The following is a 72,089-nucleotide window of genomic DNA, read 5'->3' as shown; positions in this document are numbered from 1 at the left end:
GACGGTGCGTGTATGTTTATTTTTCTTCGTATATTTTGGGCATATATATGTATGTACATAGATGTGTATGTGTGTGTGTGAGTGTTTGTATTCAAATGCCGACAAGATATGAGAAGGAAAAGAAAGAAGAGAAGAGATGTAAGCCATGAGTAAAGAAGCGAGGTTAAATTACTTTTCTTTTCTTCTATTCTTTTGTTGTCAATTCGCACAATCTTATTGACGCAAATAATAAGTACGTATCTGCTTTTCTTCTCTATACAAAGAACCTGTTGTTCCGAATCGCATTTTACTGTTAATGATATTTCAAGGAGTGTAGAAAATATATTAAAGGCTTCTTTTATTTCTTTTCTTCACCACGTTCTGCTCCAGTGAAATTCTAAATGCTTAGTTGGCTTGAGATGCAATCACGTGTTCACAAGGCTTGTCATTCTACCTGCCGTCCGCTTGGTCCGTCACACTCCTGCTAGAAATAACATTTTCGTAACTGAAATCGAATCACAGCATATTTTGTAAGATAATGCAGATAAAACTATGACAAATCACTAATAATGATAACTTAAATATTACAGATTGACTGACAAAGGGTTTTCTCATCTAGGATGCACCTGAGTCGCTAACACTGCGTCTCCCTTTTGTACATTGCTTTTCTTCTTGTCCTTTTTCATCGAAGCAACCTGAAGGACAATGCAATGTCACCGGCTCGATGCGTTTGTAATGTATGCAATCTGACGCTTGAACTAATTATGCATTTGCCTTTGCAACCAAAAACCTATGTCGAATATGTAAATTGAAATCTGCAAATCGTAATAGTTAATATAAAAATACAAAAAACATAGAGCGTTCATACAAATTTACATAAAACCAAGCAAAACAAGTGTCAAGGTGAAGTAATCATTATTAATTAAAATTAAAATGTGAAATATAATATAATTCAGATGACTTTCAGTGGAGCAAATCGTTTTAATTTATATTTTACCGTTGATTTATTGTAGAAGTGATGCTTTCATTTATGAAACTTACTCAGCATTTACACAAGCATTCGATGATGAGAGTAAATGCTATTGTCAGTTTGGTTAATCGGAAAATCAAAGTCAATATAAATTGACTCAACTGATTAAGTTTAATTATTTTCACTTTTCATAAGTGAGCATAAATATAATATTTTTGCAAAAATACAGACAGCAAAATCTAAAAGAGTACATTTGGACAAATATATATATATATATATATATATATATATATATATATATATATATATATATATATATATATATATATATATATATATATATATATATAACCCCAAAACTCAAAACATATTCTAACTACTTCCACACTTATTAAACACACTACAAAATGGGTTACAAAATGCAACAAACAACGATGTGGTGTATGTGACCTAATAGTAAAAGGAAACATAGACACATTCAACAACCCAACACAGACGTTAAAGAGAAAAAAATAGCTAATCTGCACTTCCAGACCTTTGCTGTATGCACGAAAAGCACCATATGCTACAAATCGTACATGTGCGCCACAAACATTCTCAGCAATAGAGTTTTTTTACATAAGAGTAACATTAAAATTTCAGTAAAACAGGAGCCTCTATGTTTCAAAACACGTACATACATGCAGTAGAATGAACTTCAAAATCAAGCCAAACTTCCAAACTAACAGTATCTATTACTTACTTTCAAATGAAATAACAATTATAACGACATTCACTCCCGAATTGAACAGAGCTTTATATCAACAAACGAAATGCAAAACACATTAGCAAACACGTACGTATGCACCTCCACACTTTAAATAGGACTGATATATTAGAACTCATACACATGCACACAGTCGCCCCATCTCAAATATGACACATTGAGCATTACCAACCGTACTGTACTACGAGACCGATCACACAAAGAAATACCTAGAATAACAGTGTAATATTTGTTCTGATATTACACCCATCTCTTCTACTCTCGGATAGGAAATGCTTCGTGACTAAGGAAAATGATATTCTTATTCTTGTGCCTATCCACAGTGCCCATTTTTGGGAAACACGATTTTTAAAACCAATCCTCTGTCTAGCCTTTCCAACGTAGGGCGATAAATACATATGGACACTTAGAAATGCACGATATTTATTCGCGAATATCGCCCCTTTATATCAACAAACGTAATTATCAAAAAATATATTCTAGACAAAGCTTACTGAAACTATACAACAGAACACAACTTCCACAAATCAATGCAGGCAAACCCACAAATACACACACTTACACAACCTCATCACACAGGTAGACACACAAAGACACACTTCTAGGAACAAGCATCAATACACTACACACGCTTACGCAAATAAAGAAAGGGAAAAGAGGTTCAAAGTAAAAAGCAAAAAAAAAAACCACAACATTTAATGACCATGTACAGCCCCCAATAAACAAAGTAGTGGGAGAAATGCACCCATTAAAACATTTAAACACATTAACAAATTTTCCCACCTCCTTGAATAATCTTCTATCATCAAAATAGCAAACGAAATGCTATTCTACATTTTTACTATTTTATTAACTTCGTGAAGAAAACGCTATAAACGTCCGAAACACGTTAAAACTAATTAAAAAAATATTTAATGATCTTATCAATTAAAATGCTAAATTAGGAAGTATAAAATAATAAAATAAGTACATAAAATATAATAATATAATGTGGCCCCACGTATATATATGTATGTATATATATATATATATATATATATATATTTAATTTTGTATATTAAAACAATCTTCTTAATTCCAAAGTATTTTAATGATAAGTAAAATGCACATGGTAGTCACAACATTAGTATGCTTCCAATCATTTATATTTATTTAATGATTCCTTGTTATTGACAATGAATATCTAATTCCAGAATTAAGAGAAAACAGTATCCTTATTAATGGCTAACCAGCAGTGTGAACCAAACACCACCACTCCTAAAAAATACAACAAAACATCTTGGATATTAGATTCGTGACTTATATTCCTTACATTGTTTCGATTAAATATTCGCATTTTCGTAAAATTCTTCGACATGAGATCTGTAAATAATGAGGGCGTTCTAAAAGAAAGTCTTCCTATTTTTAATTTGGCGCGAATAAATGAGCTGGGGTTGTCTATCGCAATGCTATGATGACCTTAACATGTCATTTCCTTGTTGCTGATATTGAATCTATGAGACTCAAAGAAAGCAAGCTCTGTAATTGACGTGCATCATAAGCAGATATCCCTGATTGAATTTCTTGTGAAAATCATTGAAAATAGTGTTGAATATGTGGAAAATTTTAATTCTAGAGGACAAAAGTCGTTTCGTATTAATGCATTTCATCTTGTTTTCGTATACCTAAACTTTTTGATCATCATACGAAAAGGCACGCTTATGACGCCCACTAAACACAATCGTTCAACGTTGGCAAAAATGCATCGAGAATAATGGCGACAATGTAGAAATATAAATACTAACACAAAAATTTTATCGGTTTGTACCTTTTATATTTTTGGATTAAAACGAGACGTTACTTTTGTAAAGATTCCCCTATAAAATATAAGTAATCTATTTAAATTACCTGGAATATGTATCCAAGTATTTCATTTCCAGTTGAATATATTTGTTTTATTTTTTAAAATATAACTTATCTAATAGATAAAAGGCACTATGTTTGTGTGTCCATCTGTCTTCATACTTTAAAACTCTATCTTCGTCGAAACAGAAAGTCGCAGAGCGGTGTTAGGGGCATGAAAGAATTGGGTTTTTATAGATCATTCTTTTATGTGTCTTTAGCCGGTCAAAATAGATTTATGGGTTTGACAATGGGTGAAAATTGAAAAAGCATGTTTATACATTTTGTACGTTAACGTTCGTTTATTGTAATGATTGCATATGAGTGTTACATTTTTACAGTGGTAATGTACCCTAAATTTACATACTAATGTGTTGCTTTCGGTTTCGATTCTAGCTGATAGCTACCATATATATATATATATATATATATATATATATATATTTATATTTATATATAGTAAGTTATTAAATATATATGGCGTTAAGCTACACTGAATATTCCACGTTTCATCCACTCTAAGACTTTTCAGGCTTATGCGCATAAGCCTGAAGAGTCCAAGAGTGGATGAAACGCGGAATATTCATTGTAGCTTAATCGCCATATATATTTTATAATTTACGCACTAGCTCTACCTACGTATTGAGCACTTTTGAAGTAAAAAGTTTACGCATAACTTACCTATTGACCACTGTTGTAGTAAAAAGTTTACGCATAAAAATGTTTACTTCCGTATAATAATTTTATGTGAGGAAATAAAGCAGTTTGACATTTGGAGAAAAAAAATAACTATCTATTTCATAGTACGGAAATTACACGAAATACATGTTTGAAAAAAAAATTCAAATATCAACGATAAGTGCCTTTATTGCGAATAGACCAGAATTTTATTTTTCAGGACTTCTTTATCTAATTAAATAGGAAACGCTTTATTCTAACGCTAATAAGCTTCACTTTTGTGAAGTTAAATTCTTCTTGTTTCACGGTTGTATGCCATTTCACTAAAATGTACTTCCTTGTTTCGCATAATAAACTCATCAACTGTATTTCAATAGATTCAATAACAACAAATAAGCAATTTGCAACATTAAAGGTTAATGTAGATTTTGCTGTTTTAGAAGTTGTCAAATAAATATTAATTTCGGGCTGTGTAGTTTTGTGCGATTTGAAAACTGCCTACACAGAAATAGATGAAACCGGATATATATATATATATATATATATATATATATATATATATATATATATATATATATATATATGCACATCTAGACGCGGCATAAAGGCCGGTAGCCGCACCTGTGCTGCCGTCGTTAAGCGAATTGTGTTTGCACGACTGAGCACAACTCTCGTCCGAAATAGCCGTACATCTCATCCGGGAGATACTGAACGAGTCAACATTAAAATACAAAGGAGAAAACGAATATAATACAAAAGACGTACCCATTTGGAAACAATAGAGGAAAGAGAAAACGATGAAAAAGGTAAAAAGGAGAAGACGCGGAAGGAAAAGAGCAAAAGAGAAGAGAAGGTAAAACAGAACTTAAAGAAAGAAGAGAAGAGAAAACAGAAGAAAAAAAGTATTAGTAGACGATAAAAATTAAGACAAGGAAGAAAAAAAAACGATTTAATAAAACTAGGAAAAAGAATAGCTAAATAAATACGTAAAGAGGGTGTCATTCATGTTTTTGACAACAACAGCAGAATGACAAAGACAAACGACAATGGACAAATAAAATAAAATCTGACGTCGTTTTATGTGGGCTCAGAAGTAGACATTCAACTGAAAAATGATACCCCACATACATAGATGCAAAAAGACAAAATATAAGGACCCATTCCCACACATCGGTTTATGAAAAAGGGAAATGCACACAGGCGTAGAGACTATGCACATAGAATTATACATAATAACACCCACGTGCATATTCACACATATACTTACATAAATACTTATCTAAACACGAATAAACAGATAAGTTACATGTAAACGCACACACACACACACACACACACACATATATATATGTCTGCATGTATATATATATATATATATATGTATATATATTAAGAATCAGAGAGAGAATATGCAATGAAGATTATGCACTTGCAAACTGACAATATATATATATATATATATATATATATATACATATACATACATAATACATATATATATATATATCATTAGTTATGAAATATATATCGCAATTAAGCTACACAAAATATTTCGCGTTTCATATCAGGTGTATGTATATATATATATATATATATATATATATATATATATATATATATATATATATATATACATATATACTTTGAGTATTAAATTATTAACGAGATTATATTGTTTTAATATATAAGAGTCGAGTGAATAAAAATCACTGAAACTATGCCAAAGTGCTTACGATACTAATCAGCTACTCCAATGCGAGAATAAATGTATTATGCAAACTATTGCAAAAGATATGAATAGCTGTTGATTTCAGTGTGTCGTTATTAACGAGGTTGATAAAAAAACACAATATACCCATAACTCATTTATTGTGAATATTATTCAAACATTATATAATCTAGTAAAAATCCTTAGAACACAATAACTACATAGCTATTTTTACGTTGACATAATTAGTAGGGCATATGCGATCCTTTTTTATGAATGACTTTTAAAAGATGTTGGTCCACAGAATTAGTCAAAGTTGTAATTTCGTCAACAGGGCAATGTTATGGCCCTTTAGGCTGTAATCATAGCGTAGTATCTGTTAACTGTGGCAAGCGGGCTCATGGGTCAAAACATTATTATTATTATTGTTATTGTATTCTTGTTAATTGATTTGAGCGACGGATGGTCGCTGGATCAGTTATTATGATTAGAAGAATAAACAATTAAATTGCGGAAGAAATGATTGCCGTGTGAATCGCAAAAGGAATGTGAAAATAGAAAATATATGTAAACATTATTTTGGGGTTTGGAATAAATAAATAACTAGTTGTGGGTTAGGTTGGTCTGAGACACGTAATTAGGTGACCTAAGAGAACACGTGATGTAGTTAGTTTTGGAGAGATTCAGAAAGTTCAGGATTGACCACCAAGTCAGACAGACGTCTAGACAGGGGTGGACAGGCAGCTAGGGAGCGAGGTGTAGAAATAGAAATGTAGACCAACTGCAAAACCATTTCAGACATCAATAATAACTTTATATTATAAAAATATAAAGAGTTGTGTTATGGTTTTCACAAAGAAGAACAGATGTCTCAATTGACTTCATGGGTCGTCACGGAGCAGCGGGAAGATACAGAACTCTTCAAGAAAACAAAAGGTATGAGGCATATATTATTCTTCTTACATATGAACTGTAAAAATATCCCGTGTGATAAGTCTGATACAACATTGTTCAGTTTACACGTCAATACCATGTCCTCTTGGCTATACAACATACATACGATGTATATGTTTATTATCTGTATGTTAAAAGAACTATATCTTACATCCACTAGATAACAAATGGCACGTTTTAATATATCACCTCCTTCAAATATAAACCAATATACAACAGCAGGTATTCCTCGCGATACTTCTTAGAAAGCATCCCACAACCCATCTTTGCTCTTAAATTTGCTGATACTCCAGATGTTATCAATTGGCTTCACATCTGATGAATTTGCAGGCCACTCTATTTTTCCTCGCCCAGAGAACACCAAATTGCCAATACTCTTTGCTTTTGTTTGCTGTGTGCGACATAGCATTTTCCTGCATAAAAATAATGGTTCTTCTGAACGCCAACTTGTGCTTCTTCAGCTATGGTTCAAGTTCTTCTTCAGAAAAGCTGTGTAAGCATTTGACGTCATTTTACGCCTTCTGAGACTTTTCATGGACCAACCCTAGTACCTCCGATAATCCCAGCTCAAATCATTTTCCTACCACCACGTTGTTTGCGCCTTAAACGCTGATGACGATGTAATCCATCTAGGACCCATGCCTTAATTCAGCCATCTGGGACACCAAGAGTGATACTTCATCCGTGAACAAAACTTTGGAAAAAACCGTTTTTATGTTGCACTCTGCTAATTTCCATCAGTTTTGTATGTGATGTTGCTTTAATGGAGGCTTTGTAACGGCTTAACAGACTTGGCCATTTATTTCAGAAGGCGACACCGACTACGTTTTGAGACAGTCTTTTATCCGGCTTGGTCAAATACTTCTCGACTTGTCTGGCTAGGCTTCTTAACGACTTCACGTTTAATTTGGAGAGAACGGCATAAACAACTCTAGATTTTCCTTTATCAGCTCTCTTACGTATCTTAGGGTACTTGACATAGTTCTTCACAGTTTCATAGCACCTTCCTATCATTTTCGATATTTCGAGGATAGTTTTAACTTTTGCTAGCTGATAGGACTCTGTTTAGAACTACTCAATCCACTTTACGGCCAATTTTATTGACGAAAGAAGCCGTCTCGTTAATAATTTGACACACCTCAAATATCGTGAGTTCAGCAACTATAATGGCAAAGTGTTTACATTGCGCAGAACAGAAGGATACTTTCAGAGCACGCGCAGCTCCGCATTGCCAACGTTTGAGAAGATTTTGATACGAAAAGCCCGTAAGTTTCTGAAAATGGTAAAAAAAATCTCCTTAATAATGTCGAAAAATCTATATTCAAAAGTCCAAATTCCTAAATCGAAATTTTATTTTCATGTTGTTGATCATCTTACACTTTATTTCTTTAATTCCGTTGACACTTACAATTCATTACAATGACTGTTTCCTAGCACTAAATCGTTTATTAAATCATTAAATCTATAAATGAAACTATTTTGCCTTTAACTCATGAGAAAAAAGTAGCAACTATCAATCCACAAAAAGAGCATTTAAATGCATTAGGGCATAAATAGAAAATCAGAAAATTGGAAAAGATTTTGAAATTAACTTTTTCGTAGCTTACATTACACCATTGGGAATTTAGCAATGAAAACACTAAGTTTAAATATTCCTATAATGCAATATTAATAACTTTGATACATGCTACTTAAAGAATTTTTTTTAATATTTAATGAATATTTTGAATAGTTTGCACCTTATTTGCTCAATGTTATAAACAAAGAAACTTATGATTAAATGTTTTTTAAAGTTTTTAAATCATAGAATAAGGGAAATTAGATGTTGGGGCAGTATATTATTTGCTAATGTTTTCCTCTGAGAAGACGAATAAACATCAAAAACTCATCAGTAAATAAACTTATTAAAATGTATTCTCTGTTTTGTATATAATAAACATTCTAGATTTAAAATTTAATCGGTTCAAATCATAAAATTGATATGATTATATATAGGGCTCCTTCAAACTTTGACAGACTATGGACACCAACGGAGGGGTGCCTGCGCGTGAAAGTTTAGTAACAATCTCAAACCAAACTTCTCCTTAATCGGCATTGTTTAATACCAGTGGCCAGTGAAGTATGTACAGGACGACTGGAAAAAATGCCGAGATAAGCGGAGAGCTCTAGAATTCCCAAATGGTCACCCATTTGCTAAACTTCGGCTCGACGTTGCTAAACTTCGGTGATAGAGGCAAAAGATTTTCACGAAATCTATTTCATTCTTAAGCATGACCCTTCGGACGATAAATATAAAAAAAATGCCAAAAACATTAATTCCTTCACCCTCGATGGGGCTGTTTTCTAGAATGAGGGACGCGTTTTTCGTCGATATTTTCGAAAATCAACACCTCTTTTGATTGTCTAGCCTTAATGTTGACGTTCGTTACTTCATGTTTTGCGATGGGCGCGACAGCTAACACATCACGTTTTTTTTTCCAATTTCTTTTCCTCTTTCGCCTTACGGGTTCGAGCCTGCCTACTCTCACTTTTTTTGCGCTCGCAATTGCCCTTTTTTTGTTCTTTTTGCACAACTAAAACCCTTACACACATTTCCCCTTCCTTTTACGTCTTCGCGTCATGGTTTCGAGCCTGCTACCATACTACAAGCTTTATATGTGTGTATATATGTATGTATGTATGAATTTATGTAAGCATGCATGTAGTAGCCAATGATGACAAATTTAACACATTATTTTACAAATAAATAGACGTAGAAATCAGACGAAAAATCCAACAGGACAGCGTTTAAAACTGCTGGATTTTTTATATGTATGTATGCATATGTGTGAGTGTGTGCATGTATGTGCATATGTATATGCATGCGTGTTTATGTGCATGTATGTTTATATATGTATACGTGGATGTTTGTATATCTATGTGTAGATATGTGTATGTGAATGTGCGTATAAATGGTTATGTGTGTATGTATATATGTTTATATATGTCTGTGTGTATGCATTTATATGTATGTGTATATATGCATTTATATGTATGTGTATGTGTGTGTAGGTATTTGTATGTGCCTGTGTGTATGCATGCATGCGCACGTATATTTATGTCTATATGTGTGGATGTATGTGGATATGGGTGTGCATATGTGTATAAATGTGTATGTGTGTATGTATGTATGTATGTACATGTGTATGTATGCATGTTGTTGTACCAGCGGCGAAACGAATGTATGTCTTGTCTACGTGCTGTGTATATTGAATTGATTTTTTCTTCATGTTAAATTCATCTATTCGTACCAACGATCATCATCTATGGGTTGTGCTGCCCGCTGCATCTGTGTGAGTAGAGAATCCAAGCCAGTTTTTGTGGTGGACATTAAAGTCACCAAATACATGTATTTGTGCGCTAGTGTCGAGGGACAGTGCCGTGTATATGCTGTCAAATACTTTGTTTATTATGGAGCAGTCCTGAGTCGAGGGAGAGTGGTAGAGAAAATAATAGTAGCAAATATTGTGTTGCATGTTTAGTCTAAAGCACATAAAGGCTTGATCATCTGTTTCTAGGTTTGTTTCTCTAGTCAAGGGAAGGGTATTACGAATGTAAACTCCAAGTACGTGCATATGTCTGTCAGAGTCCTTACGGCAGAGTGGGAGATATCCAGGCATGTTAAAGTGGTTAGAGGGAATGGAGGAGTGTAGGTTAGTCTCACTTAGTGCTAAGATATCCGGGGTATTTGTTAAGAGAAATGCTTCAACATTAGCTAAGTTAGTTCTAAGCCCACGGATATTTGTGAATGAGAGCCTCAAGGGAGGAGGCAAGTTGAATTTGTTTGTCCTTAATGCTGGTTTTAGCGTATTTTTAAATTGTACTGTCGTCATATTTTCTATGGACATCTAATTATGCCAAATTTAAAATAGTTTCAGCAGAAGCTTAGAATAATGAAAAAAACAAAAATTCTGAAAAAATATATTCAGAGAAATGAAGTCAAGTATAATAGTGCATTTCTTTTTTAGATGTGCATATCGTCTGCGTATGTCTAGCATGGCCAGGTATTACGTTTTTTGCATATGTGTCTCCGTGTCCCTGGCCCCTTTTTTAAATATTTTACTGTGAGTTTCTGTGCACCTGATTTTGTTTTACGTGTGTGTTTAATATCCATAGCATCGAGAGGAATTCTCGAAATAAAGACGAAACGTTGATGAACACATAATACGGTTTGTTCCTTTTTATTTCTCTATGTTTCATATGTGTACGTTGTCGTTCGCTTGATTTTCTTTTAACTGCTGCATATATGCGCGTTGTGTTTGCTTATCCTTGTATATGTGTGCATGTGAACGTCAGCAACACGCATCTATTAAATGCCGGCCTCATCTCCCATTGAGCTCCCGCCATGTTCAAGTGTATAAAACTATGGGGGAAGAGAGAATTGTCCGATTGATTTATTGTTTAGTCATCACCTCACGACAATGGCGACATTTCTGTACGCTCCTCGAGAAATGAGACGGAAGAGGCGACGAAACAAAACCAAGTAGTGTCCATCTGATCGAAAACAAAGAACAGAATTATGAACGACAGACAACCGGACTAAATATGGAAGAAAAGAAAGACGTTTCGTATTTCTTTTCTGTTTTTTTTTTTACTAAAACAGAAACATAGAAATCAAACAGATGTGAGGTTCATTAGAATCTATTTTCATAAGAAAGCGCAGAAAATATCGATAAAAAAATATTTTTTCTCTTCCCAAGGTCATTTTTCAGGCTTTCAATCCTCATTCTTACTTGCCGACACACAATGGTGAAACACAGACGTTGATAATGGCATTTAAGTCTTGTTATATTGTTATTGAATAAAACATCTAATAACATGAATAATACCTTGAAAAATCCCACTAAACTATATTCTTTATGACTCATATCACTAGGCATTTATTATTTCCTTAATATCCCTACATATGTCAAATAAAACAAAATAAAACATCCATAACGCATTTTAATAAATGTAGTTAAGCCTTGTAAGAACACTTACATTTGATGACCGGTGAAGATTACACTCTCTGTAGTTCTGGTACAATTAACTATTAATAATTTAGACCAAACGTTAGTCGTAGTAATCGGATTCGTTGTTCTGCCAATAAGTTTCGAAATGACTTCGGAATTGTTGGAAGTTTTTCCCGGTTGATTCTTGATGTCTGCATATTCTTTGTTTCGATAACACTAGTTTAATAACATTTAGTTCTATTAGAGATCTGAAAAAATATCTTTACATTTAAATAAGCTCTTTAAATCGTATACAATTACTTCGAAAATAAGCAGAAAAACAATCATAATGTCAAATTCTCAAATTAATACTATAATTGTACATGGCACAAGGTTTCTAACTACTGCAAATAATGTTCATTTAAAGTATGCATTATATTTTAACACCATGGTGGCTCGCAAAGAAAAACTGAAAGAAATTCAACTCACGGTATTTCATGTGAAACAAAAATCATTTCTTAACGGGTCTTTTCAAATAACGCATGTTTCTGGTTTCTTAAATGTTTGTTTCGGCTGCCATGCGAATAATAAACGTTTATCGATACTCTCATGCCGCCACAAGTATTGCAAACTATCTCACACCGGCCCATGATTCTGGCTTGCCGTTGAGGCGACATGGTTCAAACATCTCTTTTTTTTTTCATTCCTTACTTTTCCTTCGCTGTGACATAATCTCAGACTACATAGTTTAGATTCGATGCTATTACATACGTCACCGTGATTTTTTTTACATAGCGAATCACTATGCTTGATATAATACGTCATTAAAATACTGTGGTAATAGTGTTCACATTAATAGATGTTCAGTTGAGAACCTACCATGAGCGTAATGATACAACATAGATAGAGTATAACAAGTTTTACTCAGTGAAAAAGTTTTAGAAAGGAGAAAAGATCATCTATCGTCAGATTACATTGTCTGTGACGTATTCTGTCAAGACAGAAAATATTGCGTCGAGTAGTGTATTCTAAGATACGAAGGCACGCTTCCATGTATGAACGAGTCATAAAATATTGCTTCCATCAGAAGTCGGGGGCTTTCTATAGTAATAGAATGACAGAAACGTTTGTTTTCTCTAAAACCGACAGCAACGAATTTCGTGTAAGCTCTCCGATAGGATGACCGTCAATCTTATAGGCATCTCGAAGGGAAGAAATGCATATAAAATCTGAGAATTTTCTGTGAAAATAAAAAAAAATGGTTTTATACGCGTGAAGTGTAAGGATTTAGCCCAGCGCCCCTTGGAAAGGTCAAATGTCACACACACACACACACACGCATGTATATATATATATATATATATATATATATATATATATATATATATATATATATATGTGTGTGTGTGTGTGTGTGTGTGTGTATATATAACACAGGAGGAATAAAGGAAAATTCTAGAAATGACACAGTTAACTAAAGCGGGTGATAATCAAATGCATTTTCTCAAACAGCTGTGTGGGCCACTATTGAAAATTTCAATTATAATCTAGAAGACGATGTCACTTTCGTCCAGTACTATAGACGATATGAGGATATTTATTTATCGGATAGTGGTACCTGGTCAGACAAGAAAATAGTTAGGCTTTTGGTAAGGAAATTGGGAATAGCCAAGCATACAAAGTTCGTGAATTTTATTCTCCCAAAAAAGACCAGTGAGTTGAGCTTCCTACAAACAGTTACGCTACTCCCACAACTGTTTTCTGCTAAAACGTTTCTTTTCCATAGGCGATATAAATGTGTGAATGTTACTAGAAGAGAGGAAGACGACTATAATACTTTTGCAAGTATAGTGAACAAGCATTGCGACGATTTTAAACTGGGGGAATTATCATCAGATACTTTTAAATGTTTAATATTTGTGCAAGGGCTGGTCTTAAATAAAGATGGTGAAATCAGGCGTCGTGTTTTAAATAAACCCGAAAACGAACCGAATTACAAACTACAAACTTAGCGGAAGACTGTGAGCGGTTTATTGCGTTGAAACATGACAGTCGTGACGTAGAGGAAAGCGGAGTGTTGCATATTAAAAAGATCAACCAAAAGAAAAATTCGACTTCAAAAAATAACCAGAAAAAGAAACACGGAAAATATCCACCTGAACCATGTTAGGGGTGTGGAAATAAACATTGGTACAATGAGTGTCCCTACAAATCTAAGCAATGTGACAACTGCCACCAGAAATGGCATAAAGCATCGCATTGTAGAAAAAAATCTGGTAGAAAGACATCCATTAAACTTATGAAAATTGAACTTGAGAAACTAAATATCTGGAGATCCAATATGATTAAATCACATAAAACGGCAAGAAGCGTCAGTGGCGAAAAAATTACCTTTGAAGGAGGATTATTGACGAATATATTTTTCAAGAACAGGGCCGAAAAAGAGTTTTTGTCATGTGAAAATCAAACAACCTCTTTGGCACTGATCTGTTCGAAAAGTTTAGACTATGGGATCTGCCTTTAAGCTCATTTTGCTAAAAGTTTGAGGATTCGAATGTAGAGTCAGAAAAATTGAAGAGGTAGTTGAAAGAGAATTTCCAAGACGTATTTTCAGGTGGTTTGGCAAGGTGTACAAAAGCGGTAGCAAAATTTGACGTAAAAGTAAAAGAAGAGTCAGTGTTCAGAAAGAAAAGAAATGCCCTATACGCCGCTATAGAAAATATAAACGGTGAATGAGAATGATTCGCAAACATGGGTGTCATCGGGAAAATTGATCACAGTGAGTAGGCTGCACCAACGGTTTCCATAAAAAAAGAAGAGTAAGGAGATTTGCAGCAAGCTTAATCAGGGCATTACAAGATCACCATTATGCTCATCCGAGCCCTGAAGATATATTTGGTAAACTAAGTGGAGGGAAATATCTTTTTCTAAAATCGATCTCAGTGACGCGTACTTACAAGTCCCAGTCGATGAGGAGTGTTCAAAACTGCTATGTACCCATGAGGTATTGTACAAGTTTAACAGACTTCCTTTAGGGGTCAAAGTCACCCCTGCGATTTTTCAGAAATTATGGACATTATGTTAATGGAATTGGATTTCGCAGTAGGGTACTTGGACGGTGTGTTAATGGAAAGCGCTGGCAAAGAACACTAAAAGTTTATGTAAACCAAGTATTCAAAAGGATCTCAGGATTATGGATTTAAAGTAAAACAGGTAAAATATAGATTTTTCATGGAGAAAATAAAATACTTGGGGAAAATCATCGATAAACATGGAAGAAGGTCGGATCCAGATAGATCGAATTCAATAAAGAATATGCCTGCTCCAGAAAATATTGCGTCTTTACAAAGTTTCTTAGGTTTTGCAAATTACTAAAATGTATTTGTGCCAAATATGCATAAACTATGGTCGCCTTTAAATGTTAAGGAAAGACCAAAATTGGTATAGACGCAAGAGTGTGAAGAAACATTCTGGAAATTAAAGAGACTTTAACGTCTGACTTATTTCTGGACAAGCGTGAAATTATATTTGCAAGCGATGCCAGCTCCTATGGCATAGGAGCATGCATTTTACACAAAATTGATGATGGAAAAGTGAAACCCATAGCACACTCATCCCGATGTCTGTTACCAGCCGAAAAGAACTATTCACAAATCCAAAAAGAGGTGCTAAGCATTATATTCGCGATAAGGAAATTTTATCGTTTCCTGCACGGTAGGAAAGATCTATTACAAACATACCACAAACCATTATTAACGATTTTCGGATCGAAAAAGGAACTACAACAACATATGGCGAATAGACTCCAAAGATGGGGTACCATTCTTTTGAATTACAATTTTTAAAACGAGTATGTACCATATAAAAAATTTGGTCATGCAGACGGGTTATCGATGTTATTACCTAAGCAGGTAGAGCAATTGGAGGATATGGTAATAACATCCATTCAAGCGAGAGTTGGAATAACAAATACGTTATGTGACACAATAAGAGAACTTCCAGTAACGCTTGATGAGATTCAAAGTAAGGCAGAGGTGGACGAATTTATTATACGCACGAAAGAAAAGATGAACAACGAACTGGATGAATAAATGTACTCAATTTGCGATAACATCCTTCGACATTACAGAAAATAATGCTCAAGGAATTCCATGTAGGCCATCCAGGTATATCGTGAATAAAAATTATTATTCGCTCTTTCGTTTATTGGCCAAACATGGATAAGGTATATAGACGGCAAAATCAGGGAGTGTAGAGGATGCCCATTAGCAATGAAAGCTCCTCCGATTCAATTCGAATAGGGGGAAAAACTTGACCGACCTCTGTCTGGGATTCATTTAGATTTTGCAGAGCGACTAGATTTGTTGTACTATTTCGTTGTTGTAGACAGCTCATCGAAATGTCCGGACGTATTAAAATGTAAGTATCCCACATCAGAGGTAACTATCAACTTCCTGTATGAACTATTCGTGAGGTTTGGAGTAGTAGACTGCATTGTTAAATACAGTGGAACGCAATTTACCAAATTTAAACAGTTGTACGATGAGCATCTAATTGAGCGTATAACCATTCCGCCATACCACCCAAGAAGTAAGGGACAAACAGATAAATTCGATGATACATTCAAAATAGCTCTGACAAAAGCTAGTGGGTCGCCGACGGATAAGTCAATCCAACAGTTTTTACAAGTCTACAGAGTCACTTCGAATGCAAACATCGAATTGTCGTAGACACCTGCTGAGATTATGTTCGGACGCAAGGTTAGATCGATTTTTCAAAAGTTTTTACCAAACCAGGATAGGCCAAACCTAAAATAAACGATGACAAAAAACACAAAAAAACAAAACAAAAAGAACGGTATAAAGATTCACAAAAAAAAAAAAAACTTTCTAGGAGTCTGTCATTGTTGAGAAACAAATACGCAACATGGTCTACATGATTAAGAGACCATACTTCGTGCACAAACGTCAAACTAACCAAATTCGGAAAAAGATACTCGAACAGTGAGGTGACCTGATCGCCCGAGGAGGGCATAGTGTTTGATGTTTTCAGGTGGCCATACCAGAGACAGCTCCGGAGGACAGAAAATCAAACAGAAAACGGAAATCAACAGAATTGACTAGGGTGAATTGACTAGGGTAAACGTTATGAATCCCAGACCGAATATTTTCAAAGGGGGTGTTATACCAGCATTCATTGAGCAGAGAAATTTACACCGATTAGCACTATAAAAAGCGCTAGTAATTCCAACACCGCTGAGAAAGATGCGACTGCACTTCCACTGCTAGTCGAGTGCCCAGCAGGTATACACGCTTTCCTATGTTTGTAAATTATTGTTAATACTTTTTTACATGTAGGTCACCACTTATCAAGGCCTGGAGGCCACTCAGGGATAAGGGTTATTACGTATACAGTAATCAATGAGACAGTATTGTAGTAATCATTAGTATTGGAAAAATGATAGAGTGTCTTACTTAAGAGGGCGGTTTATCAAGAATTTGTTTATGTTGGACTTGAAGATATCCAAGTTGTAGTCAGTTGGGAAACAGGTAAACGGAAGAGAGTTCCACAGTCGTGCATTTCTGAGAAAGAAGCTCTACTGATGGAATCTACGTTTTGGATTTAGGCACAGATAAAGAGTGGGAAAAATAATTGACAGTAGTTTCAGCTAGACGAGTGTTTCTCGTGAAAGATTAGCGAGGGAGAACGAGAGATTGGAGCTCAGACGAGCACTTGCCATAAATATGACGATAAAACAAAGACAGGCTCGCAACGTCTCTTCTGTTGGAGAGAGGTTGCAGGGAAGAGAAGAGAGCATCCTCCACTAAGCCACGAAATCTATTTTGTACTCTGTCAAGGCAGGATAGTCTGTTTTTAGCAGCTCCTGTCAAGATATGGCAACAGTATCCCATCCTTGTACGTACTTGGCTTTTATACAGATAGAGAATTGCATCAGTAATGAGATATCTTCTGGAGCGGTAGAAGGATCCCACCATTTTCCCAGCGTCCTTGGCAACAAACCTGAAGTACGTGTTCCATTTCAGATCAGGTGTAAAGGTCAAACCCAAAATCTTGTCAAAATATGGAGACCCCCCCCTACGACGAGATACCAATTAATGCCTGATGGGGATCAGAGCGTTGATAATGTAAAGATAAAAGCTTGGTTTTGGATGAATTAAAAGTAACCAGCCACCTCTTTCCCCACTGTACAACGCGCTCGAGATCAGAGAGAGAGAATTAGAGACAACTTTGTCATTTACGGCGTTTGATATGTTGCCGTAGATGACCGTGTCATCAGCAAATATGTCAACGAAAGATTTCAGTATGTGTTTTGGTAGCTCATTGATGTAGATCAGGAAGAGAGTTGGCCCCACGATGGGCCCATGAGGGACTCCAGCATTAATACCGTGGGTCTCGGATTTCTTCCTATCAACCACTCCTATTATGAACCTATCGGGGAGAAATGATTTAATGATTGAGAAAACATTACCAGTGTTACCGTAGCTGGAAATCTTATGAAGTAGGTCTTTATGCAATACCTTATCGAAGGACGTCGATATATCAAGAAAAGGAAGACTTTTTAAAGAGATTCAATAATCCTATGAGATATAACCGTTAGCACATCTGCTGTAGATCTTGCCGATCGGAAACCATATTGCATGTCACTAAGAAGGTTGTTTATTCTGATGTGGTTGACTACTTCTTTATCTAATATGGATTCCAACAACTTACTCATGACACACAGGGGACTTATGGGTCTGTACTGAGAAAGAGATGACTTTTAACCAAAATTCTTGAATACAATCATACTGATGAGGTTTTCCAGAGTGTTGGAAAGCACTTCTCCTTAAGACAACGTTAAAACAGATTTGTAAGTATGGGGGCAAGTTCTGGTTGGAGCTTTTTTCAGCACTATAACTGGAATGCCGTCAGGGCCAGTTGCTTAACTGGAATCAAGGTTCTTGATTAGCTTGGCGACCTCACGCACATATATTTTAGGTTGCATAGCGTGTTGTCTGTTATAGGAGGAAATACGGGGAGTTGATGGTCTTCGTCGCATAGAGTAGAATTAGCTGCAAAGTTCTTGGCAAATAGTTTGGCCTTGTCTGATGCTGACGAGATGACCTCAGGTCCATTGATGATAGTTGGGATCGAACGCACGCTTCTGTTCAAGATCCTATTTGCTATTTGCCAAAACTGGTGGGAACCAAGCATCTGCTATTCTACTTTAGATTTAACAGACTGAGCATATAGCTCTCTTGTATTACGCTTTTACAGCGGTTGCTGGCAGTCCTGAAAGCAGCGTTAATATCAGTACATCTATTACGTTCGTAGCTATTGAAAAAGTGATTTCTGTGCGCTATGACAGCAGCACATTCTGGGGAGAACCATGGCTGACTGTTAGGTTTTTGTTGGAATTTTTTGGATGGTATGAATCGGTCTATACCTACACTTAACCATTCGGTCACGTCTGATACTATAGCGGCTACAGATTTTTTAAACATGGACTGCAGAGGTAGGTCAGATATGAATGTACGGAAGCTATCCCACTCAGCCATAGAGTATCGATATACAGTACGGTGAAGTGGTACGTCTGAAGACTTATTACATTTTATTTTCATCTTAACTGCTACAACGGAGATGTCTGGGGATCCCAGATGAGATAGAACAGAACATGAACATATCTCAGGGGAAGTAGTTTCGGGCACACGGGTGGGTTCGTAAACAATATGAGTGAGGTAATAGGAAGTGGCAAAGTCATGAAAAAACCTTCCATCTTCATCGTGGGTCAGCCATTTCAGATTATGGACATTTAAGTCAGAGCATATGTTAATGTTAGCCGAAAGATGGGCAGACGTGATGTAGTCAATTTTCGCTGTTATGCTCTTACAGATAGTAACCTCACTGTTTTGGGGGCGATAGACGACAAATATACATGCAATGGTGTAAGCTAGTGAGACCCGAAAGCAGATATAAGGTAAATTATGGTCTTATTAAGAGATATCCCTACCACATGGAAAGCCGTCTTTAATGTAGGCAAATATTCCATGCACATGACGATCTTGGGGGTCAGATTTAGATATTAAGTAAGAGTATCCTTAAATTATGAATTCGTCTAGGGAAGTGGTTGGCCCCATGCCAGTTTAATTTATAAAGAATATGTCCGGTTACGTCTCCTGTAATTGTGTTTCAACCTCTAGAAGGTTGAAACATAGACCCCTGATGTTGAAGAAAGAGACATTGTAGTAGGGATCTACGTTGGAGGATGGGTTGGTAGGTTTATTCGTGTTTTTTTGTTTGTTCTGGAGATCTGTCATGTTGAGGTTTGGTATTTGCTGAACAGGTCTTATCTAAGAAGGATTTAAGTATGTTAAGTATTCTACCAGTGATACCGTATGATTTAATTTTCCTGAGGAGACCCTTGTGCCATAACCTGTCAAAAACCTTAGATATATCTAGAGATACCGCTCTGCCCTCACCCGCTTTGTCCAGTGAATGGTATATACGTTCAGAGATTACAGTGAGGAACGGGCTTGTCTAAATCCATATTGTTTGTCAGTCAGAAGTTTAGCATCTGTGAGGTGCCGGACTAAAGCATGGTTAATTATGGTCTCAAATATTTTGGCGAAACGTGGGAGGAGGCTAATAGGGCGATAATTTGATGGGTTAGTTCTTTCGCCAGAATTCTTGAATATTGGTACCAAAGAAGCGGTTTTCCAACAGCCCGGAAAGCAGGATTCATTAAGACATTTGTTGTAGAGTTTAGAGAGAACTGGAGCTACTTCGGCTGAGGACTTGTTTAATAGCACAGCTGGGATGAGATCAGGTCCGCATGCTTTTGAAGTGTCAAGATTTGTTATGATTGCATGTACCTGAGCAGGGGTGATTTTTAGATCGTCTAGCGTGGCGTCTGTCCGCAAAGAAAAATCAGGCGTGCGGTGGTTGGAAGGGTCCAGTGTGGAGTTCGAGGCAAACCGGCTGGCAAACATATTAGCTTTGTCAGTTGCTGAGCAAACAACCTCGTGATTGTTGGTTAGTGAGAGAATTCTTGATTGCCCATTATTTACTACAATGTTGTAGATTTTCCAGAAGTCACGATTTCCCAATTTTTGTGCTTCGATGCGTTTTTTAGTGGTTTCAGTAAATTCTCTCTTGGCTGTCGCTATTTTTTTCTTAACGTTATTTCTAGCTTCTATGTACTGCTGTTTGTTTGAACTGGACTTATGTCGGTTAAATCTGCGGTATGCATGCTGCCTTTGAGCAATGGCAGTTGCGCAAGTCGGAGTAAACCATTAGGGAGAGTGGGGTTGCTATAAAATTTCCGCATGGGAACATGTGCTTCCATTGCGGTTTTGAACCATTCAGTGGTCTCATTTGCGCACTGCTCAGCAGGAAGAGAAAAATATTTCCCCATGGGGCATCTCTGATAAGATCTCTGATGGCTTCCCAGTCAGCCTTTTTATAATATCTCGTTGCTTTGAGCACTAGCTCTTTAGTTTTTGGTCTATAATTTAGGGCGATTTCTACCATTATCACTGCATGCTCAGCCTTCCCGAGTGGGCTGTCAGCATTTGTTGTACAATCCTCGGGAACTGTAGTCAGAAACAGATCTAGAAGTGATGCTTGTTAGAAATGGTAATTTTAAATTTCATTTAATAAAACAAATTTAAAACACAATAATAAATTGGTAATTATTATTGTAATATACCAAATTTATCTCACGAGCCACTTGGCATTCATGAAATCGTTTGATTTTATTAGAAAGAGAAAAGTAGTATATCGATTACAGATTTACCGCCAGATAACATACCAATCAGCCGATTAGACTAATTACTGATTACCTTTCAATTAATCGATACATCTCAAATCCGAAGTTAAACTGTATTACGTACAGTAATGGTGTAAGTCAAAAATGTTTTGAATTTTCCTGATGGTGGACTATTATGTAACTGTTTAATGAATAAAGAATATTATCATGCTCACTACAATGATTGATTTAGCTTCTCTTAATACACAGACACAGCTGATAGCATCATACATAACTATTCCTTGACACAGGCAGTAACATTCTTAATGCGACACCTAGACCGTCCGTGTCAGCAAGCCTCAATTCTGGATCTATTTCTGATAACAGTTCCTTAGAATTGTGTAACAGATACTCATTACCCACTGGGGAATACGGATTAGACTTTGTTAATGATAGACATCACTCTAAACTCTTGACTCCAAGTTTAAGAGCTATTGCTCAACACGACGAGATACTACAATAAAGATGACAGGGATTTCATTAGAAATCACATCAAAGATGTCCCATTGGGGAATATCTTTTCTCTTCCTGCAGAACAGTGTACGAATGAAATTACTAAATCGTCCAAAACGGCAATTGAACACATGTTCCCAAACGGAAGTTCTATATCAAACCCCACTCTAACCAATGGTTTTATTCTACTTGCGTAGCTGCCATTGCCAAGAGACGGCAAGCATACCGCAGATTTATCTGTCATACCCAGTTCGAACAAACAAAGTTTATAGAAGATAGACGTAAATGTCAGAAGGAACTAACATCTAAGAGTAATACCGAACCACCAGAAAACGCATTGATGCACAAAAATTAGGAATTCGTTATTTCTGAAAAATCTATAATAGTGTAGTGAATCAACAATTCCTCCACTATCCAACAGTCATGATGTTATTTGCACGGCAACTGAGAAGGCTAATATGTTTGCCGTCAGTTAAACTCTACTTTAAACAAACAACTCCCTCTCTAGTTTTTGCTGACAGAAACCATATTAAATTATCTGAAAATCATCCCTTCTAAAGTATATAATATCATCAAAAAATTTGACACCTCAAAAGCATGTGCACCTGATCTCATCTTTGCTGTATTATTACAATAATGCTCCGTGGAGTTGCTCTTGTTCTCGTCTAACTCTTCAACAAATTCCCTTACGAATCATGCTTTCCCGACTGGTGGAAAACTGCTTCTATGGCCCCAGTTTACAAGAATTCTGGCGCACGAACTGCCCAATTAATTTATCGCTCCACTAACCTCCTCCATCTTTCTGCTAAAATTGTTGAGTCCATAATAAATCAAGCTCTAGTCCACCACCTTACATTTGCTAAACTTCTGTCCGACCATCAATATGGATGTCTAGCCCGGTCTACTGCAAGTATTCTTAGTGTAATGTCTGAATGTATATACTATGCACTAGATAAGGGAGGCGAGTGGAAAACAGTAGTCTTAAATATATTTAAGGCTTTTGATAGAGTATAGCACGATCGTCTTCTCACATGGTATTATTGGACGATTGCTAACAGAATTAAATCCTTCTTAAATAAGAGAACAATCCAGGTTAACCCGAATGTTCGTGCGATTAAACAATATGATATATATGCGGGTGTACCACAGGGGTGATCCTTGGATCTTTATTATTCTCGATATTCATAAATGACCTCCGTAATAAACAAGTCTCTGAGACGGGTATATTTGCTGACTACACCAGGCTCTAAAACAGGCAAGGGGGGAAATCGAATGAACACATATCCAAGGCAATAGTAGAACCACTGGAGGAAGACTTTCAGTCTGTAGTAGAATATAGTTTAAAATGGACGTAAGGTTCAATGCTGCCTAGGCTAAGCACGTTTCCTTTAATAAGAAACTTTTTCAACTATCAATAGCTACAAATCCGACAAACAGCAAAGTCCAACTTTCTTGGTCTAAGAAAGCTTTCTATTCTAATAGTTTTCTCCCTAGAATAGCTAGACGTCGGAATTCCATTCCAATCTTCTGCTTCCCCAACGGCACTGATTTGTAGAAGTTCAAGTGTAATATAAATAGAAATTTTGCTGCTCAATTTTCTACATAATATTCCTGCAACTCATATTCCTGAAAGAATCCACCTACATCAAAGTGGTGCTGTACCTTGTTCGGGGTAAAAATGTAATAATAATAATAATAATAATAATAATAATAATAATAATAATGAGCACATATATATATTTATAAAAGTGAAAGAGTATGTCTGTGTATGTACATTTCCCTACGCAATAACTCTGTCAATTTTCAGTCTACAGACCCGAAATTTGATATACAAGGTATTGAGATTTGGAAAAATCTTTGTAATCCGTTTTCAGCCAGGAATGTGGCTGTTAAAGGGTCAAAGTTCGAACGATTTCACATTTGAGAACTCTACCAAACTCCTCTGCCAATTTTTGGGATAAAAAAAGTGAAATTAAAATATAGGTTACTTGGACATGGCTCTAACTTGACTTGAGCCCAAAACAATAAATGTTAAGGGTTCATAATAGGGGTCAATGTTTAAAAAATGTTACCTCTGCTGTATCTACCAAATTACTCAGACAATTTCTTAAAAATTAAACATTTGCAATTTTACATAAAGGGTATTTAGAGATAGGGCAAGCATTTTAATCGGTTTGGGTCAAAAAGTTGAGCTACCAATATATTAATGTATGTGTGTATGTTTGCATGTCTGCATAAAACTTTCGATAGATGAAACAGATTTTCACAAAATCAGTATCGTTTTGAAGCTTCATCCTTCAGACGACAAATACCCAAAAATTTGCTAAAAACATTTATTTTTTCACCTTCAACTGAGCACTTTCTACAGGGACGGGTCGCTTTTTTCGCCGATATTTTCGAAAGTCATCCCCTCTTTTAGATCGTCTAGCCTTAATTTAAACTTACGTAAATTCCAGTTTGGCCGTGGTCGTAACAGCAAAGACTTAACGTTTTTTCACGTTCTTTTCCTCCTTCGCGATACGGGTTCGAGCCTGCCTTCTTACTACCAATTTTTTTTTTTTTGCTAAACACACACCTCCCAAACACCTAGTAAACACCGGGCACCCATCCTAGTATATATATATATATATATATATATATATATATATATATATATATATATATATATATATATATATATATATATAAAGAAGAATGGAAGGAGATCGGACGAGAGTGACAGAGCCGGAGAAAATATATATTTTACCAAATAAACGTGGGAGGTTGCGCGGAGTATTTTGAAAGGGTTCGTGAAGTGACAGATATCGAGTTAGAAATAGACAAGTCATTTGATGAGTTTATTGTATAATACTCCTGATTAGAACAATTAAAATCGAATTCTATGCAACGGTGGATGAATGCCAAAAATAAGGAATATTTTAGTACGTATTTTACTCGATTGGACAAATTGAGAAAACGTCTGAGACAAATAGAATTTGATAGATTAAAATAGAATTAAGCATTTTGTTGCGGCTATACAGCAAGCTTTTATTCAAATCTCTTATCCTTATCACCATGCTGTGTGTCTCTCAGCCTGTGCAATTTTAGAATAGAATGTAATCATCAAATACACAAATTAAAGCACCGTATTAACAAAGTTACCACCGGGTATAAAAATATTATCGTGTAAAGGGTTGATAATTTATATTATTACGCTTGTTCAGATAACTGTATAAATCTTTAGTGTCATTTGTATGAATTTCGCCAGACGTCACATCTCAGTTACCTGTCACGTAAGGGATGGATTAAAAGGTAAAATTCAATTATGTGTGGCACTCTTCTTTGTGATGAATGTTATCCTGAGTGCGAGTATTATTAATAATAGTCATTATCAATTATAAAATTAGGAATAATTAAGAAGTCTTCGTGCTACTGACTGACGAAACACGAGCATGTAAGCTATGTTGATTAACCACACGGTTTTGTTCGAAATTCCTTTCTAATCCATGAGATTGATGACAAAATAAATAATACAAATTATTCATTATCTTAACCTCTTTGTAAATCTGCCAGCCATATCTAAACCATTTAGCATTGCGCATAATTATATCAAAGCTTTGTTCTATATATCATAAAAGTTTTACTTGCTTTCGAGGCGGCACTATTAACTTTAAATATCATGATCATATTTTTATTTCCTGAAACGCCTTGAAGCATTTGAAAACATTGTCAATTTATTCTTGCTGTCTTCCGATATAAAGAGAGTGAAATAAATGATGATTATCCCGATCGTTGAAAGTACAATTGATACTTGAATAATTGATGAATTGCAAACATCTAAAAAAGGAAATGGACAAAGAAAGAATTTGGTCCAATATGTAAATTGGCTACCACGAGATTCATTTACATTTTTAATGTTTTCCCAATAATTGTGGCATTTTGGTTTTTGTTGAACATTTTCCGCCGTTTTATTATTAGTCTTCAGCATTAATTTGCATCTAACTTCCGACCGATTTTTTAAATATTTTCAAATAGAATTATTAGAATATATACTTTAATTTTTTATGAACACGACACATACGATAAAGTGTGATTCACTGTTCCAAAATGTACATCCCCAAATATAATAAAGATGAATATGTATTTATTTGTACATATGTGAATTAACCGCATATTTACCGAGAAAAGCGACCTACTGCTTGGAAAGATGGGTTCACTAAACAGTGTATTATGGTCAGAAGATCTTGATGAAAATATACTTCAGCATTTAATAATATATGAAAACTGATTAGTTTCATGAAAATGGGTTTATTTTAATTATCTTTGGATAAATATCAATATAATATTTATAAAATAATTAAAATATATGTATTTACAAATATAATTCATACCAAAATTAAATTTTAGAAATAAAATAAATAAGAATATAGAATTAATAGAAGAGAAAATGAGTAAATGCTTTTTTTTTGTTTTTTTTTACACAGTGATCACCACTTATCAAGGCCCGGAAGCCATCCAGGGATAAAGGTTATTGCCGGTACATTACGTTAGTGTGGAGATTTGATGAAGTTTTTACTTAAGGGGCGGTTCATTAGGAATTTGTTAACATTGGACTTGAAGACGTCCAAGTTGTAGTCCGGTGGAAAGCAGGCAGACGGAACAGAGTTCCACAGACGTGCAGTTCTAAGAAAGAAGCCTTGGTCCTGGAATCCGCGTTTTGATTTAGGTACAGATAAAGAGTGGGGAAAATTTTTCACAGTGAATTCAGCTAGACGGGTGTTTTTCGTGAAAGATTGGCGAGGGGGGACCAGAGATTGGAGTTCAGATGAACACCTGCAATGGAAATAACGATAAAACAAGGATAGGCTCGCAACGTCTCTTCTGTGGGAGAGAGGTTGCAGGGTAGAGAAAAGGGCATCCCCCCACTAAGCCATTTTGTACACTGTCAAGGCAGGATAGTCTGTTTTTAGCAGCTCCTGCCCAGATATGACAGCAGTATTCCATCCTTGGACGTACTTGACTTTTATATAGATAGAGAATTGCATCAGTAGTGAGATATCTTCTGGAGCGGTAGAAGGATCCCACCATCTTTCCAGCAACCATGGCAACAGACTTGATGTACGTGTTCCATTTCAGATCAGGAGTAAAGGTCAAACCCAGAAGCTTGTCAAAACACGGGGCCTCACCCAGACGAGAGCCATCCATCACAATTGATGCCAGATGGGGATCAGAGCGTTGATGATGTAAAGATAGAAGTTTGGTTTTGGAGGCATTAAAGGTAACCAGCCACATCTTCACCCATTGAACCACGCGCTCGAGATCAGAGGAGAGAGAATCAGAGATAACTTTATCATCTACAGCCTTTGATGTGTTCTAGTAGATGGTCGTGTCATCAGCATAGATGTCAACGAATAATTTGTTTAGGGAGGTCATTGATGTAGATCAAGAAGAGAGTTGGGCCCAGGATTTACCCCTGCGGGACTCCAGCATTTATATGGCAGGCCTCCGATTTTTGTCCATCTACCACTACTCTTCATATCTTTCTAAAAATATGCTTGTTCACATATAATACAAATGGCGTTCCAAATGTAACGCCCCCAGGTTTTCTTTCTGTTCGAATGAACACGAAAGAAATGACAAATAAATGTATTATGATGACTGAATCCATGCATAAACCAGCTGAGGATTTCATCAATTTGTTGCAGATATTTACATCGTGGGACTCTAAATTTCTTGGTAAAATTTCATTGAGAAAATAAATTCTGGCGCACAAAAGGTCGTTCGTTTTAATGATATCATTTTAACTATCGAAACGCTCCGAACTTTTCAATACAAAAATAATATTGTTTTATTTTTTTTTTGTTGAACTGCAATTGTTGAATAATAGAATGTAAAAAAAGCATAAAATAATAAAAATGCACGTTTATGCATGTGTTGAAATATTATTATACGTTGTATTAAATGACCGGTGACATTTCATGCAGATAAAACTATTGACAATCTGACTATTTCCAATCAACAATTTCAACGTCTTTTTTTTGGGAGGACATTACGTATTAATAAAAAATATACTAGAAAACACATGCTGTCGTCAGATGTAATCCACTGAAAGATTTCATCCATGATGTAAACTTAGAAGAACGTAATATTATACAATGGAACGTCATAGACAGACAGGCAGGTAATTGTAAACATTGCAGTAAATAGAATTCAGAATCTGAGCTAATTATTATAGATTAGGGGTTATTGTACAATAATATCTCTTGAGTCCTTTGTTTATAAAAAATGTACTAACAATATTAGATAGACGCGTGAGGTGGGCAAAGCAGTCGTTTACATGATGCCCTCTGATCGCAAGGTTAGAAAATAATTCAGGTAATGAGATTTGGGGAAAATTTAGGAGAGTTCTCGTTGATGGGAGGAGAATAAGAAAGTTATGGCTAAGATCATATTAAAATAAAGTCCACATCTTTTTTCTAAGGTAACGAGAAACGACAATCGTAGTAACATCATATTGGCTGGATAAAACTAAATCGTCCAAAAAGGGATAGGGACTTTCGTGTCTTACTATGTGTTGAGAAAGTTAGGGCTTTCGGATGTTATGGACGGCGAGGCATGAGAAACTCGAGGACACGATCAAAAGACACAAGCACAACACGCAAAATACGCGCCGAAAGTGTGAAAATTGATAATATACAACAGTAATATATTAGGTATTTTTTCGAACGTCGTATAGTGAGGTTTTTAGATTAACACTGTCTTAAGCCGGCAATTTCAGAAACAAGAAGCCGTTTTACTCGGTAAATATGCAGCTACCATCAAATACAATGGGACTTTGGTCAAGATCAAAGTGTAGTGTCTGTTCTTCAGATGCTGCACTTCTATTTCTTGTTCTCTTTCGGTGGAGGAGAAATCCTTCACGACTGAGACAATTTTTATTTTTGCACCTTTTCTCCACGTTAAAAAACGACCCTGGTGTCTAACTCTCTCCCGTGGGGAGGCATAGTAAATAGGTACCATCAAATACAATGCCTGCCAAACCACCGACTCATTATAAATTCATTTTCCAATTAAAAACGTTTTTTCTGATTATTTCATCTTTAAACTAAGCCGATTGATTAATTTTCTTTTACATTTACACGATTATGCTTTTATATTTGATCGATTATGTCTTATATTTGATCGATTATATGTTATATTAATACTCGCGAAACATTTTTTTATTATCGACTGACGATCTACAAATATAAATATCAAAACGTTGATTATACAGTGGTGTTAATAAAAACAAAGAGTTCAAAATCAATAATCAGTTCCAGTTAGCAAACGCTAGGTAGCCATGAATTAGAAATTAACGACAGAGGCTGGGAACTGGGGTGCTTCAAGTTTGAATGTAGTAGTTTTCAAATAATAACTTTCACTTAAGATGTTGGCAACCTACAAGTGCTTTCATCCTGTATAGATCCATAGATTTACTAGAAAGTATTCTGACTAGAAACAGATTGGATATATAAGTATTTATGTGATTCATCTCATTTGTTGAACAGTAACGAAATGCATATAAGTATAATAATATGTGCATGAAATATTCTAAACTAATGTGGCTACAAATTAGAGTTTCTTGTATGCTAAACTATTAATGGATATTACTAAGCGTATGAGTTACTCATTAGCTATTCTCACGCAACCCTTTAACAATAATCCTTTCCTGGCTAAAATATTTGCGGTTCCCTGGAATCAGTATAACAACAATTTTCCTCAAATCAATTTTTGCACAAGATATAAAATATTGCTTAAGTCAATTGCAATTATATTTCCATTCCTAACAGCCACTGATTAATCTGAAATCCGCCCAACAATAAAATCTCAATATTCCATTAGTTTCCACGTCGTTTTAATCGAAGTCTGGTTAGTTCTGTTTCTTTTCCGGTTTCATATACTCATATTTATTAATAACTGGATATATTTGGCACTGACCATTGTCAGAAGTACACTTATTTCATTTTTATTATTTATATATATTTATCGTTTATAAAAAAACATGAAGATAATTTCAAAAAATACGTAAATAGTGGCAAACTGTCGGATGAACATTGCCTTAAAAAATAACATGTATGCATATGTATATATATATATATATATATACATATATATATATATATATATATATATCACTTTGATCGCACTTAGTTTGTGCTATTTTTATTTAAATATATTTTTAAAGGGCTATAAACATATTTAACTTAAACTATCATTTTTGATATCATCTGTGGATGTGGTTCTTGCACGTATACATTTATAAAATATTTAGGCTCTTTTCGTCGTGTTTTGTCTGGTGTAGGCCTTTGCTTTTCCTACAATTTCCGTAAGCATGTTTTCTTTTTGTCTTTAATCTGTGCTCTTGAAATGATTATTATCACTAATATTCCCTCTGGCACGCGCTTATAACATTTGTCTTAATGTTCAATCTGCTATCCTTAAAAAAAACTTTTGGAAGATTCCGCATCTGAATTAGCCATATCAATATAATATTGGTGTTGTGTAAGTTTCCCGCCTTCACTTGTCATGGGATTGAGAATTCCATCTCTTTGTCTATAGCATATGCATTTATTATTTTATATGAGTTTAGGTAGTACCATATAATCCTAATGTTTTGTGTGGCGCTTAGTTATTCCGGTGTAGTGTACGTCCCCTTTTGCTGTGCTTCCTCTTTTGATCTATTTTATCTTTTATGTGACGGCTTCTATTTGCATTTTTCTTATTTACAACCCGTAACTCTGCTCCCGATGTTGTACGTTTTTCCTATTTCATTTTCGTCGCTAATCAACAGTGCCATATTTTGTGACTCCGTTTATTATATTTTCTTGATCTGAAAAAATTAAACCTCGTTAGCATTGTTAGTAATGCGTAAGATATGCCCCATAGTTTCTTTTTTCTTTCGATTCAAATACCTCATTCATTATTCTGTCTCGGTTATGAAGGCCCTAGATTTTCTCACTAAGTTTATTATCTAATTCCTCTCACAAAATATCTGTAATTTTTTATTCATTCTTTTGTGTAAGAATCTCTTTCGTCATTTCAATCACATCTTTTCCATCGTAAAACATTAGATTAATTTTAGTAACTATATCCTGATGAGTGAATAGTGGAGGTGTAGAAAACATTATTTACCATTAATCACTTGTGTATTTTAATCTGACACGAGTGTAAATCTAACGGTCTCGTTGAGTTTTCAAAGCTGGTATATACTGGACAATGAGTAAACTGCATCTGATGATATAACTTACAATTAGAAGTGTTAGGAAAATTGGAACCAACTTCTTATACTAATTAATATAAGGTAAACTCGCAAATGCAGTACATGACAGTTATTGCTTAATAGGTTTCGTATAATTTAACAATTATATACTATTAGTTTACTTAGAGATGTACGTTACAAAACAAAGTAAGATATTGAGCGCGCGTATATGCGTTGTATACATAGAACTGCATGTTCTGACATACTATAAAACGTGAAACCAAAATATTTATAATTCATTATTTTTCCTTAAATCATCGCAGTTTGTTTCGCTTATTTTCTCACGCGTTTTCTTTCTTTATTTTGCTCTTCCTCTTATACTGCTTTATCTTCGTCCTTCACGTCTCCTCCATATTCTTTATTTTTTGTTTTTATCTTTATAAGTAAATAAGTGTTTCGCATTCTTTCTTCTTTTTCTACCTCTATACTCGCCCTTACCTCGCGTAACCACATATAATGAAACCGATTACAAAATGGCAACACATTTGAAATTCAAGAACAAAATTTAGATTAAAGAAAAAAAAAACAGACACAAACAATTCCGAATAAAGCAAAACAAATTAAAACATACTAGAATATCTTTAAGAATCGCAATTTAAAATGCCACTGTGAAATTTGCATAAGGAATGTCGTGGATGGAAAGCTCGTGAAAAATAGAGACGGAATAAAATTATTGGCACTGATTTCGTCAAGTCATAAATTGTAAATCTATTCACCCGACGGGTAGCCACATTATCCTAACCTCGGTTTGAATGATAAAAGACAGAATAGAAATTAGGAGAAAGAAAAGAAGAAAAAGTGGTTTCAAATGTAATTTGAAGCGAAGATTATAGCGGGAATTAGCTAATTCCATTTCACATTGTTTTCGACACGTTTTCTTTTTCACTCTCTCAAATTTCAGAGAAGGCATTAAATGATTTGAGAGAATAAAACAGTGTCGATATTAAATAAAAGACCACCCACAAAAATAAAAATATCTACACATATACATAGATGTGTTAAGGTCAATGTATAGTTATGTGCAGACACGATAGTGTAAGTATGTATAAACGTATTTGTATATGCCTGTGAGTTTAATGGGATATCGGTTCGTAGGTGCTACTTTTTTTATTTTTTTTACATTTTAACCCCAAACAAGGCACGATGTTACTTTGGTGTAGGGGGCTACTATCAGGGACAAAAGCTACTGATTAGGATGTACGGAGTTGGGCAGGAAGATGTCGGTCAACGTTACACATGAACTTCTGCATGTCAGTACAGTTGGGGAAGCAGGGACCTGGAATGGAATTCCAAAGTCTAGCGGTTCAGAGGAAGGAACTACTGGAGTAGAAAGCTCTTTTATATCTAGTTATCTCTACTGTGTGGGGTATAATTAATCTGTCTGTAGGGTTTGTCGCTGGTGATTACGGCGTGGGGGCACCTGCTTGTAGTTCGTCAGAGCATTCGCCATTAAAATACTTGTAGAACAGGCAGAGGGATGCAACACTTCATCGATCGGACATAGGCTGAAGCTAAGATCACAGTTTAGGACTTATCAGATTGGTGACTCTCTTTTGAACCTTGTATAGAAGCGAGAGACGAGTGGCAGATGCACAAGCCCGAATATAATAACAGTACTCCATACATGGACGAATGGTGTTCTTATTGAGCTACATGACACTTTCAGGTGTTAGTAGTTTTCTAGCACGGTAGAGAGAACCGACCTTATTCGCCTCTGTCCTGGCAATGCATCCAATGTAATTGTTTCAAATAATATTTCCTGTGAACGTTAGGCCAACGAGTTTAAAAGATGTACTTTCAGATAAAGAGTCATTGGCTATTGTTATTGGTGGTAGAGAAGGTTCCTTGTAATTATTGAAGGAAACACGTTTAGTCTTGGAAGCATTGAATGTGAGCATCCATTTTTGTCCCCATTCCACTACAGATTTGAGGTCATCCTCTAGTGTTTCTGTCATCTCTTTACATATGTGTTCATTTGTTTTCCTGTCTGACTATTATAGAGTGTGGTGTCATCAGCATATCTACCCATCTCAGAGGCAATTTTGTCGGGGATGTCATTTATGAATCTTAGGAAAAATAGAAGTCCAATGATAGATCCTTGAAGCACTTCCGCATTTATCTCATATTGTTTAGATGTACGACCGCCGAAGACAACCTGGATTTTTCCCTTATCTGAGAAGAATTTAATTATGTTAAGTATTCTTCCAGTGATACCGTATGATCTGATTTTCCTGAGGAGATTCTCATACAATACCCTGTAAAAACCTTAAATATATCGAGAGCTTCCTCTCTTGCCTCTCCCGCTTTGTCCAGTGAATGGTATATACGTTCATGGAGTACAGTTAGTATGTCTGCTGTGGAACAGGCTTGCCTAAATCCACATATTTGGTCAGTCAGAAGTTTAGAATCCGTAAGATTATGAAGTCTAATATTTTGGCGAGAAGTGAAACGAGGCCTATGCGGCGATAATTTACTGGGTAATTTCTTTCGCCAGAATTCTTGACAACTGGTACCACAGAAGCAGTCCCCTCAGCAGTCCGGACATCAAGATTTATTAAGGAATTTGTTGTAGAGTTTGGAGAGGATTGGAGCTACTTTAGCGAAGCACATTTTCATAGCACAGCTGGGATGAGATCGGCTCCAAATGCCTTTGAAGTGTCAATGTTTTGTTATGATAGCATGCATCTGAGCACAGGAATGTCAGGGAGAGGGTTGTTAGAAGGGTTCTTTGTGGAGTTTGAGGCAAACCGACTAGCAAGTATGTTAGCCTTCTCGGTTGCTAAGCCAACAACCTCGTGATTGTTGGTTAGTGGGGAATTGTTGATTGTCCATTATTGTAGATTTTCTCTTGTAGATTTTCCAGAAGTCACGAGTTCCTAATTTCCGTGCTTCGATGTGGTTGTTGGTGGTTTTAGTAAATTATTTCTTAGCTGTTGCTATTTCTTTCTAAATGTTACTTCTAGCTTCTATACACTCCTGTATTTTTGAACGGGGCATATGTCCGTTAAATCTGTGGTACGTATGCCGCGTGTGATCAATGGCAATTGCGCAAGTAGAAGTAAACTATTTGGGAGAGTGCGGCTTGATATAAAATTTCGGCATGAGAACATGTGCTTCAATTGCCGTTTTTAACCAGTCAGTGGTCTTATTTGTGAACTGTTCAGCATGAAGAGAAAAAATATTTCCTCATGGGTCAGTCAGTCTTTTTATAATATCTCGTTGTTTTGAGAATGGCTCATCAGTTTTAGCTCTAGAGTATAGGGTGATTTCGACAATTATCACTGCATGATCAGCGTTTCCAAGTGGGCTGTTGACGTCTGTTTAGCAATCATCAGGAACTGTGATCAGAAACAGATCTAGAAGTGAGCCGTGTTGTTCTTGCTGGTCTGCGAAACGGGTTGGAAACGTAACCATCTGTAATAGGGGTGAGATATAGAGAAGCTATGTGGTGTGCTGCCTGCTGCGTCTGTGTAAGCCAGTTTCTGTGGTCGACATTAAAGTCATCAAGTGCATGTACTTGTGAGCTAGTGTCTAGGGACAGTGCTTTGTCTATGTTCTAAGAAACTTTGTTTATTTTGGTGCAGTCCTGGGTCGATGGAGAGCGGTAGAGAAAATAAAAGTAGCTAATTTTATGTTGCATGTTTAGTCTAAAGCACATAAAGACTTGATCGTCCGCTTCTAGGTTTGTTTCTCTAGTCACGGGAAGGGTATTACGAACGTAGACTCCATGTCTGTGCATATGTATGTCAGAGTCTTTACGGCAGAGTGGGAGATATCAGACATGTTAAGTAGTTAGACAGGATGGAGGAGTGTAGGTTAGTCTCTCTTAGTGTTAAATATCCGGGGTATTTGTTAGGAGAAATGCTTCCATATAAGCTAAATTAGTTCTAAGCCCACGGACGTTCGTAAATGCAAGCCTCAAGGGAGGAGACAAGTTGAATTTTTTTTAACCTAAGCCTGGTTTAAGCTTAATCTTGGATTGTACTGTTATCATTTTTAAAGCGTTTCAGTTCATGTAAGGGGTAGCTTAACAAGAGGTTATGCAGAATATCAGACATGAGGCTGCTAACCTTTAATCGACTAGGATTTCGGCCTCAGGAACACCCAGAGGGGATGAGTGAAGGGTCCCCTTCCATGCTCGACATGGTACTACAAACATCTCGATATTATACAATTGTTGATCGAGCAGCCGCTGTAAGCGCTACCAAAGAGTTAGGGCTCCTATACTATCAATCAGACACAACAGCCAGGAACTTTCAATCCGGTACCGTCAATCTACCAGACGAAGGTCAACCCAATATCATTGCACATGCATATGTGGCACTCAAGCACTCCCAACTACTCAGTTTGGAGTCGGAGTATGTGTCGGGAGTTGAGAAAACGGCGTTCATTGCCCTAGACGAGAAACAAGATCTACCACTGAGTGTTTCTGTCGCATACCTATGATAGTGTATCTGCGCCTGACTAACAGGTAACAAGGAGTATGGACGCCGGGTGACAGATAGAGCCTATCTACTCCTTACGCAGTTTAGCTTTGTAAACCGGAGAATTATTTGAGTCACCAGCTCCAGGAAGGATGTCATCCAAGGCTGCAGAGACCACCCTTTCGTTAGGTTTAGTTTCAGAGTTATCCTAGACGGATGATCTGGGAAGATCTACAGAGAGCGTTTTCTCAGCGCCTGAGTCCTAATCCAGTTATTTCTGCGACCCCGCGTGGTTATTTAATGTTACTGGGTTACTTTGTAGAGGTTATATATCTACTGAATAGTTAAACTACTGAAAGTGATTTAGGGGCATTGCTATTTTATTGTTACTGAAAGAGGGGGTGAGTAAAGCTCATGCAGTGGAAGCAATTATGTTTTCAAGCAGGCTTATAAGAAATATATATATGTGGGTTAAGATTTTTTTCCTTTAGATTTTTTATGTTAGCTTAGGAATAGGATAAGGTTACAGTATGAGTAGGTATTAAGAATTGAACTAAGAATTGTTTTGGCCAATTTCTGTATATTGTTGATGACAGGAGGGTTAAGATGAAAGTGCCATACAGTATGGGTATCACTGGAGCTAAATTTTAAATCATGGCGTATTCCGTATGTATAATTAAGTAAATAGATACATGGACAAGTTTTCAGTAGATGCGAATAAATAGAAGGTGTAGGTATTGTGTGTTTCTACTACTGAAGGAAGAAAATTTCAGATTTCATTTAAGAGTCATGGAATATTTTGCATAACAAGGAGTATCGCTTCAGTTTTATATTAATCGTTGCAAAACAATCTAGGAAGAGATATTGTTATGTAATGTAGATCTCTTTGTATCTGAGTACATACTTTAGCTGGTAAGTACCTAACTGGAAAAGAATAGACGCTAATGCATGTCTCAGGGGTAGAAATGTATAGATATTAAGTGATGACTATTAAGCAGTCATCATGTGAAGGTTAAGGCGTGTGTAATGTAGGAGTTTTAGTAGAAGTTTGGGGAGGTAGATCAGATTGTTGGCTTTCAAGAGACGGCGTTATAAAGTTACAGAATAAAGTAGTGTTTGATTAGGATTTAGAGTTGCAAGTAAAGTTTAGTTTAGAAAAAATATTTTTTTATAAAACATGCAAGTTAGCCAACGGCAGTCGCCTTGGGGGTAAAATGTATATTTGATATACGTAGCAGTCAGAAACAATTATTTTATCTCCTCTGTTGACGTACCAATTTTTGTCATCTAAATTAATATCAAAATTATGGTTTGACAATTGAATAAAACATAATTAGCATATTGAAGTTTTAAGAACTCGTTTTAAGTTCCAATTAAAGATTGTAAATGATTTAGTTATATTTTTATATATTCAAAATAATTTCGTCCACAGTGTTAAAGGAAACCAATGAAAGTAAACTAAATATTTTATTTACTTTTAAATAAATAATTAAATTGAATAAATCTTTAAAATATAAATCAAAGTCTATTCTGTTTTGCATGAATTGAATAATTTCACTTTTAATTGAACAGAAATTAGAAAACTTTGTCCTTTTCATAAAGATGTTAACTATGAAAAAATGTTTTAAAATTTAATACCTATTAGTAATGATTTTCAAAAGATATGTACTGAAAAATTAAGGATTTTTTTTTACACAGTGGTCTACACTTATAAAGGCCTGGAAGCCACTCAGGGATAAGGGTTATTGCAAGTACATTACGTTAGTGTGGATATTTGATAAAGTGTTTACTTAAGGGGGCGGTTCATTAGGAATTTATAACGTTGGACTTGAAGACGTCCAAGTTGTAGTCCGGTGGGAAGCAGGCAGACGGAACAGAGTTCAACAGGCATGCAGTTCTAAGAAAGAAGTTTTGTTCATGGAATCTACGTTTTGATTTAGGTACAGATATAGAGTGGGGAAATTTTTCACAGTGGATTCAGCTAGACGGGTGTTTTTCGTGAAAGATTGGCGAGGGGGGCAGAAATTGGAGTTCAGACGAGCACCTGCCATCGAAATAACGATAAAACAAGGATAGGCTCGCAACGTCTCTTCTGTGGGAGAGAGGTTGCAGGGTAAAGAAAATGGCATCACCCACTAAGCACCGTGGTCTATTTTGTACTCTGTCAAGGCAGGATAGGCTTTTTCTAGCAGCTCCTGCCCAGATATGGCAGCAGTATTCCATACTTGGACGTACTTGGCTTTTATATAGATAGAGAATTGCATCAGTAGTGAGGTATCTTCTGGAGCGGTAGGATCCCACCATCTTTCCAGCGACCTTGGCAACAGACTTGATGTACGTGTTCCATTTCAGATCAGGAGTAAAGGTCAAACCCAGAAGCTTGTCAAAACACGGACCCTCACCCAGACGAGAGCCATCCATCACAATTGATGCGAGATGGGGATCAGAGCGTTGATGATGTAAGGATAGGTGTTTGGTTTTAGATGCATTAAAGGTAACCAACCACGTCTTCCCCCACTGAACCACGCGCTCGAGATCAGAGGAGAGAGAATCAGAGAGAACCTTGTCATTTACATCCTTTTATGTGTTGCCGTAGATGGTCGTATCATCAGCATATATATCAACGAATGATTTAAGTATGTGTTTAGGGAGGTCATTGATGTAGATCAGGAAGAGACTTGGACCCAGCATTGATCCCTGAGGGACTCCAGCATTAATAATAAGGCGTCCGATTTTTGTCCATCGACCGCTACTCTTATGAGCTTATCGGAGAGAAATGATTTAATGATTGAGAAAAAAATTCCAGTTATACCGTAGCTGAAAATCTTGTGACGTAGACCCTGTGCCATACCTTGTCAAAGGCCTTTGTTATGTCAAGAGCAATTGCCCTAGAAAGGAAGCCTTTATCAAGAGATTCACTAATCCTGCGGTATATCACCGTCAGCACATCAGCGGTAGATCTTGCAGAGCTGAAACCATATTGTGTGTCACTAAGAAGGTTGTTTCTGCTGAGGTGGTTGACTATTTCTCTTTTAATATGGATTCCAGCAACTTACTCATAACACACAGGAGACTTTTCGATCTTTACTGAGAGGGAGATTACTTATCACCTGAATTCTTAAATACAGGGCAAACTGATGAGGTCTTCCAGAGAGTCGGAAAGCACTTCTCCTTAAGGCAGCGCTTAAATAGTTTCGTAAGTATGGGAGCAAGTTCTGGTTGAAGCTTTTTAAACACTATAATTGGAATGCCGTCAGGGCCAGTTGCTTTACTGGAATCAAGGTTCTTGATTAGCTTGGCGACCTCATGTATGGATATTTGTATGTTACCTAACGTGTTCTGTGTTATAGGAGGAAATATGGGGAGTTGATGGGCTTCGTCGCATAGGGTAGAATTAGCTGCAAAGTTCTTTGCAAATAGTTTGGCCTTGTCTGACGCTGACGAGATGACTTCTGGTCCATTGATAATGGTTGGTATAGAACGCACACTTCTGTTCAGGATCCTATTTGTTATTTGCCAAAACTGGTGGGAACCAAGCCGATGATCAGCTACCTTGGATTTAACAGACTGGGCATATAGCTCTCTTGCATTTTTTATTACGCTTTTACAGTAGATGCTGACAGTCCTGAAAGCAGCTTTAATCTCAGTGAATCTATTACGTTGGTAGCTATGGAAAAAGTGATTTCTGTGCGCGATAGCAACAGCACATTCGGGGGAGAACCATGGCTGGCTGTTAGGTTTTTGTTGGAATTTTGAGGATAAAAATCTATATATCAATACGTGTGTTATGTTGAGTGTTATGCTTACATCTATTTTCTTTTAAGTGGCTGTCGTTTAATTATTACCTTCCAATTCTGTTAACAAATATTTTAATAAGAGTTAGTCATAAATTCTGACTTCCGTTATAGAGGATGGCACTCAAATCATCTATTTTTTTAGAAATAATTTTACCAAGAATTGGTAGTTTTTGGTTTTTGGTTTTGATTTTTTAAATCACAAGTTTCAGTTTTGAAACGTGTTGAAGGAATTTGAATTTATATACTTATTTTTATTCATAAGTTGAATAGTTGAAGGAATTCAATTCATATACATATTTTTTATTCATAAGTTTGAGTTTCGATTCAGGCTGATGCACCCAAGTCATATGGATATACTTCTATTTTTGAAATCGCAACTTTATCTTATGTAAAATTCGATAGAAAATTGACTATAATGATAGATACGAACTCTGCATGAATTAAAATATACTTAAGCATATTTTATGACTGGGCTGGCCGCGCTTCTTGCTAACGTAGATAAATACTTTTGCAGTTTTAACAAAGGAGCTACAAAATATCAGGTCATCCGCATTTACGTTAAGCATTCACGGAATACAAACATTAATGTATTACATATGAAAGAGTCCACTGTGGAATTTCCACAGGTCGCACTCGTACTTAATGAGTATTCTTTATCAAAGCACCATAGGTGGAAGCTATACAACTAATTGAAAATAAAAGGCTGGATACTATTCATGGAAGTGCGCCTCCTGAGGAGGGGGGTCACCTCAAACACACAAAAGGGAATAAATCCGAGACAGTAAAATTTTCACTCCCGTTTCACCTACTCTCCTCCCAGATCTAGAATCTCCCCAGCACCTAAAAATGAAGCTCGTTTTGTAGTTTCCAGCTTCACGAGCACACGAGATTTTGCGAAAACGTACGTAATAAAATGATGGCCGCCATTAATTTTTCCTTAACTCACTCGGTGCACACCCACGGTAAGACTTCTGTTTTTCTCAGTTTCTAACCACACTCCTCCCTGATCTTAAGATCATATTTTGTAGTCTCTCATCCACTGTGGCGGTCGCCTCTCTCTACTTGGCCTCTGACGTGTCTCGTTCTCCTCCTGTTGATGCACATTCCCCGCCATTGCCTCGCCTTCCACTGGTCTGATGTCGAGAATATGCCTCGGTACTCCGTCCACCACAATGCTGTTTCTGGTGTTCCTCCCAGTCACGCGACCTCTACTCCATTGTGTGGTGGAGCGCGCCCCCGGTGGCTTCACCCATACCTGATCCCCGAGTTTAATGGTCCCTGTGGCCTCTGCCACTCTGCTTGCCGGCTCAGCCCTGGGATGTCTCTATGAATATGCGAACGTTGGCAGTTGCCGAACCGTCTCTGGCAATTGTCAAATTTCTTTGGCGACATATTATACCAGTAGAAAGCTTGCTCAGGTTAGGCGCCTCCTCTTTCCGCAACTGCCTTTATGGTGCGGTGGTTTCTCTCCACGATCCCGTTGCCTCTGTGTCTGTAGGCAGCTCTTAAAAATTGTTGGATATTCCATTTCTTCATTACTTCCATCACTGCTACTGACTTGAATGCGGTCCCGTTGTCGGTTAACAGCTCTTAAACGGGACCTCGCTCCAAAAACACCTCATCGAGGATTGCCACTATTTCATTGCCTGTTTCTTCACGTAGCTTCTTCCATAGGGGAAATCGCCCGGGTCCGCAGTCAATCATGGTCAGGTAAAGTCCAGCACTGTAATGGGTGACATCGCATGCCAGTCTCTCCCAGGTCCTGCTCAACCCCAATTGACCAGCTTCATGCGTGCTTGGAGCAGGAACAATCGACTGACATCTGTCGCATGTCCTGACCACTTGCCTCACTTGCTTCTTGGTGACACTCGGGTCGACTTTCTTCACCAAGTACCACGTCCGCTCTACCCCCCATATGGTGCAGATTGTGCAGCTCTCGCCCACCAACATCATCAAGTTCCCATTTCAAGGCCAGATTGACCCCTTTGATTATCGCATCTAATTCCGCTATATTGATGTGGCTGACATCATTCTTCTTCCTTAATCAGGTCGCATCTTCTACAACCACTCCTCCAACTTCCAAGACGATCCCTGTTGCAATGCTGCTTGCATCACACCACACGACTCCATCCAATGTTCGCGGTACGTTCAAGGTTCCCCAGACTGGGTCTTGCCGTTCTGCTTCTCTCAGGAGCTCTTCCATCATGGCGACCGTTCTTCCTCCCACTTTATCATCCCATCCTCTTCCTTCGGCATGCCTCTTTATGTAGCTGCATGCTGGTCTAAGCCAGCCAGCAACGGGGTAATATCCGATCAACTTCCCGCATATGGAAAATAGTTCCCGTCTGTTGAGCTCTTGCTTCAGTTGCGGCATCCCGTTCACCCTTCGAAACTCTAGGCTGCCCGACTCACCTCGTTTCAGCCTTAGCCCCAAAGCAGCCCCTCCGTCTAATTTTTCCGGCGCTTTGGCGACCAACACAAACCTCTTAAATGAGCCATCACCTCCTTGGCAGTTACCAGAGCCATCTAAAGATTTAATCACGTTGCTTAACCCAGCGTTGGTCATCGCCGAAATAGTTTATGCCTCCCGAGAAGGAGTCACCTTAAACACACAAAAGGGAATAAATCCTAGAAAGTAGAATTTCCACTGCCGTTGCACCTACTCTCCTGCCAGATCTGGGATCTCCCTAGAACCGAAAAATTAAGCTCGTTTTGTAATTTCCAGCTTCACGCGCACACGAGGTTTTGCGAAAATGCACGTAATAAAATGATGGCCGCCATCTTTTTTTCCTTTTCTCGGGCTAAACTCAGTGGGTGCGCACCCACGGTAACCCTTTTTGTCTTAGCTTCTGACCACAGGAACACAAAATATATTCCTTAAAATCCCTCTAAAGTTCAAACTGTAAGACTATTTACAATGAAATGAAAAATAAAATAGTTTTTCTTGTTTTTACAAATTAGAAATAAAGCTGAATGTGTTTAAGAAATAATATTTGACAAATATTCAGGTTGCATGCCACTCTTTGAAATGTGATACTTGATAGTAATCGAAAGACATTTTAAATATTTACAAATTCAACTATAGCCTTCCTTGATGTATTGGTAACAAACACGCCATCTAGTTACCATACATCTATATACCGTAAACCAACGTGTACAGGTTTGTACACTCGTTGGGATTCATTTTGCCCCAGAAAACGTAAGATAAATCTAATTTGGACCCTAACACATCGTGCCCTTATGATTTGTTCCAAATCAAAATTAGATGAGGAATTGGAAAGAATTACGGATACTTTATCCAAAAATGGGTACCCCCTTGATGTGATTAGGTCAACTATTCAAAAGAAATTGACTGGATTCTCTCGAATGAAAGAGAATATAGTGGCCAAATGTCAAATTTATCTTTGTTTGCCTTGGTTAGGTAGAGTAAGTGAGAAAGTTGCCAAACAAATAAGTTTAGCAGTTCATGGATGTTATTTTTCTGCCAATGTGCATGTTGTTTTCTCTACGAGGACTTAATTTCCATCTTCTCGAAAAGACGTTTTACCCCACCCCAACCATAAAAGTAATGTTATTTACAATTTTAAATGTGGTTGCGGTGTCAACTACTTGGGTCGAACGACATTAACGTTAGATGGAAGAATTCAACAACATGTACCCAGTAAAATTAGGAATGGAACCTACCGGGCAACTGATGTCGTTACTAACACATACGGGTCTTCAATTACTGATCATTTACTTAAAAACCCGTCTTGTGCAGCAAACTTTAGCACGGACTATTTTACCATTATTGTCGTGTTCATTCTTTATACCATCTCAAAATCTTGGAGACCATTCACGTTCGACTCAGGAAACCTTCTGTTTGCAAGCAAAGGGAATGCCTCCTGGGGTTGAACGTGATTAATCTCTAGGGTATTCGTCCATAACACCGTTTTATTTTAATTGTTTTCCCACTTTTTTTCTCCCCGTAAATTTAATAAAACGCTATTTTAATCGCTTTCATTCTTTATTTTAAAATAATTCCCTCGATACAGCTTTGAGAAGCGAGGGTCGAAACCGGTCAGCTGGCTCCCCATTCTTTTTACTTTCCTCTCCTGCTCCCCCTTCATTCCCACCTTTTTGGAGAGAAGATATATATATATATATATATTTATATATATACAAATTTACTTTTAATTTATTTTAATCATGAATCATAAAAGTCTTCCCTTCCTAATTGCAATATTTAAATTTTGTATCTCTAAAAACATCATGAAATATATATATATATATATATATATGTATATATATATATATATTTTTATATATATATATATATATATATTCTTCAGAATAAAGCTATCTCACAATCAGCTGGCATGGAAACCTGCGATTATAAGATTTACAAATTAGCACTGGCAGTACCATTCTATAAGTATTATCCCATCATAACAAATATTGCTCGATATACAAGATAGAGCAAATGAATCAAATTTCTGTGATTCAATGAATTTTAAAAAAAATTATGCCGTGAAATGTTTGAGTTTCATATCAAGGATTTTTATTATTCTATATAAGGCAAAGAATATATTAGAAATATTTTAACTTCTTATCCTATAGGATGTCTACCATCTCTTCAGAGGAGAAAATATTCCAAATGCACAAATAAACAGTACCAGCCCTTGAGTACATGAGACTAGGCATATACCGACATTTAATTTGCGAATTTAATTGTTTTGAAATAGAAAAACACGGATAATGTGAAATAAAGAGGATGTAATGTTATAGACACGTAGATTCAAGGAAAGAATTCGGTGTCGTTCATTTCATTTTATGAAAAATTGCTGTTAGTATCGCGGATTATTTAAGTTAATCAGTCAATCAAAATTAGTAACAGGTATTAAACTGAAATGTAATTTTAATCGCGGGTTTGTTATTGTTGAGAATGAAGTACTTTTCTGTCAAAAAAGAGATGCAATGAAATGAAAAACAGTTTTTTTAGTATAGTGAACTTCTAAAATATACAGGTGTTTTTTCTGTTTTTTTAAAGGTCAATTTTGAATATGAGTTCATATGGTGGTCTAGTGATTACGTAAAAAATGTGTGTTCCAGTGTTTAACAGAATTTCTATTGTTGTTGTAGTTGTTATTCAGGAAAACATTGAAGAAAAGGTATTTGAACTTTTGATGTCTAGAAAAACATATTTCGAATTGCTATAAATTGTCAATGCATGTGAAAAGTAAGTTTCGCGTATGTTTTGGAGAAAATTTTCGGCATGTTTGAACAATAAATGTTGAAAAAACATAACTTGAATGTATATATGTATTGTAACTTTTGTCATCAAAAAATCTAAGCATAATTAAGTAGATATGAGTAAGAACGAACAATAAAAATTAAAAAAATGAAACGATTACTTAGACGAATGGTTGGCCTAGAAATAATTTAGAATTTTAGAGAGGGGGAAAAAGAAAAATTAGCTAAACCGGTATTTGTGAGAGGTGTTCGTATGTGAGAAGAGAAAAGATAGAATTTTTTTTTGTTTATTTTTTTGTCCCTTACTTTTTTCGCAAGAAAGTTAGTTGCCAGGGAACATCACTGTGGGAATTCTGTAGAGAAAACAGAGGGGCATCTACGATATTGTTTGGCTTTAATTGAAGCAGGCTGCAAATAAAGGCTTCCAGCAACTTATATAGATCATAGGAGGCACTATGTTACACCCAAACGAATTATGCCAAGGAGATTGGATGGAGATTCTGGTCTAAAAATAAGTAAGGAATCAGTTGGAAAATCGCTAACTATTTTTTTTTTTTTATATAAAAGTGGCTGATTTTTGTAGCTAAGTTTTTGTAAGGGTATAAAGAAAAAAATGTACCGGAATTTTTAAATGCGTATATTTTTTTTGAAAAAAATGGCAAAGGAAAGGAGTATAAATGAGGAAGGGGGAATACTTCAATAATTAAACAGATTAGTTGGAAAATGATATTTGGAAAAGTTTAGAATCTAACCCAGTAAGAAAAAAAAAAAGAAGAATACATATTGAACTCCTAAGAATATAGAACGATTGTTATTGCTTTTGGAAACAACTTAATATTATTTATCTCAGCGTTAGATATGAACAATTCAGTTTAGAAATAATGATGATATAAATAGGTTATAAATCAAACAATTCATTTAGAAATTTCTTTGATTGCCAAGAGCGTGTTTAGACATATAATGTGAAATCAACGTGAATGAATTTCACATATGTATGCACACCTCTGACGCCCAAAAAGAATGAAATGCCCAATATATTGAGATAGGTTTAAGACAGTCATAGGCAGAGATAATGAGCCAGAGAAAGGACTCAGAGAAAGTCGGTTAGACTTGGAGCTTACGCCTTTGAATGCGAAGAGTAAAGAAGATGAGATAATGAAATTGTAAGAGCTTGAATTCCCGATTCATCACCTCGAGAACTGGTAGAAGAAAGTATCAGCATATATGTTTAAACTGTTTGTCTTCTTCGTGGTCCTTGCAACGTAAATGTAAATGTGTTTTGGCTACCATCTGAAAATGAACTTTGGATAATTCCATCCAAGTATGATGTGTATTCTCCAGTATCATCAATAATTATTCTCCTCTTTATATGTTAAAAAAATGTATCGCCCATGCCTCTCCTCACATTCATTGTTAATAATTAGATAGACTAAATAGAACCGCCACCGTCATCACCGATTCTGCCGTCGCTCTGGAACAGTGTCACGTAAATGACTCTTTCTTTGATATATTCCTCTTCGATATACTCTCTTAAATGTTGTTTCAGTATATACCCGATATACAGCATAATGTCGTGCACAACTAGTCATTTTATTAAGTAAGAAGTTTATTAATATTGAGATTTGAAACATAAAAACACGATCAAATCGGAATGTTATATGCAGTAACTTATAGCGACAGGCAATGTATAAAATGTAACAATATGTGTCACAGACAATGGATAAAGCATAACGTAATGTGCATTTTATCTCTGTATATATATATATATATATATATATATATATATATATATATATATATATATATATATATATTTAAATCGGGCACTAGCTAACAAGTTTAATTTTGTTGTTGTTCCGATTAGAGCCTACTTGTGGCAATCACATGAGGTTAATCACATTTGGAGACATCGTGATTCATGAAGTGAAGAACAAACTATACATACACAATATATATATATACATATATATATATATATATATATATATATATATATATATATATATATATAGAGAGAGAGAGAGAGAGAGAGAGAGAAAGAGAGAGACAGAGAGAGATAGATACCCGTTCAAATATACCTTTCACGATAAAGCTATAACCCAGAATTAGATAGAATTGAGCAATTTCATCGACAAGGTATGACAATACCAGCAGTAACTATCTTAGTTGTATAGGACGCGTTGCTTGTCACATCGTAGAATGTAGAACTGGATAAAAGTATAAGGATTTTAAAATCGAGGCGTAACCAATAGATTGCGCCGTGGCCCATATGGTTAGGTCGTCAGTATTGCACTCTTCATGAGTGCGACGACCAGGGTTCGAGCCTATGCCGGAGCACGTCATTGATGAGATGCAATGCATCGAACCCCACTTTGGGTCTGGTGTTGTCCGTTGTCGATGCAATTGCTATCTAATTCTGGGTTCTAGCTTTATCGTGAAGGGTGAATTTGAATAAGTAGTTATATATCGATCAATAATATCCTCTTAATATCTAATATATATATATATATACTTATATATATATATATATATATAAAAAACACTAACATGTTTAATTGATTTCAGACTAAAACGTTCCTGTATTTTCTTTGTATGATAAAATTGTTTAGATAATTTAATTGTAATGCAAACATTACATGATTAATAATATAATCCATCTTTTTCAATCAAATCTCATGAAATCGCACTGTTTGTGAGTTTCAAAGTGCCCGTCTTTTTATATCTTTATCCACATCATAGAACTTGTAAGGCATATTTAAAGCAGTAATTTTATATTTTACTAGCAAAAGTACCCGTCGTTGACTGGGTTCAAAAATAACGTACAGAAAATGGACTCTGAGTTATGAAAGTATGATAATTTATGAAAAGGAAGGCTTGTAATGAGATAGCTTCGAATTTGGGGGTATAAAAACCTAAAGCTAAATATGATGAAAGTAAAAATAAAATAGATAAGCCCCATAATTTATTACACCATACCTGTTTACACTGAAACACTTATCACAATATTCTGTGGATCTATATTAAAAAACCTTGTTAAACTTTGTGACATATGTCCATTCGATGGAGGTCAGGCGCGAACGGACACCCCATAATTTTATTATACCATATTTCTTAAAACTGAAACATAATTATCAAAGTATACTTATACAGATATGAAAAGTCTTTATTGAAGTGTGTGCCTATTTCCATTCTATGGAGGCCAGGCGCGAACGCAGACCCCACAATTTTATTATACCAGTCCTGCTTAAGTTAAAACATACTTATCAAAGTATTCTTATGTGCATCTATATAAAAACAACTATAATTTTTTTTTAATTTTTAAATTTTTAATTTTGTGGATCGGGCGAGAACCCAGACCCCCAAATTTTAATCAATCACTGTTCTATCAGATCAAACATACCCATTCCTGTGTCTCAATATATCTTCTATCATTATATATAGTCAGTGTTTTAAAATAGTCAACCATATAGGAGCCTAATCGTAACCAGGCACACATACACACGCATACACACAGACATTCAGCTTTATATTATAGATAAACGGTCTATACAAAGAACACCTCGGTTATTAAATTCAAATAAAGGGAATGATAACATTACGTCCATATAAAAATCAAATATTGTTCTGTATGTAAATACTTAATAGTTTAATATGTTTTTCTTAATAACATTTTAAAATTAAGTAAAGGTTTTTGATTTTAAGTTTTAAAACAATTTTCTAAAAAAATCTTTATAAAATGTAAAGCAAATTTTATAGAATAACCTGAATAGAAATAGAATAGGCTAGCATTTCAGAGTCTATATCTAAAATGTCAAGTGTCTAGACCCAAAATGTGGGAGGCGTTTGGTAAAGTTATCAAAAGTCAAATCCTTGAACTTTGACCCCTTAACAGCCGAATTTCTGGCCGAAAACCGATCGCAAAGATTTTCCCATATCTCAGTACCCTTTTATACAAATTTCGAGTCTGTAGACTTAAAATTGACAGAGTTATTGTGTAGGGAAATGTACACACACACGTTCACTTTTATTGATCTATAGACTACCATTGCAGCCCGGCGTTGCCCGGGTGTATGGAGGTGTATGTTGAGCAAAAAAAAAAAAAAAAAAGAAGAGCAGTCAATTTTTGTAAACTTTGACCCCTATTATTACCCACTAACATTTATTGTTTTGGGATCAAATCAAGTTATTTAGTTAGATCCATGTACAAGGAACCTATATCTAAAATTTCAAGTGTATAGATGTTAAATAATCGGAGGAGTTTGGTAGAGTTCTCAAAAGTCAAATCGTTGAACTATGACTCCTTAACAGCCAAATTTATGACCGAAAACTGATCAAAAAGATTTTTCGAAATCTCAGTACCCTATTCATCAAATTTCGAGTCCGTGGACTTAAAATTGACAGAGCTATTGCATATAGAAATGCACATACACACGCACACATACACACACGCAGACACGTTCAATTTAAAAGATATATAGATTACACGATGCAAAATATGACAATTTGTGCACGGAGAAAGAAACAAGTAAGGAAAAGAAACAGAAACGTTATGAAAGTTAATATAAATAATACAGCCTATTTTTCTACAATCCCATTTTACAGGGAATAGCTTTACTTTAAACCAACCTAAGACGAAATTACGGGAAAAATTGTATCCAGTAATTAACGAAGTATAATCTATTCAGGGTTTTGAATATAAATAAATGAATAAATATAATTATTTGTATATATATATATATATATATATATATATATATATATATATATATATATATATATATATATTTAAAGGAGATTAGAACAATAGTCTTAAGAGCAGAGTGTATTTTAATGTAATAGTGAAATTACTAGTTTAATTAAAATACAGGAAAGAAAAAGTGCTCGTTGTAATTTAGATATATAATAAGCTTTATAGGTAAATATCCTAGAGCCAATTTAATATTTAGTAATGTGATTGATAATTTAAAAATCAAATTATAATTAAATTAAACATCCGTTCTATCAGAAGGAGCAACGACAAAATCAATTATCTGTACGATCGTTTCGGAAAACAGTGTGTTTATTGTGGTAGACATCAAGTTACGGACAATAAATATTACATATAGTTTTTTTAATAAACAAGGTTTCCTCGTCAGCAAATGTTGTGAAGGGTTTTTATTAAATGTAAAAGACACCATAAATAAACCTAGCATTAAAAGTAAGGCAGATGTATGTTTTAATTTTTCGCCTTTTGAAATCAGGAACTATGGTTAAAGTACTCATATAGATGTTTGCTGTAGCTTTTCAATTTCATAAGTAAATATTTTTAATACCAAATATTAAAATGTTAAACCTTAAAAATAGAAAAAAAACACCAAAAAAAACTAGCGTAAGTCAAACGAACGATGTTAAATGTAAAAATCGGCAAAACAAAAAAAGAAAACGCGAATGTGATGGGAAAAGAAAACAGAAAAACAAATGCTAAAACTACTTATAAAAATCTGAGCAATAAAAACAAAAAAAGTAAAAAATAAAAACTCGTGAAAAATGGCTTCCGGGCGGTTAGAGGTGTGTGTGCTAGGGCGTGGAGAGGGTTAATCAAAACATAAGAATAAGCGAAGTAAAAAAAAATCGAAAAAAAAACACAAAGAAAACTAACGTAAGGCAAACGAACAATGTTAAATGTAAAATAGGAAAAACAAAAACAACAAAAACGCGAATGTGATGGAAAAAAACCCAGTAAAAGGAACGTTAAAACGTGTTTATAAAAGCTGAAAAATAAATACAAAAAATAGAACGTGAAAAATTGCTTAAATAACCCTGGTTCAATATTAAAATATAAAAACAGAAAAAAAAGACATCTCACACCACGATCGAACCCCAAAAACTAGGTAATGACCCACCGCTCTAACCAACTTAACTAGGACGACGTACACGAAGTTAGCTCATTTTTTATCTTTAAACTAAGTAAGGTTACGACGTCGTATGACGCATGCGTAGAAGCGACATCGTCATGAGAGGACGGTTTTTGCTGACGCCCCCTGTAGAAAAGTACTTATTTTAGGGTGAACAAATTAACGTTTTTAGCCAATTTTTCGATATTTGTTAGGCGAAAAATTGTGCTTCCATATGAGATCAGATTTGTGAATTTTTGTTCCGTCCGTCGAGAGATTTTAGCAGACATACAAACACACATACATACATACAAACAAACGTACATATATACATACAGACATTTAAGCTTATTTATACATACTTAGATATGATAGTTTTTATGTTTATGTTTATTTATTTTATTTATTTATTTGTTTTTTTCTATTGTTTTTGTTAGTTTGAAAGCTATTTTGTATCTCTATCCTAGAGTAAATTTTATCCTATGAACAGAGTTGTTCGCTATTTCTCTCCTACAGTTTAATAGATGTTTGGGTTCTTTAAAGTACAGGATATCAAATTTTTCATGAAGGCATAATCTACATGGGTCATCTAGATCTCTACAGGTGTTTGCTTGTCTTACCATTTTCCATTCGACTACCGGCAAACGGCCACTTTCCTTGAGTTCCCAGTAATTATTTGCAAGTATTGTTTTCATACGGTGTTTTTTTATCGTTGGATGTACTTTTTTGGTCATAATATCGAGTTTTGAAATCAAAGGAAGTCATACCTATGTAATATTTCTTGTTATTCGGTGTTTCTTTCACAAATATTGTGGCCTGGTAAAGTATGCTTTTGGTTAGACATTTATTTTGAAGTGGGCAAGATGTGCGGTATCTACAGTTGCATTTATCTTGTTCATTATTAGTATTTTTTATTTTTATTTCTAGTATAGTTTTTTGTTGCCCGAAGTTGGTTTATTATTATTATTATTATTATTATTATTATTATTATTATTATTATTATTATTATTATTATTATTATTTCTGTTAGTTATATATGTGTCTTTTGTGTTTTATTTTTGTTATGGTGTCTACTTTTTTATTGTTTTTTTTATTGTTGTTTACATTGTTTTTTTTTTAATATTTTCTTATTATGGGATTTAATAATCATTTCCAAATTTTCGCTGCAGCTCTCGGAATAACTTTAGGGTATTTTTATTGACAATGTTGTGTAAGGCTTTGGTTGTGGCAAAGTGCTTTTCGATAGGAACTAGAAATTTCTTGCCAAGTTTTGTTTTTTAATATTTGAATGTATGGGGCCGTATACCAGATTATATTTCTTTTTCCTCTTATTTTTAATGTTATTATAGTTATTGGTGTTTTGTTGTTTATATTTGATATCAATATTTTTGTATCCACTATTTCTTAGGGCTGTTTCATAGATATTAGTTGACCTGTTAATGCATTTTCATCGCTTGAGTTATTGCTGAGTCTACTTACGATTGAGTTAGGAATCTGTTTTATAATTTATGGTGCGTGATTGGACTTAGGATTTACGTATATTAGAGTAGCGTTATATTTTAAGTAAGGTGCATATGTGTGTTTTCTAAATTCAACGTGACATCCAGGAAGTTTGTTATTTTTATGTTAACTAATACGTCTACTTTTAGGCCTAATTTTTTCATTTCCTTGTGTATGATTTTCTTAAGGTTATCGTAAGGGATATATGTGCTTTTTGAATAATGACGTAACGAAACTGAGGTTAGGAGGTCAGAAATTTAGTCAGAAGTGTGTTAGAGTTTAGTCACGCAAGTGAATAGACGTATGTCAAGCCAGGAAGCGGGGATATGAAAAATAAACAGGTAGACGAAATGCAGACTCTGTGAAACCATTTGAGACAACTCAAACACATTTATATTTTAATAATGTAAAGGGTCCTTCTGTGGTTTCACAAGGGAAAGAAGAACAGAGGTCCCAATTGATTACGGTTGATCGTTTAATGTTTCATCACGGATCTCAGTAGTGAAGATAGAGGAACTCGTAAAGAAAGAAAGGTATAAAGTATATATTATTCTTATAAAAATATGGTACCTTATGGAAATATTAACTGTAATGCATAGACATGTGATAATTCTCTGATAAACATGGTTTAGTTTATACGTTGATATCATATCCTCTGGCTAAACATACATACAATTTATAACGATTACAGTCTGGTTCCATTCGGAGAACAAAAAAATATATAACCCTTCTAATATCTCCCACCACGGTCAATGTAACATATAACTGTTTTAATATCTCACCCAATATACAACATATGCCACGTTTTATCCCAGCCAATAATACACACATACACACCCACACACACACACACACATATATATATATATATACTCTATTTCCTATATATATATATATATATATATGTACATAGATCGCTATATAAAAACAAACATATATAAATATAAAATAAATATTCACACACATACATACACACATATTTATATAAATTATTTTATATTCATATTTGTCTATTTTTATGCATCGAGCAAGAAAACGATAAGAATATATATATATATGTGTGTGTGTGTGTGTGTGTGTGTGTATGTGTGTGTGTGTGTGTGTGTGTGTTTGCGTGTGGGTGCGTGTGGGTGCGGGCGCAGTGAAGTGAATTCCTGTATGTTTAATGAGAAATAGAACTTTTCTGCCTAAGAATGAAGATTTAAAAATACTGAAATCATCGTATTCTTTTTTTTATTCCTGTATAATCGTTTGAGAAATTACTGTCCGATTTACATAAGCCGAAGGTCTTTTCTTAAAAAACGAGCAATTGCAATTATAGGTGGGTAATATTTCTTTCATCATTTTAAAAGTTAATTTCATTTTCTTCAAATATTTGACTTTTACAGACGAAGATCTTTTCGTATATTGACACTTTCCTTCATTGGAATCTTTGTATTTGTGTTCATTCTGCGGTCCGCATTAGTAATAGAAAAATGTATTTCCTGCATAAATCGGGAAATTTATTGTCAGATCTGCTTATTTTCGATTATTTTGAGTTCAGTTTTTGTTGTGCAATTCATCTGACACCGACCACGATTTGCTCATTAGAAAAAAAACATGATACATGTACTAAGAGAAACATGTTATTTTTATTTATTACATCTTTCGCCTAAACAATGCAACGGGCCACTTTGGTGTAGGAGATATATATGCGACAAAATGTACAAGGATCTTATTAGGGAGTTGCGCAGCAAGATGTCTGTTTACATTACACATGAACTTCTGCATGTCAGTACAGTGGAAGAAGCAAAAACACGGAATGGAATTTAAAAGGTTAGCAGTCATATGAAAAAAAACTATAAGAGTAGAATCTTTCGGGCACCTGAGGATCTCTACTGTTAACATGTGAGCTGTTTCTGCTTGTCGGGATGTTCTGGATTGTTTACTACCAGGCCTTGTAGTTCGTCGGATCATTTAACATTAAAATACTTGTAAAACATGGAGTGGGATGGAAAATTTCGTCGATGGTACGGAGGTTTAATTGTAGCCGACAGTGCAGGACCTATTAATTTTTATTACTCACGTTTGAAGACAATGCTGTTTAAGAGGGAGAGATTAGTAGCAGATGCACCAATCCAAATGTGGCAACGATACGCCATACATAGACGAATGATGATCTCGTTGAAGTAGAGGATAGTCTCAGGCGTAAGAAACTTTCTAACACGGTAAAGAGAGAGAGAGAGAGAGAGAGAGAGAGAGAGAGAGGGAGAAAGAAAGAGCTCACATTTATTGCAGCTGCCCTGGAAATACTCCCGATGCATCTATCTCAGCATTTAATTTTGAATGTTAACATATTAACCGAAACGAAGTACTTAAGCTTAAAAGCTTAAACGAAGTATTTGTGATAAATGAATACTATATCGAAATAAATGTTCAACAATCTGTACTATTTAATTTAATTATATTATTTTTGAGGGATAATTAAAGTCCTATGCGCACTCTTATAAAACAAAATAGATCATTAAAAAAAGACAATATTCGACGTGTTATTGCTGAAATACAAGTCAATTCAATGCACAGATGCTGCGAATATTGGACTTTTAGATTACGTCATAAAGCGCGGATTACGCGGTTATACGTCAGATAATGTATTCAAATGCAACAAATAATGAAATAAAATACGCATCAAATGCGCTTGAAAGCCAAATCACAACGTAATATAATTACGCAAATGTTTTACTTGTTTGAAATTTATCACAAATATATTTCAGAGGTATCCTCCAACTTCAAGGTGTTCTTTCTTTTTTCTTTTATTCTTCTTTGTCATGTTGTAAATTCTGTAGAAGGAAGTCTGTTTGTAAAGTGCCGCGCGTTGTTTCTAACGGTTGTATTTGGAAATATTTTAACTTTGCATAGCCAACGTGAGAATAACGTCAAAGAATGAGAGTTCATATAGAAACATTGTTTTAATTAGAAGAAAATAAAATGTGCATCAAGTGCGCTTGAAAGCCAAATCACAACGTAATATTAGGAAAATAAACAAATATTTTACTTGTTTGAAATTTATCACAAATATATTTCAGATGTATCCTCCATCTTCACTCTGTTGTTTCTTTTTTTCTTTTCTTCTTCCTTGCTTTGAGAAAGAAGTATGTTTGTAAATAGCCGCGCGTTGTTTCTAGCGGTTGCATTTTGAAATAGTTGAACTGTGCGTATTTCCTCTTGATTATCGATGAAATATTATTAAATATAATTTCGAAGTAAAAGTGTGACAAACCAACATGCCGACCGAAAAACTTTGTGCAAGACCCTGAACGAGATTCACGGGCGTATCTTGAAAATTTAAATTCATAAACCCAAACATGATTTTGGCTTTATTGGGGACAATAAATAGGTTTTATTTGCGTTGTTTGATTATTTTACATTTGAAAAAGTCCGCCCGTTATTCAACCGCCAAGGAAAACGTTTTTATCGTCATTAATATTCAACACTTTCGATTTTATCTTCGTATTCATTCGTGTTTTTCGCAATAGAAAATTTCGATTCTTTAACAGAAAATCCGTTGCAAATTTATCTACAATGCAATTTGTTCATAAAAAAAAAAAAAAAACTTTAACAAAATAGTTCATACTTAAGTATTCAAAATTATTCATAGTATAAAAGTTGAATTTAGAGGTAATCTCACTCAGTGTTTTTTTTGTTGTTGTTTTTGTTCGAAATGCTTGTAATCCACTTATGCTTTGAAATCATAACAGAAATATTTGATTGTCAAAATTATTATTGAAATTGTTATCATGAGTGGAAAATTGAATTATTTGTAAGTGATATATATTCGCTATTTAAATTCTCTTTTTTATATTTTTGTTTTAACGCAATTAAATATAGTTTGAATGTATTAAAGTAGAAGTCACGATTATTGGGATATGCTGCAGTCGATAAAATATCATATGCTGATATTAATTATTACGCAAGCTCAGTTCAGTTATCTCGTCAATGCCTGTATACAAAAAAGTGTTTATTTCTAGAAAGGAATAAATTGGAATCAACAATAAATATTTAACTGTAGATTTGAAAGATATCGGTATTTTTAGTTCATTTTCATTTAGCAAAAACATCTTACTGCTCAACTAACTAATAGTATCCTTGTGAACTGACAAGCAGGCAGCGTTTGCAAATTGCTCAAATTACTTTTATTTACATTTATAAAAATATTTTTTATTAATGAAGAATTTTACGAAATGGACCTATCATCTGGCTACCTTGTTTCTGCGATTAAACACCATTAGATTATGTTATTTTTAAATATAAAATTCCATGTGTACGTTGATGGACCAGACAGAATGGACTTCTAAGAAAACAATGTTGGACGCGGTCTTTGCAAAATTATTTAATGCGGTATTTTGTGAAAATAAAACCTCAAGACTACGCCATGTATGCGGGAGCACCGTGGAGCATATGGTCGAAATTTTATTTTATAAAGAACATCGAGGAATAATGTTAAAAATTAACCACATTTTTGTATGATTGGATCAATTTGTCTTATTTATTTCAATTGAACATTCGTCGCCTGTAAGAACACCTCTTCATTAAAACTATGTTATGCCATATTGAAAATAACACGTTGTATTGCGCGAGATTAAACTGAATGCATACACTATAATGCAATAACGATTTTTTACATGTTTATTTTTATATTTACTCATATCCAGTTGCAAGATAAGATCGAATGACATATTCGACATTTATTTTGAAAGAAAGTCGATAATTTTTAATAATAATTTTTCGTAGATCAACACTCGACTTTATCTGTGAATACTTCATGACTCGCGGTTCAAGCCGACCTAAAGTACGGAGATATTATTTGGAACATATCTCTTTTATTATTTTACATTCTGTGGACTATTTCTTATACGGCGCCATAATTAAATACAGTTGGATGTTTCGAACAGCGCTTATGGTGTATGTTAAAATAAAAATGGATACATCGATGCAAATTCCGATTTTTTACAGATGCTTCTTCGAATTAATGAATCCTTAAGTAAAACTATGAGAACTTTCGAAAGGAACATTTTTTGATTTTACAAATGCGGCTTACTCCCGCATCATCAGCAATGATTGGGGAGAAATCTTAAATTTATAAATGTAGTCTTAATATCGCCATACTTAGGAGTGAATCTGACACTTCGACGATACGGTCATATTAAATAGATTATACTTAGTGCTTTTTTACAAGTAAGTCACAACTTACCAACGCCCGAAGTACACTGGAGGTAAAGGGCTGATAAATCTATAGCAATCGTTAGTGGTGGAAACTAAGTATAGTTTGAACATTTAAGAAATTGTTTGCATTTTTATACGTTGCCCACTTGAAAATGTTTTTCATCGGAAGATTAATATTTTTTTGCAGAGGCTCAGTTTATCACTTGTAGTATAAGAGATATTGCAGCAAGCAATATGTAGCTAGTATTAATTTTACTCGGGTGGGGAGAATATAGAGGTTTATTATGTGGCAGTTTTTTTAATCCTCTTCTCCTTTAATGCGTAATTCGTCCTTACCTCCAACTCCTCGTTGTGTTATAGTGATTTCGATATTTATGTGTGGTGTTTTCCCCCATAGTTATTAGTCATTGACCTTCTTGTAGATTCCTTGCGATAGTTTTCCACTAGAATAACGAATAACAAGACTAACAATAAAAATAAGGACTGTAAAAATAAAAATAAATTTTTACTTTTGTTATTTACTAGCTCACTCATTTCTCTGTGTACATTGGGCTTCCTATCAATTAATTTACCGAACGGAAACAACTTATACCACGTCAGGAAATATCAAACTGAAGTAAAATTTTTACCTGACCAGTTGACAAAAGTCGTTGAGGTATTCATTACAAATTTAAACATTACTAGTGTTAAGACGATTGATCGAAATCGGGAATCGGAAAAATGTCTATTTTCTGAATAAAAAAATATTTTACTTGTTTTTATCTTTGATTTTGTTAAAGCAAAATCTTCCTCTGTTGGTAGTAATAGCAATATAATCAATATGTGTTGATTTTCAATAATCAGTAAAGCTAAAATCTGAAGATTTACCTCACAAGTGTATGTTTATATTTGAGAATATATCGACACATTTAAAATGCGTTTTTTATGGTAATCGTAGAAAAATAGCAATTTTGTCGTTAACTATTTAGTTTTTTTATATAATTAGAATCAAATATTGAAGGAGAATCGAAGGAAATATTAGAATCCTCCCTTTATTAACCTTTAAAGACACAAATTTGTAAATGTATCAACATGTTCCCCTCTACCTGACCAGTTTATGAGTCGTAAAAAAGCAGATTCCACCTGATCCCAATGAATCTTTCATATCAACATTTCTTAAATGAATTAATGACTGCAGATTAACCTCTATCTATCCCTTTTAGTTGTAAACTTTTAATTTTTCTGTAATTTAGAAATTATTTTTATGTCAAAAAATATTTTTAAAATATTTTATTTTTATATTTCTGAGATAAAATAATATTTTTTCTAACGATCATTTTTTTAATAAATGCAAATTTATTATATTGATTCCAGTTTTGAATTATTTTGGTATGGTTCCCCGACAAACGGAGAGGTAACCTGTAAATTCATCCTTGTCCGTCCGTCTGTCCGCACTTTTCTCCATAACAATACCTTACATTTTTAAAAAAAATTGCACAACCATTAAACATGATATGAATTAAAAAAAAGTAAAAGAACGAATTTTCCGGGAAAACTTCGGTGCCACCCTACGTGTGCCTTTTGTGTTAAAATTGATAAAATTGACACTTTTCTGTTTATTAAAAAAAAATTATCTCTTGGACTTTTATAAAATTTTCTAGAAAGTTTTAACTAAATGATTTCTATATAATTTTGTTTTTCTATACTTCGCGATAATTCTTGGGTGTTCCTCGGGGGTTCTTTTAGGCTCCATTTTGGTATTATTTCCATATTTACCCAAAATTGTCTGTTTATATCTATTTAGGAGTTTCTCATGGTGCAGAACTCAAATGTACATATGTTACGGCCTAAAAGTGCACGCTGTTTTTTCATTTTCACCATGGTTTTAACGTCCCCTGGGGACTTTTATGGATCAATAGGGGGGTCAAATGCTGAACTTAGTAATTTTCTTATGCCTTGTTTACTCTGCAGTCACGGGAGACAATGCATGCTTCACGTGTTTGACTGTGTTTTATTGCATGTATGATACTATTGCTGAAATGTATTATTGAATTTTGTAGTTGTTTATTTACGGTTTATGATTCGCTTGCTATTTACATCAAAATAAACACATTATTCAATTCTGAACGGATGTCTGCCCAAGCCTTCTTTTGCCAAAACAAAGAAAACTCTCGACGTTAATATTTAGTAGACATTCCAAGTGAAGCGTCACCTAGCGTCGAATATGTTAGCAAAAAGGAGTTGACAAATTCCATCTAAATCAAGCCGGGCAGCACTCGAAGAAAACAGCCGAGTTGCTGCAAGAATTACATGCGTAACGTTTGCTAAGTCCTGTTAATGAGAGGAAACTATCCGTATACGTTACTCTAAACATGCCAGTTGAACTTATATTAAGTAGAATAATTATGATTGTTATTATTGTTTTCATGGATAGTACCCAATACATTGTAGATGCGTTATCGGCAGCTCTCGTAAATTCGGTAAACCTTATCTGTCCCTCAGTCAGATACAATCACTGATTTTTCTGACAAATTAAGAAGAACAATCTGTATTCTAGGTCGACATTATTTTTTGAGTGAGCAATCATCTGACATGTCGGAAAAGTTTTTGTTTCGATGTCTACCTTTGTAGCAAGATAACTAATAAGGGTTCTGAAGGGTACTATCCATGAAAACATTAATAACAACCATAATTATTCTACTTAATATAAGTTCAACTGGCATGTTTAGAGTAACGTATACGGATAGTTTCCTCTCATTAACAGGACTTAGCAAACGTTTTAACTGGACTGACGTTATTGTCTAGATAGTCAGGGACACGAAACTTGGATTTACCACTAAAGAGTCCGTCCTATCAGTAGGAGGAAAATACCGGGGCTGCTGTACTGCCATTTAATGAATGGACTCTGAATCATACAGTAGTTTTATGTGAAACTTCCTAGCCTTATTAGTGGGTAATTGCAACGATGTTATCAGGTTTCACTAAATATCTGAACATTTCAACTGCACATATCTTGTTTTTACTCTTTTTTCTGTTGTTTTTCGCCAAATTATATCTGTACTACTAACACCCCTCTGAAAAATGCTCTTTCCCAGCAGTATGCAATATTTCCTAACCAGTCTTAACTTAGTACCTAAGCCAAATTGTATTACTCTTCACCAGTTTTGAAATGGGTTTTTCCAAATTAAATTAATACAAAAAAAAAAAAAAAACCCGACCTCACAAATTGAAAGTTCCATTACGGTATCTTATAAGGTAAAGCTTGAATGCTCGAATCATTTTCTATCGAGGTTAGATAAAGCCAAAAAATATCCACGTATAATTATGGGAGGGGAGACTATTTTCAAATAGTCTTCTAAAATGGGAACGGAGTAATGGACTTATATTAAGCTAGAATGCTCGAACATTTTCTATCGAACAACAAAAACAAAACAAAAGCATTGTTGTTGAATTAAAAAAAAGATACATAACCCAAGATGACACCCCCTACTCTACCACTTTCCTATAAGTACCCAGCATAAACCAGTTAGGCCGACTAGTTCTTCCCTCTTCGTTGATATGAACTCGAGACCGCACGGTCAAACTCTTCCAAAAGCTAAGATAAGCCATTTTCTATCTATAATTTTTAAATCCACCCGTCTTAATATCGCAAATATTTGAGTATTACAGATATTATTTTCTATTCATTTATTGTTTTTTTCCAGTTTGACTACATCTCTGAATATTTCAACTGCACATATCTTGTTTTTATTCTTTCTTTCTGTTGTTTTTCTCCAGATTATATTTGCACTACTAATTAAACTCTGAAAAATGCTCTTTTTCAGCAGTATGCATTATTTATTAACCAGTCTAAACTTAGTACCTAAGCCAAATTGTATTACTCTTAACCAGTTTTTAAATGGGTTCTTCCAAACAAAATTAATACAAAAAAAAAAAAAAAAAACACCCTCACAAATTGAAAGTTCCATTACGGTATCTTATAAGGTAAAGCTTGAATGCTCGAATCATTCTCTATCGAGGTTAGATAAAGCCAAAAAATATCCACGTATAATTATGGGAGGGGAAACTATTTTCAAATAACCCCCTAAAATGTGAACGGAGTAATGGATATATTAAGTAGATATTAATAAGTCCTTATATTTTTAATGGGGAGTAGATTATACACTGTGGTTGAGTTATCGGCAGCTCCAGTACCTCTCACTTCTCCTTTTTAGTCCTTCGGTCCTCATTTGCAATGAGTGATTTTACTGAAAACGGTGAAGGAAAAGCTGCTCGCCAGCTCGGCAGTACTTCGTAAACAGTAGCCTGAAATGTCGGAAATATTTCTGTTTCTATGTCTACCCTTGTGGCCACGTCACTAACCACTACGGAGGCTGTCCTATCAGCGGGTGTAAAGTACTGGGGCTGCTGTATTGCCATTTGGTGAATGGATTCTGAATCACGCAGTAGGTTCTGGTGGGGCCTGTCGGTGCCCTACTAGCTGGTAATTTTTACGGCTTTACCTTACCATGTGCTACAAAAACGATCCTGTCTTTCCCTCTATTTCCCCCTATGTCCTACTCTAATCAAGTCTGTCTATCTGTTAAACAACCCCCAAAAACTCAAATTGAAATATCTCCCAAAATAAAAACAGGAATAAACTTAGAACGGAGACCCATACTAATATGTCTCCTTCTCCAATATCAGGGGTCTACGTTCCAACATTCCAGAGGTTGAAACCCAATAACAGGAGACGAAGCCGGACTTACTCTTTCTAAGCGAAACTGGCATAGGGTCGAGCATTTGCCTAGCTGAGTTCATAATAAAAGGATACTCTAACTTAATATCAAAATCTGACCCATAAGATCGCTGTGGACATGGAGTATGCGCCTACATTAAAGATGGCTTTCTGTCTGGTAGAGATATCTCCAGAGAAGAGCCTAATTTACCTTATATGTGTTTCCGGGTTGCACTTCCTTACACCACCGCATTTATATGTGCCCTCTATCGCCAACAACACAGCGGGGGTTCTGTTTTTAAGAGTATATCTGAGAAAATTTACCTAATCCTGTCTGCTGATCCTTCGACTAACATTCAGATCTGCAGTGACTTCAATGTCAATAATGTGGAATGGCTGACCCACTCGTATAAGACAGATGATGAGCGGAGGTTCTGTCATAGATTTGCCATTGCCAATGACCTCAGTCAGATTGATCACAAACGCACACGTGTGCCCGATTCTACTGGTCAGTATGCAATCCTTCTAGATCTTTTTCTCACAATGTCCCCTGAGCTATGTTCCTCTTCCGTTCTATTTCTCCTGGGATACTCCTACACCACAGTTGCATCAGTTAAGATAAAAATGAAAGACAATAAGTCTTCAAATGTATCTCCCCACCGTCCTGTATATCGATAGTTTATTGCTGACAGGGAGAGCTTCCGTACATTCATATCTGATCCACCTCTGCATTCCATGTTTAAAAACGATGTGGCCTCTATAGTATCAAACCTAACCAAATGGTTAATTGTAGGCATGGACCGATTCATACCATCCAAAAATTCCAACAAAAACCTAACAGCCAGCCATGGTTCTCCCCAGAATGTGCTGCTGCCATTTTGCACAGAAATCATTTTTTTCCATTGCTACCAACGAAACAGATGTACTGGGACTAAATCTGCTTTCAGAACTGCCAGCAACCACTGTAAAAGAGTAATAAAAATGCAAGAGTGGTATATGCTCAGTCCGTAAAGTCCAAAGTAGCTGAGCAGCGGCTTTGTTCCCACCAGTTTTGGCAAATAACAAATAGGATCCTGAACAGAAGTGTGCGTTCTATTTCAACCATCATCAATGGACCTGAGGTCATCTCATCAGCACCAGACAAAGCCAAACTATTTGTCAAGAACTTCGCAGCTAATTCTACCCTCTGCGACGAAGGTTATCAACTCCCCGTATTTCCTCCTACAACCGACAACACACTATCCACCATACAGATATCTGTGCGTGAGGTCGCCCAACTAATCAAGAACCTTGATTCCAGTAAATCAACTGGCCCAGACGGCATTACAATTATAGTGTTGAAAAAGCTTCGACCAGAACTTGCCCCTATACTAACAAAACCGTTTAAGTGTTGCCTTAAGGAGAAGTGCTTTCCAACACCCTGCAAAACCTCATCAGTATGCCCTGTATTTAAGAATTAAGGTGATAAGTCATCTCTCGCTCTCAGTACATGCCAATAAGTCTCTTGTGTCTCATGAGTAAGTTACTGGATCCATATTAAATAAAGAAGTAGTCTACCACCTCAGCAGAAATAACCTCCTTAGTGATATGCAATATGGATTCCGTTCTTTCTAGGGCAGTTGCTCTTGACATATCAAAGGCCTTCGATAAGGTGTGGCATAAAAGCCTACTTCACAAGATTTAAAACTACGGTATAACTGGAAATGTTTTCTCAATCATTAAATCATTTCTCTCTGATAGGCTCATAAGAGTAGTGATTGATGGGCAGCAATCAGAGGCCCACGGTATTAATGCTGGAGTCCCCCAGGGGTCTATCCTGGGCCCAACTCTCTTCCTGATCGACATACATGATCTCCCAAAATACATATATAAATCAGTCGTTGACATCTATGCTGATGACACGACGATCTATGGCAACACATCAAAAGCTGTAAATGACAAAGTTATCTTTAATTCCCTCTTCTCTGATCTTGAGCGCGTGGTACATTGGAAGAAGAGGTGGTTGGTTACTTTTAATGCATCTAAAACCAAACCCCTATCTTTACATCATCAACGCTCTATTCCTCATCTAGCATCAATTGAAATAGATGGATATCGTCTTGTGAAGATTTCATGCTTTGAAACGTTCCTGGGTTCGAGCTTTACTCAGGACCTGAAATGGAACACGTATATCAAGTCTGTTGCCCGGGCCGCTCGGGAAAATGTTGGGATCCTTCTACCGCTCCAGAAGATATCTCACTACTGATGCAATTCTCTATCTGTATAAAAGCCAAGTACGTCCAAAGATTGAGTACTGCTGCCACATCTTGGCTGGAGCTTCTAAAAACAGCCTATTATGCCTTGACAAAGTACAAAATATACTTCGTGGCTTAGTGGGGGATGCCCTTTTCTCTTCCCTGCCACCCTTTCACACAGAAGAGACGTTGCGAGCCTGTCTATGTTTTGTCATTATATCCATGGCAAGTGCCCGTTCGAGCGCCAATCTCTGGTCCCCTTTCGCCAATCTTTCATGATAAACACCTGTCCAGCTAAAATCACTGTCAGTAATTTCCCCCACTCTTTATCCGTGCCTACATCAAGACGAGGGTTCCATGAACATAGCTTCTTTCTGAGAAGTTCACCCCTGTGGAACTCTTTTTCGTCTGCTTGTTTCTCACCTGATTACAACTTGGATATCTTCAAGTCCAACATAAACCAATTCTTGATTAATCGCCCCCTTAAGTAAGACACTTTATCAAATCTCTAATACGACCTATTACTACGATATTATCTTGTCGATTATTGTGCACTATAACCTTTATCCCCGAGTGGCTTCCGTGTATAGCTAAGAGGGTTTCCCCCCATGTAAAAAAAACATGAAAATCGTACCCCCAAGATTGCTTTCCATGTAGTAGAGACATTTACTAAGAAGACCAAAAATTACCATATATGTGCTTCATGGTTGCACTTGCTCACACCACAGCGTTTATAGTTTTCCCCTGTCACCCCCCACAGCAGCTGGGTTCCTATCATTAAGAGCATATCTGAGAAAGTTGTACACATCCTGTCTGCTCATCTGTAGGCTAAGATTCATGTGTGTGGAGAATTCAATATACGCAATGTGGAATGCTACACCCACTCAAAGAAGGCAGATGATGAGGGAATGTTCTGTTATGATTAATCCATGGCCCATGGCTAATTCAGTGTTCGCAAACCTACTCGTGTGCCTGCCCTTGCCTTGCGCACAGAAATAATTTTTCTATTCCTTCCAACGTAATAGATCGACTGAGACTAAAACCGTTTCCCAGACTGACAGCAACCACTGTAAACGTATAATAAAGCCCACGAGAGAGCTGTATGCTCAGTCGGTTAAGTCTAAAGTAGCTGAGCAGCGGCTTGCTCCTCACCAATTTTGTCAAATAACAAACATAATCCTGAACATTATCATGTTTTCTATCCAAACCATCATCAATATACCTGCGGTAATATCGTCAGCATCTTACAAACCAAACACTTTGTCAAGAACTTTACAGCCAATTTTACTTATTGCTTTCGAAAGTTTTTGTTTATCCGTAAACCAATTGATTACCGAGTCCGATTATTGTCAAAGGCTAACCATCTTATTCTTTACAGATAATATTTTTACGAACTACGCCTTCGTCGAGGCAAGAGGGGAAAATGTACCAAATAGATGGGTTATTATGGAAAATTCTCTTTATAGCCACGGGTGTAACGGGTGGGATCAGTACCGTGCACACAGAACTTCACCACAGAAATCCGCTGTACAGTCGTCAAGGACACATCCTCGTCCATTTGCAACCGACTTTGCCCAGTCCTGTAGCGATGAGAATGTGGCGAAAACGGCAGGTTGAAGATGATCATTGGAAGCCGCAATTTCAAATCCTGCATGCAGGCGGTTCAGGGTACTGTTCGCTTGATCTTGACCCTGGAAACGAAACCATCACTCGGTTATGACCATGCGACTCTGTAACAAATGCCTATGGGCTAATTCAAACGTTCTTATGTGACAGAGTTAGGTTACAGAATTGACATTGCTGGACGACTGATTCTGACTGGCAGTTCATGAACACTAATACTTAAGTGGCGCTTAAAGCTATCACTGTTTTATCATCAGATATATACAGGATTGTCGTCGTGCCATTTCCTGCATGGGAATGTACGAACCTCACATTTATCCCTTGTGGGCTTTCTTAAGGCCAGGAACAGATAAACAACAATTTGATTGGTAATACTTATTGCTTTCGAAAGTTTTTGTTTATCCGTAAACCAATTGATTACCGAGTCCGATTATTGTCAAAGCAGGAACCATCTTATTCTTTACAGATAATAGTTTTTACGGACTACGCCTAAGTCGAGGCAAGAGGGGAAAATGTACCAAATAGATGGGTTATTATGGAAAATTATCTTTGTGGTTCTTGAGGGTAAACCTCTGGGCACGTGGAATTAATATTTCTGTATGATTATGTTTACTCATAGATTTTAGCAAGACTTTGCATCTTTATTTATAGTGTCCGCTGTGCTACGAGGGACAATTTCATAAAACTTATGTAGTTCAATATTCAAGATGTGTTTGTAAGTGGGTAATAAAGCTTGTAGTAGTTTTTGTAGTTCTTGGCCTTGTCGGCGTGACGAAAATATTTAATTTTTTCTTTACTTCATATGCAAAATTATTAATTTTCTAATATAGGGTTGGAGTGATAATTGTATTTTTGCAATTTGATCATTTTAATTAGACCCATACTCAAAATTTCTAATTCTCCGAGGAAAGGATTATGTTTTAGGTAAGTTTTCACTCAATAAAAAGTGGCCGCTTGTTTCAATTATTTTGTTCGCTGAAAGAGGTAATTGAAAACAGGTCTTTGACGGATTCCATATTGGTTGTTTTTAATATATTATCAGAGTTTAAGTCGTAGTAGTAGGTCTCAGTCTATGTAAATTAAGAATTTGTTTGGTAAAACAAGTTTACTAATATATGCCTGTTGGGACGGGATAGGGATAGTTTTAGCCTTGTCGAACATATCTGGAAACGAACGAAACCTTCAATACAAGATTTGTAATAGGTTTAGTACCAGAAAAACTAAAAAAAACGATGTAAATATGTTTAATATTTATATAAACCATTCAAACCAGATGATAAAACTTAATTATCCAAAAATAAAGAAGAGGTTTAGCATACAAAAATCAAAATTAAAAAACTCTGCATACTAAGAAAAACATAAATTTAATTACCTGACAAGGAATGCTAAATTAAAATTTAAGAAACATTTACACCGCGAATTTTCAAACTATATCTACTCCTCATCAGAGTAAAATTAATATAACATTATAATGATAAAAAAGCTATTTCAAGCATAATATTGAATTGGAAAATATTAATACTAAATTATTTGCATTAAAAGGTTTGGAAATCGCATACCATTCACTAAACAAAGCAGATTAGTAGCTCTAGACATAACTAAGGAAAATCAGATCATACGTATCATTGGAAGAACACTTACCATAATTAAATCCTAATAAATAAGAGAAAATCCAGTTTGTCCACGATGATCGTACACCTAAACAATATGATATAAATGCAGGAGTGCATCAAGGGTCTATCCTTGAATCTCGATTATTCCTGATATTCATAAATGACCTCCCTGAGAAAATTGTCTGTGAGATGGATATATATGCTGATGACACCACGCCCTATTACAAACACGACAGGAAAACAAATTAACACATATCTAAAGAAATGGCAGAAACACTAGAGGACGACCTCCAATCTGTAGTGGAATGGGGACAAAAATGGACGGTCATATTCAATGCTTCCAAGACTAAACTTGTTCCCTAAAATAACTACAAGAAACATTCTCTACCACCAATAGTAATGGCCAAAGACTCTTCATCTGAAAGCATATCTTTTAAACTCCTCAGCCTAACGTTCACAGGAAACATGAGTTGGAACAATTATATTGAGAGCATTACCATGACCGCTGCGAAAAAGGTAGGTTCTTTCTAACGTGCTAGAACGCTACTAATGCCCGAAGGTATCCTATACCTCTATAAGGCCACCATCCGCCTATGTATGAAGTATTGTTGTCATATTTGGGCTGGTGCATCTGCTGCTAGTCTCTCACTCCTATACAAGGTTCAAAAGATAGTTGCTAATCTGATAGGTCCTGAACTGCCATCTAAGCTTCAGCCTCTGTCCCATCGACGAAATGTAGCATCCCTCTGCGTGTTCTACAAGGACTTTAACGTTGAATGCTCCGACGAACTGCAAGCACTTGTACCCCCTCAACGTAAATACCCGATAAACCCGACAAGCATCAAAATCTCATCCCTTCATAGTTGAGATTTCTAGGTGTAAGAAAGCCTTCTGCTTCAGTAATGTCTTCCCCAAAACCGTTAGACTTTGGAATTCCATTCCAGGTCTCTGCTTACCCAACTGTACTGACATGCAGAAGTTCAAGTGTAACGTGGACCGATATCTTGCTGCCCAACTCCCCACATAGTAACCCTGATTGATTATGTACCTGATAGTAGCCCGTTACATCAAAGTGGCAATATGCTTTGTTTGGGGTGAAATTAAAATAATAATAATAAATAGGAGTAGCTTTAGCAACAAAGAGTCCTGAATAGGTAGGGGAAATCAGTAGAAATACGTAGGTTAAAATTCATATTTGGTAATATCCAGATACACATACAAGACAGATAAATCCGATCATGTAAAGTCAAATTCAAAGAGAAAAAGATTGAAAACCCGTTTGAAGAACAGTTAATAAACAGAAAATGATATATATTTTAAAGCAAAATGAAAAACAAGTTACTCTGAAATGAGACAATAAGAAAACAGACGTCTTAGTTTTAATAAAAAAAATATTCCGTTGTAGATGAGTTAAGTCTCAGTTCCAATAAAAAAAAAAAAACTATTCGTAGAAGGTTTAAAGAGGAAATGAAGAAATGGGAAAAAATAATACGAGTTTTACCGCGTTGAACTGCACAGAGTAGAAAGGTAGAGACGACTAATAACAAGATGGAAAAACCTCTTCAAATGAGTTAGAATGCTCATAACTTTTGGTAAAACTTACGCGACGGCAGTCGACTAAATTTGACGAAGCTCAAACTACGACAAGTAACACCCGGATGTTTTCTTTTTGTAAGATAATAAGCGATAAGGATTAGATGACTTGAAATTTATACGTGTAAAGAAATTAAAGTGTGTTATATAAACTTTTTTTGTGTAAAAGTAAGAAAGGAAACGGTGTGCCCTACACAGGAAACAAAACTGTTTGTATTTCTCGGTAATTTCAGCCGACGTGTCATCCAACCGTTATTTTACTAACCTGTAATTTCATTGCACAATAATCATAGCTCAACCTGTTACTGGGATAAACGGGTCAAAAGAAGTTGGCATTAACTAATGACACAAAATGCCAGTCTCGAATCGCAAACAGTTATACAAGTAAGTTCTAACAGTAACACATAATTAAATGTTTACACTTGCGGTTATATATTATAGTCCTTTTGTTTTGTAACCAGAATCGAATTTGTACTGCAGAAGATATTTTCATATGTATCTACCGATCTCAGAATGATATTTTAGAAAATTAAAGACAATGACAATATTTTCACAGTTAAAAAACATATACTATATAACAAAATAAGGATTCTACCAACCATTAAAATATCTGCAGAAATGAGATAAGATGTTCTTAATAAGTAATAAATACACATAAAATGCAAATAAATCATGGGAAAACTTAAAACAACTGATAAACCTGATAGCGATGGTGTAGAATACAATTAAAATGAAAACCAAAAAATGAGACACAAAGAATTTTAAGAAAAATTAACAGGGTTTTTAGGAAAAAATAGTTACTAAAATTGCACAGAAAAAATAAGCATAGTAAAAGAAATTGCACCTTAAAGACAAAATTGAATGGATATTTACTGTCGGGCAGAAATGCAATCACATGCCAACAGAAAGGCAATATGCAGGAAAATGTCAAATGCAGACTCTGCTGTCGCGGGGAAGAAACAATTAAACTTTTCTATAAACACATGCAGCTTAGAGCTCAACGAAATAATTATAAAATAGGTATGGCTTCTTCAGATTCAATCCATTGAGAATTGTGCATAATGTACTGCGTGATCATGCGAATGGATTAGTTTAATTACACGAAAGGCATACGTAAAGGCAGTGCAATCCATGTGAAACAATAAGCATATTGACTAATTATAAGAAATCAATAAATCAAATAAGGCAGGCTAAAGTTTAGATTTTCCTTTCTCTATCCATCAGTGAACAAATATTATCGCGAAACAATTAAGTAAATGTATCATACTTGACCTAAACAATTAAATAAATGTATAATACTTGACGTAAACAATTAAGAAAATATATAATACTTTACGTAAACCATTAAGTTAATGTATCATACTTTACGTAAACAATTAAGTAAATTTACCATACTTGACGTAAACAAGTAAATGTATCATACTTGACGGAAACAATAAAGTAAATGTATCATACTTTACGTAAACAATTAAGTAAATGTATCATAATTGACGTAAACAATTAAATTAATGTATCATATTTTACGTAAACAAATAAGTAAATGTATAATACTTGACGTAAAGAATTAAATTAATGCATCATAGTTTACATAAACAATTAAGTAAATGTATCATACTTGACGTAAACAATTAAATTAGTGCATCATATTTATGTAAACAAATAAGTAAATGTACCATACTTGACGTAAACAATTAAGTAAATGTATCATACTTGACGTAAACAATTAAGTAAATGTACCATACTTGACGTAAACAATTAAGTAAATGGATCATATTGTACGTAAACAATTAAGTGGATGTATAATACTTGACGTAAAAAATTAAGTAAATGCATCATACTTGACGTAAACAATTAAGTAAATGTATCATACTTGACGTAAACATTTTAATTAATGCATCATATTTTACGTAAACAAATAAGTAAATGTACCATACTTGACGTAAACAATTAAATTAATGCATCATAGTTTACGTAAACAATTAAGTAAATGTATCATACTTGACGTAAACAATTAAATTAGTGCATCATATTTATGTAAACAAATAAGTAAATTTACCATACTTGACGTAAACAATTAAGTAAATGGATCATATTGTACGTAAACAATTAAGTAGATGTATCATACTTGACGTAAAAAATTAAGTAAATGCATCATACTTGACGTAAACAATTAAGTAAATGTGTCATACTGTACGTAAAAAATTAAGTAAATGTATCATACTTGACGTAAACAATTAAGTAAATGTTTCATACTTGACGTAAACAATTAAATGTATCATACTTGACGTAAACAATTAAGTAAATGTATCATACTTGACGTACTCAATTAAGAAAATATATAATACTTTACGTAAACCATTAAGTAAATGTATCATACTTGACGTAAACAATTAAGTAAATTTACCATACTTGACGTAAAAAAGTAAATGTATCATACTTGACGGAAACAATAAAGTAAATGTATCATACTTGACGTAAACAATTAAATTAATGCATCATATTTTACGTAAACAATTAGGTAAATGTATCATTCTTGACGTAAAAAATTAAGTAAATGTATCATACTTTACGTAAACACTTAAGTAAATGTACCATACTTGAGGTAAACAAGTAAATGTATCATACTTTCGTAAACAAATAAGTTAATGTACCATACTTGATGTAAACAATTAAGTAAATGTATCATATTGTACGTAAACAATTAAGTAGATGTATCATACTTGACGTAAACAATTAAGTAAATGCATCATACTTGATGTAAACAATTTAGTAAATGTGGCATACTTGACGTAGACCATTAAGTAAATGTATCATGCTTGACGTAGACAATTAAGTAAATGTATCATACTTGCCGTAAA

This window comes from Euprymna scolopes, chromosome 13, assembly GCF_053919585.1.
Source record: "Euprymna scolopes isolate OS-2025 chromosome 13, ASM5391958v1, whole genome shotgun sequence".
NCBI lineage: Eukaryota > Metazoa > Mollusca > Cephalopoda > Sepiida > Sepiolidae > Euprymna > Euprymna scolopes.
Note: the sequence above shows the minus strand (reverse complement) of the source record.